The 72,089-nt window shown below is 32.4% G+C and overlaps 1 protein-coding gene and 10 pseudogenes across 1 annotated transcript; all 11 read right to left on the reverse strand.

The window, feature by feature from the left end:
* Window positions 1-3,193: 3,193 nt before the first annotated feature.
* On the reverse strand, window positions 3,194-7,595 carry LOC107639578 (uncharacterized). The gene is made up of 3 exons (XM_016343118.3): window positions 6,022-7,595; window positions 4,985-5,915; window positions 3,194-4,888 (listed from the first exon to the last, which is right to left on the reverse strand). Exons 1-3 carry the CDS (start codon window positions 6,509-6,511, stop codon window positions 3,442-3,444), a joined length of 2,868 nt encoding a protein of 955 aa, XP_016198604.1. The 5' UTR covers window positions 6,512-7,595; the 3' UTR covers window positions 3,194-3,441.
* Window positions 7,596-12,728: 5,133 nt separating this feature from the next.
* Window positions 12,729-13,445, reverse strand: LOC148569084 (putative purine permease 4 pseudogene; annotated as a pseudogene).
* Window positions 13,446-14,002: 557 nt separating this feature from the next.
* LOC148569085 (putative purine permease 4 pseudogene) lies at window positions 14,003-14,899 on the reverse strand (annotated as a pseudogene).
* Window positions 14,900-15,436: 537 nt separating this feature from the next.
* On the reverse strand, window positions 15,437-16,255 carry LOC148569086 (putative purine permease 4 pseudogene; annotated as a pseudogene).
* A 552-nt stretch (window positions 16,256-16,807) lies between these two features.
* Window positions 16,808-17,557, reverse strand: LOC148569087 (putative purine permease 4 pseudogene; annotated as a pseudogene).
* A 515-nt stretch (window positions 17,558-18,072) lies between these two features.
* Window positions 18,073-19,446, reverse strand: LOC107636796 (putative purine permease 4 pseudogene; annotated as a pseudogene).
* Window positions 19,446-20,195, reverse strand: LOC148569088 (putative purine permease 4 pseudogene; annotated as a pseudogene).
* Window positions 20,196-20,710: 515 nt separating this feature from the next.
* On the reverse strand, window positions 20,711-21,657 carry LOC107636795 (putative purine permease 4 pseudogene; annotated as a pseudogene).
* Window positions 21,658-22,079: 422 nt separating this feature from the next.
* On the reverse strand, window positions 22,080-22,896 carry LOC107636794 (putative purine permease 4 pseudogene; annotated as a pseudogene).
* A 27,434-nt stretch (window positions 22,897-50,330) lies between these two features.
* LOC107636793 (putative purine permease 4 pseudogene) lies at window positions 50,331-51,332 on the reverse strand (annotated as a pseudogene).
* Window positions 51,333-52,625: 1,293 nt separating this feature from the next.
* Window positions 52,626-53,380, reverse strand: LOC107636792 (putative purine permease 4 pseudogene; annotated as a pseudogene).
* Between the last annotated feature and the right edge of the window lie 18,709 nt (window positions 53,381-72,089).

The following is a 72,089-nucleotide window of genomic DNA, read 5'->3' on the forward strand; positions in this document are numbered from 1 at the left end:
AAATGTATCTGCTTCATTAACCCTAATTTAGTATTAGACCAAGAACAAAACCAGGGAAGAACACTATCTTCAAAATATATTCAGAACAAAAGATTTCAAATCGTTTATTACAAAGATTAGTGTATGATTTTCATTTGAATATCCTAAAGTTAGTGTTTGTATGATACACATAAGATTCAAATAGTTTGAAACATAGAGCAATGATATATCATTTGAAATGCACTCATGCACACTCTATGTCATCACTCTTTGGCTCTCTTTGTTTCTCTTTCTCATCTACGCATGCTTATTTAGAAAGGCATACGCACCTAAGAATAATTATGGTTCCATGCACTACTTTATTCTTCTTCAAGGCCAAGACTGAGTTTGTTAATCGTGTCTCCACAAAGTAAAACCCAAATGTGGGAGCAATACACAAATAAATAATGTATTGCACACATTTGAACAGATCATGTAGCACATGCAATCATGCATGATAGTACTCTAGATAGATTTGGAGATTTATTTATTTATTGTTATTGGATGGGACCAAAATTTAGAGTTTTAGAGACCCATAATTTGAGAGTTTATTCTAGTATGCGTGTATAAAAGCATATTTTAAGGATATCATAAAAGAAAATATTTTATTGTATTCTTAAAATACGTTCTTATAATACATATTAGATAAATTCATATATATAAACAAAAAAGATTATGCAAAAAATTTAAAAGTATATTATTTTTTCCTTCATCCTCAATTTTTATGTTTGTGACAGACTTAGACTCATCTACATATTTGGTGTTAGACAATATAAAACCTAAAATGCCAAGATTTTGTTTTATAGAATGTATTTGTTAGAAAGAGCAAGCTTATGACAAGGTTATATTTGATTTTAATTTTTAAGTGTTACACTCAACAAAAGTCTTACCAACCGGATTAGTTAAAACGTTTAGCTTAAGGCACAATAAAAATACAAAATAAAAATTTGTTAGGCCATAATTTAGTTTGAATGTAGATAATCCGTAACCACAATGATAACACTCATCTACATGTTTCTATTTTACATTTGGACATATTATTCATCTTAGTATAGTATATTATTTGTAGCGTAAGGTTAAATCAATAAGCTACATCATCAAACTTTTTAAATTTTAATTCTTTTGTGTGAAGAGAACAATGGGGGGAAAGTGTTCATTGTTGGAAGTGGAACATGGCATGATTACAGTGCACTGCACCAAACGTTGCCGTTTGAAAAAGCTTTTTAGTTGGTGCTCCTTTTTAGGGCATCTTTGTGTTGTGCTTTCATTATGTCCACCAAGAACCATGAACCCTACTTCATAAGGTTTTCTCATTTACAACAATGCATTTATTTAGCATATTATTTTAAAATGGATTTAGCCAAATTTGGACTGTTCAATGTATTGAAAATTTGCTAATTTTATGTTTTTATTTTTTAATAATTAATAATTTATTTGCGATACTCTTAATTAGTGTCTTTAAAACACTTATTAGCAAAATCCTTTTAAAGTTACAAGAGACATTGATCTCGTAATTTTGATATATATGATTACAATGTTTTTTTTCAATGAATATGTTTATAAAAATTGAATTTTTTTTAGGATATTTTTCAGAAAAAATTATTACTATAAAAGTTTTGCTAATTTATGTCATAAAGGCATGTGTTAAGTATATCATAAAAAAAATATTTTATAAAAATTATTACAAAATTAATTTTTCTTTTACGTTTTTAATGTATTAAATATATTAAAAGTATTAATTTTTATTATTATTATATTTTTAAAATGTACTCTTAAGACACAAATTAGTTAAATCTTACTATAATACTACTAATCAGTATGTTTATCAAAAATTAAATTTTTTTTAGGGTATTTTCGAAAAGATTATACTACATTACTACTTAGCACGTATTCAATAATTTAGTTTAAGAAAAGATAGTAGTAAGATACACATGTTTAAGGTCTCAATACTTTCACAAAAGTTATACATGAAACAATATTTTATAGTATCATATAAGATATAATTATTAAAATTAATTACAAGCACAAACTGAAATGCCAGTCCCTGAGGGTCAAGTTAACTACTTAACTATTATTGTATTTTTTTTTTTTTTATAATGCTAAAGTTCTCCCCAACCTGGTGTGGAACGTTTTACTAAGATAAAGAAAAGAATTAATGCGAGTTTAAAGTGTCAATAAAGCAAAAGAGTGCTTTTTGCCTTTACCATTTCTTTTTCTTCCTCCTTCCCTGTTTCCAGCATTATTTGCAGTAGTGGCTCACATTTTATTTTCTTTTTATAAAAAAATAAATGCGCATTACATGTGAGAGACATAATATCAATTTAAAAGTTTATATCTCATTTATTAATAAATAAAAATATAAAATGCAAATTAATAACTTATATAATATCTCTTTTTCAGAAAAAACCACATTTAATCAAATAGATTAGAATGTTCTATAAATATCGAAACCAACATTTAATCAAATAGTAAATAGATTGAATTAATACAATGCTCTATAGAATTGCATGATTAGATAACAACACTTTTTATCCAAGTTAAACAATGCGCCGCAGAGCACTTAGCTTTGTTCCCTTTTGCTTTTGGTTTTATTTCTAAATCTCAAGTTTGGCTTCACATGTGAATTGAAACTAAAAAAGCAACTTGTTTGGCATTTTTATTCGGATTTTTTTTTTATATAATTTAATTTTAATATTGATTCAATTAAATTCATCTTTTTGAATAATTATTCATACAATGAATAAAAATAGTTCTTTTTTCATATATGATAATACGTAGTTAAATGTACGTGTAAACTTTTTATACATTAACCTGTGATTCAAAATAAAATTAAAAAATAAATGATTCCTTAACACCTAGAATTGCATTAGAGTTTCCCCCTTTAAAGTCAAGAACACACTAATCAAATTCACATTTTCATCATTGACAATGATACCTTTCATATTTGATTTGTACAAGCTTCCACATTTTTGAGTCATACCCCAGATGTGAAAAGATGTGATCCTTGAAAATGTGGAATTACCTTTATTCAAATCAAATATAAACTAATTGAATGAATCAATATTCCTTTTTCACTAGTTTTGCGATACTCATAAGTAGTAACTAGTAAGGACATGATGAAACATAGAAAAAATGCACCAAATACTTTAATGCAATCTATCATCTAAAAGAAAAATTGTGGTTAAAAGATATCATTCTGTTTAACTCTTGAACTGGTGAAGAAAAATCCAGCAATACAAAGTGAGATGACCAAAAAATAAAAGGAAAATAAATCTGGTAAAAAAAATACAAAAAATTGCAACAACTTAAACAAAGGAAAGTTTTGGTTGAAAATTCTTTGCATGTGTATAGCTTCAAACTGGATTGTTCTTCACCAATTACTGCAATACTGTTCTTGTTTTCCTGAAATCACTGCATCAAAATTCATTCTAACTCCTCTTGTCCTTCTGAAGGGCATTGGATTAACTCTAGTATGTTGATTACCTCGGCCATATCCGGCCGGTTCGACGGCACTTGTGAGGCACAAATCAACCCCAATTTGATCACAGGAATCGCTTCTTCGGCTGCGAAATTACCAAGTAGCCTCCCATCAACACATTGCTCAACCTTGCCTTCCTCCAATGCACCTCTCACCATGTCACAAAGAACAACCACATCATCCTCCATGTATTCCACAGGCCTTCTTCCAGTCACCACCTCAAGAACAAGGATTCCAAAGCCATACACATCACATTTCTCGGTTATCTTAACTGTTCGGCAAGCAAACTCCGGAGCCATGTAGCCGAGCGCGCTTTGAATTTTGCTGCTCAAAACACAATGGTCTAGCATTGGCAATAGCTTTACTAGGCCATAGTCTCCTATTTTCGCCTCGCTGGAACAATCAATCAGTACATTGGTTGACTTAAGATTGTAATGGATTATGTCCATCTGGTGCAAATGAGCTAACCCTTTTGCCATGCCGAGAATAATCCGGAACCTTTGTCTCCAAGAAAAGACATCTTTGCTGTTATTATCATCATGGAGGAGTTTATGCAAACTCCCTTTGGATAAGTACTCATAAATGAGAAGCTGCAAAGATGAAGTCCAGTAATAGCCTTCGAGTGTCACCAGGTTTTGGTGTCTAACCTTGCCGAGATTTTTCACTTCCCTTTCAAAGTCATCTTGGGACTTGATCAAACTGGACACTGTAAGCTTCTTGATTGCAACAGAGTGGCCGTCTCGAAGGACAGTGCGATAAACAACTCCGAATCCTCCACGGCCAATTTCACTGTCTTTATTAAGAAGATTATGAGCTCCATCTGCAAAGTCTGCATCACCAGAAAACATGACAAGCTTGCCATAGTTTGGATCATTTTCGGGCGAACCACTATAGTCCTCACCACCAGAGAATGCAAACTGAGCAGCCGAACGAGCCATTGAATTGCGCACATGAATGTTTAAGACTGTAATAGCCACCACACCAACGGCTATAAAAGCAGCTGCTCCTATAGCAATAAGAGCTGAGATACTGAGTATGATCTTATGATGGCGATTCTGGGCCGAAATGCTGGAGTTGGAACTTGAAGAATTCGGGTTTAAGACAATAGGTTTCGGGTGGTCGGATGGACAGGATTGATTGACAACAGAACCACATAACAATGAGTTGCCGGAGACAGATGAGGGTGAGATGGTGTTGAAGAATCCACCCACTGGTAGCTCACCTTGAAGCTGGTTGTAGGATACATTAAAACCAAGAAGGTGCGAAAGATTTGTAAGCTCCTTCGGTAAACCTCCAGAGACTTCATTCCATGACAAATCAACATATTGAAGATTGGTGAGGTTTGCAATTGATGCTGGGATTGAACCAGTAAGCTTGTTGTGAGAAAGTATCCTGTACAATTCAATTGAAATGCATAACCAAACAAATCAATGTATGTTATATAGAGTAAGGCATCAAAGATTGAAACTATGGTTTTTGAAAGCTTACAAAGATGTTAAAGATGAACACTTGTCGATTTCGGCTGGAATTCTCCCACTTAGGAAGTTCCTTTGTAGCCTCAATTCACTGAGTGAACTTGCACCTTGAATTTCAGAAGGAATGCTTCCATTAATCTTGTTGTCACTCAAATCAAGAATGTACAAAGATTTGAGTTCTCCTATGGTCACAGGAATCGAGCCAGAGATATTGTTGCCGGAAACATTCAACACTTGCAAACTGCTAAGGTTCCCAATGCCATATGGAAGCTCACCAGAAAATGCATTGGATGACAAATCCAACACTTCAAGATCATGGAAAGGTGAACCTTGCAAACCCATTATGAATATCCACCAAGGAATATGGCCTGAAAATTCATTCTGGCTTATGTCGAATGTCGAAAGCTTAGAACAATTCGCCATCGAAAACGGCAAGTTTCTTGTGAACTGATTCCTGGACAAATTCAACCTAAGCAGTGAGTCTAAATTCCCTAATGATTTCGGAATCCAACCGGAAAGTTCATTAGCTGAAAGATCCAAAATCTCTAGACTTTTCAACCCTCCAATCCAATCAGGAATGGTTCCAGTGAGGGAATTTCTCTGCAAACTGAGTGATGTGCATGAAGTGAGTCTTTGCATTGACTCAGGAAGTTCCCCAGAGAGAAAATTACCACTCAAATCCACTGATTTCAAAACCAAGCACCCTCCAATTTCTTCAGGAATCTTTCCACTAAAGTGATTATTCTGCAAATTCAACTCCCTCAAATCATACAGATTCTTAATTCCCTCAGGAATCTCTCCTTCAAGCAAGTTATTTGACAGATCAAATGACTGTATTGCCCTCAAGAACCACACCCCAGATGGCAATATACCAGAAATTTGATTGTATGAAAAGTTAACATTCACCAATGTGGAGCATGAGCTCAAGGAATCAGGAACCTTACCTGCTATGTTGCACAAATAAGAATATTAGTACTGAATATGATAGTAGTATTTGATGCATATAGTGATAAACAAGTAAAATTGAAGCATATGAGCATCATATCTGACCTGTGAGGTTGTTCTTGGCAAAGGAAACTGTTCTAAGAGAGCCACATTGGTTGAAGAACCCTTCAGGGATTGAACCAGAGAGATTGTTGTCACTAAAGTCAACAACTTGCAATCCACCAAGTGATGAAGGAAGATCAGGGTTTATGGTGCCAGTGAAGTTGTTCCTTGCAAGTGAGAGAATCTTTAGATTTTGAAGCCTCAAGAGTCCTCTATCAACATGGCCAGAAAGAGAGAAACCATCAAGAACAAGGGAATTGACCCTTTTTGTTGAAAGGTCACAATCCACACCATCCCAATTGCAAGGGGTTAAATCATCTTCATTCCATGAAGAAAGTTTACCCTTTGGATCATCCAAACCGGCTTTGAATACAATCAAACCCAAAACATCATCATTGAATGAAGTGTCATCAGATAGCACTGGTTTTGGTGAAGTAAAAAGAATCAGAAACAGTAGTAGGAATATGCAATATGATTGCACCTTCATTTTCATAGTGTGATCTATGTATCTAACAGAATTAAGGGAAAGTTTTTCTCAAATTCCAAAGGAATTGAAAAACACTAACATTTTCTTTCAACAATGAAGAAGAAAAAGAAGGTTTGGTAGGAACAGCATATGCACCACCAAACAAGACCAAACAACAAACCAAACAGCCTCAAACAAAAAAGGAGGGAAGTTTCTTCTGAGCCAAAAAAGGAGTGTTCAAAGGACAACAAGCTATATAGAAAGGAGACACTATGGATGAAGAATTTCTGCAAGAATCCAAAATATCACAGTGGATGTATATATATAATAGTAATAAACAAAAAGAGAAGATCACAAAATTCACAAAGGAACAAAAGGGAAAGAGAGAAGGAAGAGAAATACTAAGGATTAGACAGAAACCATGTGGAAAAGAGAGAAATAAAACAAACAAAGTAAAGCAGAGCAAGTCCAACAAACTCTCCTTTTAACACTTTTCTCTTTTTTTTTTTTCTCTTAACTATTCAGAATTTTCAAATCCCGTCCATTCAAAAAAGAAGAACACAACACTCACATGGTACTATAACATGAATGCGTTCCCACTTTCCAGGAAGTAAGAAGAAGAAGAAGAACACACACACTCAGAGAAAAGGAACCAAATTCTATAAGGAAATCGCATAAGCAAAAATGGGTGTTGCCGAGTTGAGCTTCTTATGCAATAAAAAGAAGAAAATTTTGATTTTTATTCTCATATTCTTTTTTCTGCTTTTTTCATTGTTACAGTGGGAAGTGATTTAATAAGCTAGCAGGGAATTGGGTGAAAGAGTGAAGAAGAAGGTATAAAGAATTTAATGATGGTTAGGAAGAAGGGGGTGCCTCGGGGTTGGAGAAGCCATTAAAGCAGCCAGTGTTGGATTGGGCAGAGTTGCAGTTTTCAGCTTGAAATTGAAATGAAGCAAGAGTGAAGAGCTTGAAGCATGTGTGTGCATTATGGCAGTCAGAGAAAAAGCATAATAATAATAATAATAATAATAATAAATAGTAGTGATTATTTAATGGAGAGATGTGTGTGTTTCTATTAAAGAGAAGCGAGGTTGGTGTCAGAGAGAGAGAGAGAGTAAAGTAAAGTGAAGTGAAGCATTTAAAGCTTCCAACGTCCAAAGAGAGAGAAAGAGAGTAGCATTAACCCCTTTTACGGTTTCTGATCTTTCTCTCTCTCATTCTCACTAGGAATAGTGGAATACACAAATAATTTCTATCCGAACTTTCTAACTCTCTAATAAATTAATAGCTGTATTTAATATTATTATTTTAGTTTCTAAAAATTTAACTTTTCATAACATAATCTTAAAATTGATATTCTGAATTTTCAAAATTTATATTTATTTGATAAAATAATACATCAAATATAAAGAGAATATTTCATAAAAGTATGAAAAATTATATGTCATAAAGAAGGTATGAAAAATAGTCTAGATATTGAATTTTGTTTAATTTTTTATTCATGTACACTTTTTAAACATTTATATAAATTTTTTTGCAAAACAATTGATGAAATACATGAGTCATTTGATACTTATAAAAAAATATATTCCAAATTCAAATCATCAATATCAAAATGATATTTTTTTTATGGTTAATTACGATTTTGATTTTTAAGATATAGGTCGAAATTTTTTTGTTATCAACCTTTTTTTGTATACAAAATGATCCTTAAGGTTTAACTTAATTTTAATATTGTTCCTAAAATTTAACATGATTTTAAATTTTTGGCGACGGAAACGAAGGCAGGGGTAGATCATTGACAACTTCTTCTGCTTCTTCCCTTTCCTCCTCTTCTTCTTTCTTCTTCTTCCCTTCTCCTTTCGCAAGAGAAGAAACACTCTCTTTCTCTTCTTTTTTTATTATTTTATAATTTTTTTATTATGGATAATTTGGTCCAAAATATTAAGATTCAAGTAAAAATAACGATTTTAAAACTTGGTTTTAAACATTAAAGATGATTTTATATAAAAAAACGATTGAAGATGAAAAAAATTTTACCCTATACTTTAAAAATTAAAATCGTACTTAATTTTTTTTTATTTCATGTGTGCTAAAGTAAAGAAACCCAATGTAAAATGACACTTTTTTACCTTTTTAACATAAACATTTTTTTAATAAATGATCATTTAGTTTTTAATAATAATATAATAATTTAACTAAAAAGTCTTGTTAATACTTAATAATTATTAGTTAAGAATATAAAAATATAAAATTTTAAATTTTTTAAGATATTTAATGTATAAAAATTAAGTTATTATTTTTATTTTATTTGAATTTTTAACTATAATATATCTTAAAGTTTTTTAAAACATTTGTTGTTAATAATAATAAGGGATAAGTGCTTTTTTCGTCCCAAAGGTCTGGGGTCGAAATCAAAATCGTCCCCAACCTTTTTTTCTTATTAAAATCATCCCCAACGTTCAAAAACGCTTTAAAATCATCATTTTTCGAATTTTTGGACCAAAATACCCTCATCATCATCATTCTCCTCTTACCACTACCACCACCACCACCACCTCACCCCACTCCGGTAACCCCCACCCCTCACCGCCTCCCCCTCACCCCACTCCCTCACCCCCTTACCGTAACCCCCCATCCCTCACCCCACTCCCTCACCGTAACCCCCTCACTCCCTCAACCCCTCACCCTACTCCTTCACCCCCTCACCCTCTCACCGTAACCCCCCCACCCCTCACCCCACTCCCTCAGCCCCTCAGCCCCTCACTCCCACCCCCTCACCGTAACCCCCTCACCCCCTCACCGTAATCCCACCCCCCTTCCTCATGCCCCTCTCTTCATGATCATCATCATCATCATCAACAGAAAATTCAAACAACATGCACAATAAATTTTACAAAAAATTCAGTCCACAGATTTTACCAAAATTTCAGCGATAACAATATTCCATAACAAATTTTTACCAAAAATTCAGAAATTCACAAAAAATTCAGTTCACAGAAGAAGAAGAAAAAGAAGAAGAAGAAGCGGTGGTGGGGTGGTGCGGTGGTGCCGTGCGGCAGGACGGCAAAGCGGCTGCGAAGTGGCGGCGACCGGCGCAGCTCGTGGCTCCATGGGTGACGGCGTGAGGCGCAGCTGGCGGCAAGGCGTGACAGGTTCGGTGGATCAGTGGGGGCGGCAGTGACAGGAGGCGCGGCAAGATGTACGGCGGCGCCAAGCTTCTCTCCCTCTCTACCTCTCTGCTCTCTCGGACCTCTGTCCTTCGCGCGGATCTGGCGACGAGGCGCGGCGGGGCACGCATCAGCCTGAGCACGGCGCAACGGCGGTGCGACCGGACGGCGTGGAACGCAGCCCCTTCCCCTCCAATTTCCTTCTCTCCCCTCTCCTCCCCCCTCCCTTTTTCTCGCGGCCTCCCCCCTTTCTTTCTCTCCCCAGTCCCCACCCCCTTTTTCTTCTTTTTTTTATTTACTTTATATTTTTTTTATTTTATAATTTTTTAATAATAAAGGATAATTTAGTAAAAAAAATAAAATTGAAATAGAAAAGGACGATTTTATAACATTTTGTAACGTTGAGGATGATTTTAATAAAAAAAAAGGTTGGGGACGATTTTGATTTCGACCCCATAATAATAATAATAATAATAATAATAATAATAATAATAATAATAATAAGATTGCAGTGAATTGATGCTACAATTCAAAATTCTAAATTCATGAGATTGCAGTGAATTGATGCTTCGTAAGAAGAATTTATTGTCCAGGCAAGCATAGGTTTAAAAGAATCTTCTCATAACATTCTTATAAAGCAAGGTTTTGAAGATAGTGAAATTCTAACGTGTCAATGGTTCTCCACAACGGCAAGGTACAAAGCATACAACAAATCTCCGCTAATGGTGCAAAAGAATCCGATGAAGGACTCCCTCTTCGTTAGACTTTTCAGTCTTTCTCTACTGGAATTCAATGTGAGAATGATGTAGCTCAACGTGATGAGAATCACGATGGTGAGATTCTAAAAGGTTATCTTTTGCTTCCCCATGATGACAGAGAGAATAAGATTGAAACCAAGTTGGAAAGAAAGAAGAAGTGATGAGGTTGAAATTGGAAGATATGAAGTGGCATATGAAAAAATAACATTATTGATTTCGAGTATGATTTCAAGGAAGATCAATAAAGTTAGAATCTTTCTATTGAAATCAGTAAAAGGTTTTTGGACGGTGGATTTGAGTATAGAATATAGGAAGAAAATAGGGACAAGTAAGAGGGTAAAATCCGAACACTGAAGCCAGGTTGAAAGCCATTCGCTTGCATCTTTGTGGGTGAAATAATATTTTAAAAGTATGGTTGAAGAGACCGAACCCACAACAAGAAGAAAGTAACTCAGAACCAGCATGTACCTCTTGTTTCTGGTAAATTTTTGATCTGTTGCATCCAGTTCTTCTTGTCTTTCCTTGTTGCCCTGATGATTCTGCATCTTCTTCTTCTTCAATGTTGATTTCGTAGTTTTTGTCTTCTTCTTCAATGTTGATTTCGTCGTTTTTGTTCGTTGGAATCACTGGCTCTTGTGACGTAGTATTCTCCATGAAAGAGAAGAGGGATTTGATAAACAGAAACAAAAAACTGATGTGTATGTGGAAGAAGTTATGTCTAAAGAGACAGAAAATTAAGTGGTTGGATGTCAACACCTCACTGAACACGTCCCATAGTGAATTTACTCAAAGTCATATTTGAATAGGATAACCCATTGAAAAATTCTTATATGAGCACAAGTTTGACAACTCACATTTAGGCATACTTGAAATAAAAGTGGGTTCCACCAATTTTATTATATATTAACCAGTTTATCGGTCCTACCAATATTTTGAGAGCATGCCTAAATATGAGATGTTAGACTAGTGAAAATAAAAGGAAGCAAAATAACAAATGATAATGACACCATCGTTGGTTGGTGCAATGAGGGTACCAAACCAAACCCACCCTTTTTCTTCCTAACTTTGTTTCGTAAATTCCTCATTGACGTCCAAATAGTAAATTACTATTTAGTATTTATTATACGTGTTTAGTTAATGTGTATATTTAACAAGTTAAATTGGTCGAATATTAGTTTTACTCGTTTGTTTAATTAAGTAAATATTAAAAGTTTAAATTATATCTTATATATGTAATAATTTATTAATTAAAAATAAATTCTCAAACAAATTTTAAATCATTGGTTTACCACTAATTGGACGGAAGATATCGTAAAAAACTAAAAAAATAATTATATTATATGTTAAAGATATATTTTAAATTTGGAAATATTAAGTAGATTGAATTTTTTAATAAATTTTAATAGATATTTTTTGTAATATTTTTAAAATCTATTTTTAAATGTTAATAAGACTTTTTACAAGACATACGTATTAGGTTAAATCTTTTACGATTCACCGTAAAAAAATAATACATCAGCTAGTTATACTAATAAGCCATTTTTAATTAATAATTAATAAGATAAAATGATTGTAGAGATAGATATTTAAATTTAATGTTTTTTGTATGGAAGAAAATCTCATGTCCTAAGCTATTCATGCTGTGATCTTGATAGTTTGATGAACTAGAAGGGATTAAGAGGGGGAGAAAAATGAGTTATTCTCATTGTTGAAGATAATGAAAAAATCCTCTTTAAAAATATTTTTTGAGTTATTACACGTTTTATACTATGTACTCTTTATGTACTCTCACTAAAAAATAATTACACTAATAAGTCTATTATTGATAAAAAAAATAATTTAGGTAAAACCCTCCCGCAAGCTAGAATTGTGTAAAAATATTTGTTGAGTTATTACACCTTTTATACTATGTATTCTTTATGTACTCTCACTAAAAAATAATTACACTGATAAGTCTATTATTGATAAAAAAAATAATTTAGGTAACACCCTCCCGCAAGCTAGAACTGTGTAAAAATATTTGTTGAGTTATTACACCTTTTATACTATTTACTCTTTATGTACTCTTACTAAAAAATAATTACACTGATAAGTCTACTATTGATAAAAAAAATAATTTAGTTAACACCCTCCCGCAAGCTAGAATTGTGTAAAAATATTTGTTGAGTTATTACACCTTTTATATTATGCACTCTTTATGTACTCTCACTAAAAAATAATTACACTGATAAGTCTATTATTTATAAAAAAATAATTTAGGTAACACCCTCCCGCAAGCTAGAATTGTGTAATTCTAACAATTCAAACTTGGAAACATTAGCAACAAAAGGATCCGGTGATTTCCCCGATCAAAACCCAATAAATCCTTTCTCCTTTGTCAAACACCAATTTGGCTTCTTTCTTCAAATACCAGAATCCGTCTAGGAACACCATTCCCACGGTGACCAGCGCCGTCACCGTCACCTCCATGACTAACTGCATCTCCATCACCATCTCGTAGCAATCAATCTTCTTGTTGATCTTCTCCACAATGGCAAGGTACAAAGCATACAACAAACCTTCGCTAATGGTGCAAGAGAATTTGGTCTTTCTCTATTGGAATTCAATGCGAGAAGGATGTAGCTCAACGTGATGAGAATCACAGTGGTGAGATTCCAAAAGGTTATCTTTTGCTTCCCCATGATGACAGAGAGAACAAGATTGAAACCAAGTTGGAAAGAAAGAAGAAGTGATGAGGTTGAAACTGGAAGATATGAAGCGGCATATGAAAAAATAACATTATTAATTTCGAGTATGATTCCAAGGAAGATCAATAAAGTTAGAATCTTTCTATTGAAATCAGTAAAATGTTTTCGAATGGCGGATTTGAGTATATAATATAGAAAAAAATTGGGATAAGTAAAAGGGGAAAACCCGAAAATGAAGCCAGGTTGAAAGCCATTCGCTTGCACCTTTGTGGGTGAAATAATATTTTGAAAGTATGGTTGAAGAGACCGAACCCACAATTAGAAGAAAGTAACTCAGAACTAGCATGTACCTCTTGTTTCTGGTAAATTTTTGATCTGTTGCATGCAGTTCTTCTTGTCTTTCCTTGTTGCCCAATTCTGATGATTCTGCTTATTCTTCTTCTCCAATGTTGATTTCGTAGTTTTGGTCTTCTTCTTCAATGTTGATTTCATCGTTTTTGTTCGTTGGAACCACTTGCTCTTGTGACGTAGTATTCTCCATTAAAGAGAAGAGGGATTTGATAAACAGAAACAAAAAACTGATGTGTATGTAGAAGAAGTTATGTCTAAAGAGACAGAGAAGCAATTTAGGTAACACGCCCCGCAAGCTAGAATTGTGTAAAAATATTTGTTGAGTTATTACACCTTTTATACGATGTACTCTTTATGTACTCTCACTTAAAAAATAATTACACTGATAAGTCTATTATTGATAAAAAATAATTTAGGTAACACCCTCCCGCAAGCTAGAATTGTGTAAAAATATTTGTTAAGTTATTACACCTTTTATACTATGTACTCTTTATGTACTCTCACTAAAAAATAATTACACTGATAAGTCTATTATTGATAAAAAAAAATAATTTAGGTGACACCCTTCTGCAAGCTAGAATTGTGTAAATCTAACAATTCAAACTTGGAAACATTAGCAAGAAAAGGACCGGTGGTTTCCCCAATCAAAACCCAGTAAATCCTTTCTCCTTTGTCAAACACCAAATTGGCTTCTTTTTTCAAATTCCAGAATCCGTATAGGAACACCATTCTCACGGTGGCCAGTGCCGTCGCCATCACCTTCATGACCAGCTGCATCTCCATCACCATCTCGTAGCAATCAACCTTCTTGTTGATCTTCTCCACAACGGCAAGGTACAAAACATACAACAAACCTTCGCTAATGGTGCAAAAGAATCCGATGAAGTACTCCCTCTCCGTTAGACTTTTTAGTCTTTCTCTATTGGAATTCAATGTGAGAAGGATGTAGCACAACGTGATGAGAATCACGGTGGTGAGATTCCAAAATGTTATCTTTTGCTTCCCCATGATGACAGAGAGAACAAGATTGAAACCAAGTTGGGAAGAAAGAAGAAGTGATGAGGTTGAAACTAGAAGATATGAAGCGGCATATGAAAAAATAACATTATTGATTTCGAGTATGATTCCAAGAAAGATCAATAAAGTTAGAATCTTTCTATTGAAATCAGTAAAAGGTTTTCGGATGGTGGATTTGAGTATAGAATATGAAATAAAAATGGGGATAAGTAAAAGGGAAAAACCCGAACACTGAAGTCAGGTTGAAAGCCATTCGCTTGCACCTTTCTGGGTGAAATAATATTTTGAAAGTATGGTTGAAGAGACCGAATCCACAACAAGAAGAAAGTAACTCAGAACCAGCATGTACCTCTTGTTTCTGGTAAATTTTTGATCTGTTGCAAGCAGTTCTTCTTGTCTTTCCTTGTTGCCCATTTCTGATGATTCTGCTTATTCTTTTTTTTTTCAATGTTGATTTCGTAGTTTTTGTCTTCTTCTTCAATGTTGATTTCGTCGTTTTTGTTCGTTGGAACCACTGGCTCTTATGACGTAGTATTCTCCAAGAAAATGAAGAGGGATTTGATAAACAGAAACAAAAAACTGATGTGTATGTAAAAGAAGTTATGTCTAAAGAGACAGAGAAGTAATTTAGATAACACCCTCCCAGAAGCTAGAATTGTGTAAAAATATTTGTTGAGTTATTACACCTCTAACACTATGTACTCTTTATGTACTCTCACTAAAAAATAATTACACTGATAAGTCTATTCTTGATAAAAAATAATAATTTAGTTAACACCCTCCCGCAAGCTAGAATTTTGTAAAAATATTTGTTGAGTTATTACATCTTTTATACTATGTATTCTTTTATGTACTCTCACTAAAAAATAATTACACTAATAAGTATATTATTGATAAAAAAAAATAATTTAGGTAACACCCTCCTGCAAGCTAGAATTGTGTAAATCTAACAATTCAAACTTAGAAACATTAGCAAGAAAAGGACCCGGTGGTTTCCCCGATCAAAACCCAATAAATCCTTTCTCCTTTGTCAAACACCAATTTGGCTTCTTTCTTCAAATACCAGAATCCGTCTAGGAACACCATTACAACGGTGGCCAGCGTCGTCGCCGTCACCTCCATGTCCAGCTGCATCTCTATCACCATCTCGTAGCAATCAACCTTCTTGTTGATCTTCTCCACAACGGCAAAGTACAAAGCATACAACAAACCTTCGCTAATGGTGCAAATGAATCCGATGAAGTACTCTCTCTGTTTGACTTTTTGGTCTTTGTCTACTGGAATTCAATGCGAGAAGGATGTAGCTCAACGTGGTGAGAATCACGGTGGTGTGAGATTCCAAAATGTTATCTTTTGCTTCCCCATGATGACAGAGCGAACAAGATTGAAACCAAGTTGGGAAGAAAGAAGAAGTGATGAGGTTGAAATGGGAAGATATGAAGCGGCATATAAAAAAATAACATTATTGATTTCGAGTATGATTCTAAGGAAGATCAATAAAGTTAGAATCTTTCTATTGAAATCAGTAAAAGGTTTTCGGATGGTGGATTTGAGTATAGAATATGGATTAAAAATGGGGATAAGTAAAAGGGAAAAACCCGAACACTGAAGTCAGGTTGAAAGCCATTCGCTTGCACCTTTCTGGGTGAAATAATATTTTGAAAGTATGGTTGAAGAGACCGAATCCACAACAAGAAGAAAGTAACTCAGAACCAGCATGTACCTCTTGTTTCTGGTAAATTTTTGATCTGTTGCAAGCAGTTCTTCTTGTCTTTCCTTGTTGCCCATTTCTGATGATTCTGCTTATTCTTTTTTTTCAATGTTGATTTCGTAGTTTTTGTCTTCTTCTTCAATGTTGATTTCATCGTTTTTGTTCGTTGGAACCACTGGCTCTTATGACGTAGTATTCTCCAAGAAAATGAAGAGGGATTTGATAAACAGAAACAAAAAACTGATGTGTATGTAAAAGAAGTTATGTCTAAAGAGACAGAGAAGTAATTTAGATAACACCCTCCCAGAAGCTAGAATTGTGTAAAAATATTTGTTGAGTTATTACACCTTTAACACTATGTACTCTTTATGTACTCTCACTAAAAAATAATTACACTGATAAGTCTATTCTTGATAAAAAATAATAATTTAGTTAACACCCTCCCGCAAGCTAGAATTTTGTAAAAATATTTGTTGAGTTATTACATCTTTTATACTATGTATTCTTTTATGTACTCTCACTAAAAAATAATTACACTAATAAGTATATTATTGATAAAAAAAATAATTTAGGTAACACCCTCCTGCAAGCTAGAATTGTGTAAATCTAACAATTCAAACTTAGAAACATTAGCAAGAAAAGGACCCGGTGGTTTCCCCGATCAAAACCCAATAAATCCTTTCTCCTTTGTCAAACACCAATTTGGCTTCTTTCTTCAAATACCAGAATCCGTCTAGGAACACCATTACAACGGTGGCCAGCGTCGTCGCCGTCACCTCCATGTCCAGCTGCATCTCTATCACCATCTCGTAGCAATCAACCTTCTTGTTGATCTTCTCCACAACGGCAAAGTACAAAGCATACAACAAACCTTCGCTAATGGTGCAAATGAATCCGATGAAGTACTCTCTCTGTTTGACTTTTTGGTCTTTCTCTACTGGAATTCAATGCGAGAAGGATGTAGCTCAACGTGGTGAGAATCACGGTGGTGTGAGATTCCAAAATGTTATCTTTTGCTTCCCCATGATGACAGAGCGAACAAGATTGAAACCAAGTTGGGAAGAAAGAAGAAGTGATGAGGTTGAAATGAGAAGATATGAAGCAGCATATGAAAAAATAACATTATTGATTTCGAGTATGATTCTAAGGAAGATCAATAAAGTTAGAATCTTTCTATTGAAATCAGTAAAAGGTTTTCGGATGGTGGATTTGAGTATAAAATATGGAAGAAAAATAGGGATAAGTAAAAGGGGAAAACCCAAACACTGAAGCCAGGTTGAAAGCCATTCGCTTGCACCTTTGTGGATGAAATAATATTTTGAAAGTATGGTTGAAGAGACCAAACCCACAAGAAGAAGAAAGTAACTCAGAACCAGCATGTACCTCTTGTTTCTGGTAAATTTTTGATCTGTTGCATGCAATTCTTCTTGTCTTTCCTTGTTGCCCAATTCTGATAATTCTGCTTATTCTTCTTGTTCAATGTTGATTTCGTCGTTTTTGTTGGCTCTTGTGACATAGTATTCTCCATGAAAGAGAAGAGGGATTTGATAAACAGAAACAAAAACTGATATGTATATAGAAGAAGTTATGTCTAAAGAGACAGAGAAGTAATTTAGGTAACACCCTCCCGCAAGCTAGAATTGTGTAAAAATATTTGTTGAGTTATTACACCTTTTATACTATGTAATCTTTATGTACTCTCACTAAAAAATAATTACACTGATAAATCTATTATTGATAAAAAAATAATTTAGTTAACACTCTCCCGCAAGCAAGAATTGTGTAAAAATATTTGTTGAGTTATTACACTTTTTATACTATGTAATCTTTATGTACTCTCACTAAGAAATAATTACACTGATAACACCCTCCCGCAAGCTGGAATTGTGTAATTCTAACAATTCAAACTTGGCCCGGTGGTTTTCCCGATAAAAACCCAGTAAATCCTTTCTCTTTTGTCAAACACAAATTTGGCTTCTTTCTTCAAATCGCAGAATCCGTCTAGGAACACCATTCCACGGTGGCCAGCGCCGTCGCCGTCACCTCCATGAGCAGCTGCATCTCCATCACCATCTCGTAGCAATCGATCTTCTTGTTGATCTTCTCCACAACGGCAAGGTACAAAGCATACAACAAACCTTCGCTAATGGTGCAAAAGAATCCGATGAAGTACTCCCTCTCCGTTAGACTTTTTGGTCTTTCTCTATTGGAATTCAATGTGAGAAGGATGTAGCACAACGTGATGAGAATCACGGTGGTGAGATTCCAAAATGTTATCTTTTGCTTCCCCATGATGACAGAGAGAACAAGATTGAAACCAAGTTGGGAAGAAAGAAGAAGTGATGAGGTTGAAACTAGAAGATATGAAGCGGCATATGAAAAAATAACATTATTGATTTCGAGTATGATTCCAAGAAAGATCAATAAAGTTAGAATCTTTCTATTGAAATCAGTAAAAGGTTTTCGGATGGTGGATTTGAGTATAGAATATGGAATAAAAATGGGGATAAGTAAAAGGGAAAAACCCGAACACTGAAGTCAGGTTGAATGCCATTCGCTTGCACCTTTCTGGGTGAAATAATATTTTGAAAGTATGGTTGAAGAGACCGAATCCACAACAAGAAGAAAGTAACTCAGAACCAGCATGTACCTCTTGTTTCTGGTAAATTTTTGATCTGTTGCAAGCAGTTCTTCTTGTCTTTCCTTGTTGCCCATTTCTGATGATTCTGCTTATTCTTTTTTTTCAATGTTGATTTCGTAGTTTTTGTCTTCTTCTTCAATGTTGATTTCGTCGTTTTTGTTCGTTGGAACCACTGGCTCTTATGACGTAGTATTCTTCAAGAAAATGAAGAGGGATTTGATAAATAGAAACAAAAAACTGATGTGTATGTAAAAGAAGTTATGTCTAAAGAGACAGAGAAGTAATTTAGATAACACCCTCCCAGAAGCTAGAATTGTGTAAAAATATTTGTTGAGTTATTACACCTTTAACACTATGTACTCTTTATGTACTCTCACTAAAAAATAATTACACTGATAAGTCTATTCTTGATAAAAAATAATAATTTAGTTAACACCCTCCCGCAAGCTAGAATTTTGTAAAAATATTTGTTGAGTTATTACATCTTTTATACTATGTATTCTTTTATGTACTCTCACTAAAAAATAATTACACTAATAAGTATATTATTGATAAAAAAAATAATTTAGGTAACACCCTCCTGCAAGCTAGAATTGTGTAAATCTAACAATTCAAACTTAGAAACATTAGCAAGAAAAGGACCCGGTGGTTTCCCCGATCAAAACCCAATAAATCCTTTCTCCTTTGTCAAACACCAATTTGGCTTCTTTCTTCAAATACCAGAATCCGTCTAGGAACACCATTACAACGGTGGCCAGCGTCGTCGCCGTCACCTCCATGTCCAGCTGCATCTCTATCACCATCTCGTAGCAATCAACCTTCTTGTTGATCTTCTCCACAACGGCAAAGTACAAAGCATACAACAAACCTTCGCTAATGGTGCAAATGAATCCGATGAAGTACTCTCTCTGTTTGACTTTTTGGTCTTTCTCTACTGGAATTCAATGCGAGAAGGATGTAGCTCAACGTGGTGAGAATCACGGTGGTGTGAGATTCCAAAATGTTATCTTTTGCTTCCCCATGATGACAGAGCGAACAAGATTGAAACCAAGTTGGGAAGAAAGAAGAAGTGATGAGGTTGAAATGAGAAGATATGAAGCAGCATATGAAAAAATAACATTATTGATTTCGAGTATGATTCTAAGGAAGATCAATAAAGTTAGAATCTTTCTATTGAAATCAGTAAAAGGTTTTCGGATGGTGGATTTGAGTATAAAATATGGAAGAAAAATAGGGATAAGTAAAAGGGGAAAACCCAAACACTGAAGCCAGGTTGAAAGCCATTCGCTTGCACCTTTGTGGATGAAATAATATTTTGAAAGTATGGTTGAAGAGACCAAACCCACAAGAAGAAGAAAGTAACTCAGAACCAGCATGTACCTCTTGTTTCTGGTAAATTTTTGATCTGTTACATGCAATTCTTCTTGTCTTTCCTTGTTGCCCAATTCTGATAATTCTGCTTATTCTTCTTGTTCAATGTTGATTTCGTCGTTTTTGTTGGCTCTTGTGACATAGTATTCTCCATGAAAGAGAAGAGGGATTTGATAAACAGAAACAAAAACTGATATGTATATAGAAGAAGTTATGTCTAAAGAGACAGAGAAGTAATTTAGGTAACACCCTCCCGCAAGCTAGAATTGTGTAAAAATATTTGTTGAGTTATTACACCTTTTATACTATGTAATCTTTATGTACTCTCACTAAAAAATAATTACACTGATAAATCTATTATTGATAAAAAAATAATTTAGTTAACACCCTCCCGCAAGCAAGAATTGTGTAAAAATATTTGTTGAGTTATTACACTTTTTATACTATGTAATCTTTATGTACTCTCACTAAAAAATAATTACACTGATAACACCCTCCCGCAAGCTAGAATTGTGTAATTCTAACAATTCAAACTTGGCCCGGTGGTTTTCCCGATAAAAACCCAGTAAATCCTTTCTCTTTTGTCAAACACAAATTTGGCTTCTTTCTTCAAATCGCAGAATCCGTCTAGGAACACCATTCCACGGTGGTCAGCGCCGTCGCCGTCACCTCCATGACCAGCTGCATCTCCATCACCATCTCGTAGCAATCGATCTTCTTGTTGATCTTCTCCACAACGGCAAGGTACAAAGCATACAACAAACCTTCGCTAATGGTGCAAAAGAATCCGATGAAGTACTCCCTCTCCGTTAGACTTTTTGGTCTTTCTCTATTGGAATTCAATGTGAGAAGGATGTAGCACAACGTGATGAGAATCACGGTGGTGAGATTCCAAAATGTTATCTTTTGCTTCCCCATGATGACAGAGAGAACAAGATTGAAACCAAGTTGGGAAGAAAGAAGAAGTGATGAGGTTGAAACTGGAAGATATGAAGCGGCATATGAAAAAATAACATTATTGATTTCGAGTATGATTCCAAGCAAGATCAATAAAGTTAGAATCTTTCTATTGAAATCAGTAAAAGGTTTTTGGATGGTGGATTTGAGTATAGAATATGGAAGAAAAATGGGGATAAGTAAAAAGGAAAAACCCGAACACTGAAGCCAGATTGAAAGCCATTCGCTTGCACCTTTGTGGGTGAAATAATATTTTGAAAGTATGGTTGAAGAGACCAAACCTACAACAAGAAGAAAGTAACTCAGAACCAGCATATACCTCTTGTTTCTGGTAATTTTTTTATCTGTTGCATGCAGTTCTTCTTGTCTTTCTTTGTTGCCCATTTTCGATGATTCTGCTTTTTCTTCTTCTTCAATGTTGATTTCGTAGTTTTTGTCTTCTTCTTCAATGTTGATTTCGTCATTTTTGTTCGTTGGAACCACTGGCTCTTGTGACGTAATATTCTCCATGAAAGAGAAGAGAGATTTGATAAACAGAAACAAATAACTGATGTGTATGTAGAAGATGTTATGTCTAAAGAGACAGAGAAGTAATTTAGGTAACACCCCCCGCAAGCTAGAATTGTGTAAAAATATTTGTTGAGTTATTACACCTTTTATACGATGTACTCTTTATATACTCTCACTAAAAAATAATTACACTGATAAGTCTATTATTGATAAAAAAATAATTTAGTTAACACCCTCCCGCAAGCTAGAATTGTGTAAAAATATTTGTTGAGTTATTACACCTTTTATACTATGTACTCTTTATGTACTCTCACTAAAAAATAATTACACTCATAAGTCTATTATTGATAAAAAAAATAATTTAGGTAACACCCTCCCGCAAGCTAGAATTGTGTAAATCTAACAATTCAAAATTGGAAACATTAGCAAGAAAAGGACCCGGTGGTTTCCCCGGTCAAAACCCAGTAAATCCTTTCTCCTTTGTCAAACACCAATTTGACTTCTTTCTTCAAATCCCATAATCCGTCTAGGAACACCATTACCACGGTGGCCAGCGTTGTCGCGTCACCTCCATGTCCAGCTGCATCTCTATCACCATCTCGTAGCAATCAACCTTCTTGTTGATCTTCTCCATAACGGCAAGGTACAAAGCATACAACAAACCTTTGCTAATGGTGCAAATGAATCCGATGAAGTACTCTCTTTCCGTTAGACTTTTTGGTCTTTCTCTACTGGAATTCGATTCGAAAAGGATGTAGCTCAACGTGATGAGAATCACGGTGGTGAGATTCCAAATGTTATCTTTTGCTTCCCCATGATGACAGAGAGAACAAGATTGAAACCAAGTTGGGAAGAAAGAAGAAGTGATGAGGTTGAAACTAGAAGATATGAAGCGGCATATGAAAAAATAACATTATTGATTTCGAGTATGATTCCAAGAAAGATCAATAAAGTTAGAATCTTTCTATTGAAATCAGTAAAAGGTTTTCGGATGGTGGATTTAAGTATAAAATATGGAAGAAAAATGGGGATAAGTAAAAGGGGAAAATCCGAACACTGAAGCCAGGTTTAAAGCCATTCGCTTGCACCTTTGTGAGTGAAATAATATTTTGAAAGTATGGTTGAAGAAACCGAACCCACAACAAGAAGAAAGTAACTCAGAACCAGCATGTACATCTTGTTTTTGGTAAATTTTTTTTCTGTTGCATGCAGTTCTTCTTGTCTTTCCTTGTTGCCCATTTCTGATGATTCTGTTTCTTCTTCTTCTTCATTGTTGATTTCGTAGTTTTTGTCTTCTTCTTCAATTTTGATTTTGTCGTTTTTGTTCGTTGGAGCTCTTGTGACGTAGTATTCCCCATGAAAGAGAAGAGAAATTTGATAAACAGAAACAAAAAACTGATGTGTATGTAGAAGAAGTTATGTCTAAAGAGACATAGAATTAAGTGAAAAACTAATGTGCATGTAGAAGAAGTTATGTCTAAAGAGACAGAGAATTAAGTGGTTGGATGTCAACACCTCACTGAACACGTCCCATAGTTAATTTACTCAAAGTCATATTTGAATAGGATGTGTTTCCATTGAGAAATTCTTGTATAAGCACAAGTTTGACAACTCACATTTAGGCATACTTGACATAAAAGTGGGTTCCACCAATTTTATGATATATTAACCAGTTTATCGGTCTTACCAACATTTTGAGAGCATGCCTAAATTTTTGGTTAACTAAAAACCATATTTGATTTTTGAATTAACCAAATCATGCAAAATTTTAAAATCAACCATAAGCCTCCTACACAATTTTTAATCATTTTTTTCTCTAACTCCGTAATATAACAAAAAAATTTCATTCAAAAATTAAAATTAACGCATCTCATTCAAAAATTTCTGTATTCTAAAATCACTCAATTTTTATCATAATCTTTTAGTCTAACAAAGAATTATTGTCACAAAAAAACTCTTTTTTTTTCATTTAATTTAAATTATTTTGAATAAATTAAAATTTTACACAATTCACTCCAAAATAAAATATTAGAATGTAAAATTAGATGTTTGGCCAAATGAACTTTTACAATAGGCAATAGCTGCCTGAATGGAATTATTATTATTATTATTATTATTATTATAAGTAGCAATAGCAGTAGCAATAGTAGTAGCAGTAGCAGTAGTAGCAGTAGTAATAGTAGACAGTGGTTCATTTTTTGTGACAAAGCAAAACAAGAATATAAATAAGAAGAATTGAAGAAGAGAAATGTAACCACCTAGAATCGAAAAAAGTTTCTATAAATCTTCCTAGCAAAGATTGAAGATATTTCTAGGAAGAACCGAGAAAGTTATTGTGCTATGTAATTAGGGCTATCAAACGGGCTAGTCCGGCCCATTTAGGCCCGGCCCGTTAAGCCCGTGGGTTAAAAGGGGCTGACCCGTTTAAGCCCACTTTATTCGCGGGCTAGAATTTTCTAGCCCGGACCATTTATGGTCAGTCCGATGGGTTAAACGGACCAGCCCGTTTATCATTTTATTTTATTTTTTGAAAAATATTTTTGACAAAAAATACCACTTTTAGGTCAAAAACCATTAAAAATAATATTTTTTAGCTGATGGGTCGGATTTTCGGGTCGGATCGGGAGAAATATTTGCTAAAAGTGCTACTTTTTTAAAAAAAATTAAACGGGTTACCCGTTTAGCCCACGGGCTAGCCCGTTTAACCCGTCATTTTTTTCGGGTTAATCGGGCTCAACCTGTTTAGTCCGAATTTTAAACGGGCTTAATTTTAGAGGCAAAGCCTGCCCATTTAAACGGGTAAACGGGCTGGTCCGATGGGTTTAGCCCATTTTGACGGTCCTATATGTAATACTATAACTATCATAATTGCAGGTTTGCTAGTAGCTCTCTCTTGTTCTCTAATTTCGGTAACTGGGGTAGCTAAAGGCTGCCTTGGTTCCCGTTGTAATGTTACACGAATAATAATTACATCACCATGATTTTACTTTTGTCAATTTCATAAACGTGCGTAGTTTTTTAGCAAGTTCTTTTGCACCTTTGAAGGTGGTGACCAACACAACCAAGGATACGACACGGTTTTCCTTTTTTCGGTAGGAATCATTAAAGGGCGTAATGCAATGTATCTAAAGTCTAAACAAACATTACTTTCACTTTAACTCTCTTTTTAAAGCTTTAATTGCACGCCTTGACTCCATTCTGTATCCTTCACTCTCCTTTTTTTTTTCGTTTTGATTCTCTCTTCTAACTGAATTTTTCTTTCAAGTTTATACTCTTAATTGCATTGTTTGGGGTTGAGGGGATTTCAAAGTCCTCTGATTTACAATGCTCACTCAAGTTCTTTCCAATTTCTGTATTCTAAAATCACTCAATTTTTATCATAATCTTTTAGTCTAACAAAGAATTATTGTCACAAAAAAAAAAAACTCTTTTTTTTCGTTTAATTTAAATTATTCTGAATAAATTAAAATTTTACACAATTCACTCCAAAATAAAATATCAGAATGAAAAATCAGATGTTTGGCCAAATGAACTTTTACAATAGACAATAGCTGTCTGAATGGAATTATTATTATTATTATTATTATTATTATTATTATTATTATTATTATTATTATTATTATTATTATTATAAGCAGCAGTAGTAGTAGCATTAGTAGTAGCAGTAGCAGTAGTAGCAGTAGTAATAGTAGACAGTGGTTCATTTTTTGTGGCAAAGCAAAACAAGAATATAAATAAGAAGAATTGAAGAAGAGAAATGTAACCACTTAGAATCGAAAAAAGTTTCTATAAATCTTCCTAGCAAAGATTGAAGATATTTCTAGGAAGAACCGAGAAAGTTATTGTGCTATGTAATTAGGGCTGTCAAACGGGCTAGCCCGGCTCATTTAGGCCCGGTCCGTTAAGCCCGTGGGTTAAACGGGCTGGCCCGTTTAAGTCCGCTTTATTCGCGGGCTAGAATTTTCTAGCCCGGACCATTTATGGTCAGTCCGATGGATTAAACGGACCAGTCCGTTTATCATTTTATTTTATTTTTTGAAAAATATTTTTGACAAAAAATACCACTTTTAGGTCAAAAACCATTAAAAAATAATATTTTTTTAGCTGATGGGTCGGATTTTCGGGTCGGATCGAGAGAAATATTAGCTGAAAGTGCTACTTTTTTTTAAAAAATGTAAAAAAAAATTAAACAGGCTACCCGTTTAGCCCACGGGCTAGCCCGTTTAACCCGTCATTTTTTTCGGGTTAATCGGGCTCAACCTGTTTAGTCCGAAATTTAAACGGGCTTAATTTTAGAGGCAAAGCCTGCCCATTTAAATGGGTAAACGGGCCGACCCGATGGGTTTAGCCCATTTTGACGGTCCTATATGTAATACTATAATTATCATAATTACAGATTTGCTAGTAGCTCTCCCTTGTTCTCTAGTTTCGGTAACCGGGGTAGCTAAAGGCTGTCTTGGTTCCCGTTGTGATGTTACACGAATAATAATTACATCACCATTATTTTACTTTTGTCAATTTCATAAACGTGCGTAGTTTTTTAGCAAGTTCTTTGGCACCTTTGAAGGTGGTGACCAAAACAACCAAGGATACGACACGGTTTTCCTTTTTCGGTAGGAATTATTAAAGGGCGTAATGCAATGTATCTAAAGTCTAAACAAACATTACTTTCACTTTAACTCTCTTTTTTAAGCTTTAATTGCACGCCTTGACTCCATTCTGTATCCTTCACTCTCCTTTTTTTTTCCGTTTTGATTCTTTCTTCTAACTGAATTTTTCTTTCAAGTTTATACTCTTAATTGCATTGTTTGGGGTTGAGGAGATTTCAAAGTCCTCTGATTTACAATGCTCGCTCAAGTTCTTTCCAATTTCTGTATTCTAAAATCACTCAATTTTTATCATAATCTTTTAGTCTAACAAAGAATTATTGTCCCAAAAAAAACTCTTTTTTTTTCTTTTAATTTAAATTATTCTGAATAAATTAAAATTTTACACAATTCACTCCAAAATAAAACATCAGAATGAAAAAAGCAGATGTTTGGCCAAATGAACTTTTACAATAGACAATAGCTACCTGAATGGAATTATTATTATTATTATTATTATTATTATTATTATTATTATTATTATTATTATTATTATTAGCAGTAGCAGTAGCAGTAGCAGTAGCAGTAGCAGTAGCAGTAGATAGTGGTTATTTTTTGTGACAAAGCAAAACAAGAATATAAATAAGAAGAATTGGAGAAGAGAAATGCAACCACCTAGAATCGAAAAAAGTTTCTATAAATCTTCCTAGCAAAGATTGAAGATATTTCTAGGAAGAACCGAGAAAGTTATTGTGCTATGTAAATGTAATACTATAATTATCATAATTGCAGGTTTGCTAGTAGCTCTCCCTTGTTCTCTAGTTTCGGTAACCAGGGTAGCTAAAGGCTGCCTTGCTTTCCGTTGTGATGTTACACAAATAACAACTACATCACCATGATTTTACTTTTGTCAATTTCATAAACGTGCGTAATTTTTTAGCAAGTTCTTTTGCACCTTTAAAGGTGGTGACCAACACAACCAAGAATACGACACGGTTTTTCTTTTTCGGTAGGAATCATTAAAGGGCGTAATGCAATGTATCAAAAGTCTAAACAAACATTACTTTCACTTTAACTCTCTTTTTTAAGCTTTAATTGCATGCCTTGACTCTATTCTGTATCCTTCACTCTCTTTTTTTTGTTTTGTTTTGATTCTCTCTTCTAACTGAATTTTTCTGTCAAGTTTATACTCTTAATTGCATTGTTTGGGGTTGAGGGAATTTCAAAGTCCTCTGATTTACAATGTTCGCTCAAGTTCTTTCCAATTTCTGTATTCTAAAATCACTCAATTTTTATCATCATCTTTTAGTTTAACAAAGAATTATTGTCCCAAAAAAAAACTCTTTTTTCTTTTAATTTAAATTATTCTGAATAAATTAAAATTTTACACAATTCACTCCAAAATAAAACATCAGAATGAAAAATCAGATGTTTGGCCAAATAAACTTTTACAATAGACAATAGCTGCCTGAATGGAATTATTATTATTATTATTATAATTATTATTATTATTATTATTATTATAAGTAGTATAAGTAGTAGTAGCAGTAGCAGTAGTAGTAGTAATAGTAGACCGTGATTCATTTTTTGTGACAAAGCAAAACAAGAATATAAATAAGAAGAATTGGAGAAGAGAAATGCAACCACCTAGAATCGAAAAAATTTTTTATAAATCTTCCTAGCAAAGATTGAAGATATTTCTAGGAAGAACCGAGAAAGTTATTGTGCTATATAAATGTAATACTATAATAATCATAATTGCAGGTTCGCTAGTAGCTCTCCCTTTTTTATCTAGTTTCGGTAACCGGGGTAGCTAAAGACTGCCTTGCTTCCCGTTGTGATGTTACACGAATAATAATTACATCACCATGATTTTACTTTTGTCAATTTCATAAACGTGCATAGTTTTTTAGCAAGTTCTTTTGCACCTTTGAAGGTGGTGACCAACACAACCAAGGATACGATACGGTTTTCCTTTTTCGGTAGAAATCATTAAAGGGCGTAATGCAATGTATCTAAAGTCTAAACAAACATACTTTTACTTTAACTCTCTTTTTTAATCTTTAATTGCTCGCCTTGACTCCATTATGTATCCTTCACTCTTTTTTTTTTTTTTTTGCCGTTTTGATTTTCTCTTCTAACTGAATTTTTCTGTTAAGTTTATACTCTTAATTGCATTGTTGGGGTTGAGAGAATTTCAAAGTCCTCTGATTTATAATGCTCGCTCAAGTTCTTTTCGATTTCTGTATTTTAAAATCACTCCATTTTTATCATAATCTTTTAGTCTAACTCAAGATGGCCCTGCTTGCTAATTCGTGCAACAAATCAAAATTCTAAATTTATGAGATTGCAGATCATTGATGCTTCATAAGAAGAATTTATTGTCCAAGCAAGCATAGGTTTGAAAGAATGAAAATAAAAGGAAGCAAAATAGCAAATGATAATGACACCACGTTGGTTGGTGCAATGAGGGTACCAAATCAAACCCATCCTCTTTTTTTCTAACTTCGTTTCATCAATTCCTCATTGACGTCTAAATAGTAATTGAGCAATGTTAGGGCCAGTAATTTTTGTGATTGGTAGCCATCAAATAGCCATCAACTAGTATTTTTACCTGTAATACTATTACGGGAATATAAATTTTTTAAAATTACGTCGATCCTGGTATTATAAATTATGATACAAAAAATTTATAACATTAAACTACTTTTATAAAATGGTCGTAAGAGGCAAAAGTCCCTGTCGACTAAGAAGACCAAAGTCTTAAACAAAATTAAATAATAAGTGTTTTAGTTATTATTTTCAAATGAAAGAATTTAATTTTTTACTTAATTTTAACATTCGTTATCTAAAATTTAAAAGAATTTAATGTGTATATTTTTATATTTGATTAGATATTAAGTTTGTTGTACAAATAGAAATAATTAATTTTTATGCTTGCTATTTAAAAATAATATTTTTTCTATATATATAAAAATATAATTAGATACTAACATAAAAAAAATTTATATTGATAGTTATAAAATTAACTTATTTTTTTTAAATAATTGAATCTTAATTTTAACTTTTAATCACAACATTAGTATTTTTTTAAAATTATATGTAATAAATCTTAAAAAAAAGTAAAAATATATATTAAAAAGATAAGCAGCAAAAATTTAAAATTAAATAAAAAATATATATATATAATAATATTTTTAATTTAAATTATATTATGTTGTTAATTCTATTTTTCGTAGAACTTAAAGGTAGAGAAAAATAAAGAATGAGAGAAAGGAGAGAGAAAGATAAAGAAGAAGAATGAGAGAGGGAGTTTGTTAATTTTGGAAGCTAAGAAAAATTTTTATTTTAATTATAATGAAAATATCTGGTGACACATTTTGATTTGTCAAATTACTAATATAAAATATGAATTATAAATTATATATAGAGTGGGAAGGATAAAGAAAAATAGAAAAAAAGAGAGAGGTAGATAAGAAAATATAAGAAGAATGTTTACTAATTTTAGAGGAAAATATTTTATCTAAATTTTAATAAGAGAGTGTCATGTGACATATTTTAGTTATTAAATTAGTTAGTAATATATAAATATAATATATAATATAGCTATATTTTAATTTTAATTTTAATTTAATTTAAATACAATTAGAGAATATTATGTTGTATATTTTGATTGTCAAATTCGTAATTAGTGATTGATAATGATATATAAGAGAGATAGAGTTCTTTAATTTTGGAGGGAAAGAGATAGAGAAAGGAAGAGAGAAGAGGGGAGAGTTCTTTAATTTTGGAGGGAAAGATTTGATTTCAATTACAATGAGAGAATGATATGTGGCACATTTTGGCCTTAAAATTAGAGATATATAATAGATATAATAGATGATGATTTAATGGTGTGAAATTGGTGTGAGATTTCATTCAATGGCTCACATTTCTCTGCTGGTTACATGCTGGCCAAAATTCAATAAAATTGCTGCCCCAAAACTTTTTCATAGTAAATTACTATTTACTATACGTGTTTAGTTAATGTGTATATTTAATAAGTTAAATTTGTGGAATATTCATTTTACTCATTTGCTTAATTAAGTAAATATTAAAAGTTTAAATTATATCTTAGGGGTAGAGTTAGATGAAATATTAAAGGGGATTAAAAATATTTATACAATAAAATTAGACTAAAATAAAATTTTAAAAAAGACTAAACTAAAATTTATATATAATTTATATATAAAAAATTAAAATTAGGGGACTATTACCCCCTTTTCTCTGTATGTAATTTTGCACCTGTTATATTTTATATACGTAATAATTTATTAATTAAAAATAAATTTTAAACAGATTTTAAATCATTGGCCTACCAGTCACCAAAAAAAAATCATTGGCCTACCACTAATTGAATTGAAGATATCATAAAAAACTAAAAAAAATAATTATATTGTATATTAAATATATATTTTAAATTTGAGAATATTAAGTAGATTGAATTTTTTAATAAATTTTAATAGATTTTTTTTGTAATATTTTTAAAATCTATTTTTAAATGTTAATAAGACTTTTTACTAGGCATACGTGTTAGGTTAAATCTTTTATAACTCACCGTAAAAAAAATAATACATCAGCTAGTTATACTAATAAGCCATTTTTAATTAATAATTAATAGGATAAAATGATTATAGAGATACATATTTAAATTTAATATTTTTTGTATATTTCTTTCATCCATTTAAAATTCAAAAATAATATCTCTAACCTCATACTAAAATCAATACTAATTAATTGTCTATGTAAATTATTTTTTAATTTAACAAAATAAAAAGAACGTCTGCTTGAATATTAAAAAATATTAATGTCAAAATGATATTTATTATAAAAGAAATGTAGTGGGGTTGAAAAAAAATTGCTGATATATATATAATTAAGCATTAATTAAGCATTAGTGGGTGAATATTGAATAGTGATGAAGAAAATAAAATTGAGGGTGAAATAGAAGGAAGAGGATGAAACATGTTGCTGAGATTTAAATAAGAAAAACAAAAATTAAAACGGTGGAAAAAAATGAATAAAAAATTTAAATGTTATCAATTGTAGTTATCGTAGAACTTGATATTGTTAGCTAAAAATATCAAAAGTAAATATAAAGTAATTAAGATGTATTAATTAAAATATTCAAAACTAATTAATCGAATAGTTAAAATTTGAATTATATATTATATTGGTCGAGATACAAACATTTAACATTTCTCAAGGAAAAAAAGATTTAACATTCCCAAGTTAATTAACCACATCATAATTGTTTTCTTCAAATAAAACCTTACTCTAATAAAATATGAGTAATTTTTTATGTGTCCGGCTAATTTAGGTTTAAACGTCAAAAATAGATTAACAAACTTAGAATAAAAAAAGTGTTCGCTTAAAATTGCTTTGAGGTCATATATGATGTCTCAATCACTAGAGTCAGCCAACTTCTTTTAGTTATGTCAAGTTCTGTTTTGTAATTATTGTCTTCAAGCTTCATGCTTCAAATTCAGATACCAACCAAGATTCTTCTATATCGCTCCAAAATTTTTTTCGCTTGTCACACTTTTTTATGATTAAACTTAAACCCTACGTCTAGAAAATTTACGCAGCGGAGGCAAATATAATATACAAGTAAAATAAGAGCAATTTTAATAAAGTATTTTTTTGAATTAGTTTGGATTGATTTTTAAAAAAATATTTAATTTTTTATTTTTAAAAAATATTGTTTAACAGATAAAAATTATTTTATATTTAGATAAACTTTTTAAAAAGAATTTTTACATATTAAAAATGTCTTTTGTTTTTATTTATTTTTTTAAAGTAGGGTATTGTTAGATTTAAAAAAAAATAATTTACTTTTTTTAATAAAGATATTTTTTTTAAAACGTATTTAAATAGATTTTAAATTGAATAAAAGTATTTTATTTTTTTAAAAGAATATTTTTTAACTCAAAAAAATCCATCCAAACTAACATTTTGAGTATTACTTTTGATTTTTAGATATAATCTTTAAAATGATACTTGTATCATTAACGAGATACTATATCATTTTAAAGAAAGACTAACATAATACATTCACTTGTATATCCATTAAATTTATTAAATAAATATTATAATATTGTTAATAAATTAAAATAAAACCAAGCATTGGAGTGACAAATTTTATATTGAATATCAAATCAATTTTTATTATATATGATCTCACAAATATTTATATGACACTTTGTAGGATTCAAAATGAAATGAAACTAAAATTAAGCATTGGAGATGCTCTAAAGAGTTTTGCATTGTTCTAAAGAAAAATTATGTAACTAATTTGAGTAGATTTAGTGGTTAGCTCACTAATTTGCTTAAATAAATATCAAAAGTTTGAATCATGCCTTGTATATACATTAATTAATTAATCAATAACAAACCCTTAAATAAAATTTAAATTTGCAATGAATTAATATTTGACTTGTCAAATCACAGAAATTGAAGAATACTATAAAAAAAATATCTCTTTTGGTCTTGGTTTTAAGGGTTTTGGTTTGATGATTTTTTTTGTTTTGTTTTGAATAAAGTAACAAATAAATTCCTGAAAATTTATACTTCGAACAGATTAGTTTTTTTAAAAAAATATCAATAAAATCATCTAAAATAATAAATATGGACAATATTACCTTTAATTTAGCCTTTATAATTATGATAAAAGATCTTAATTTAAACTAGCTTATCCATTTTTGTTATTTTAAAAAAAATTTATTATTATTTTTTTGAAGATTAATTTATTTAAAATATAAATTTGTAGAAATTTATTTGTTATTTTTTTTTTTTAATTTTTCATTTGACTTTGAGTAGCCAAGATGGTCTAATAAATTGACCACATTGTTATTGCTAATTGCCTTGAAAGGCAAGCATAGTATAAGACAAATGAAATGCTACGTTGTCCATTTAATTTATTGTTTCATCTTTCATGTTTCCACCCCTTTAAGCTTCATTCCTTTGTATCTATATATGCTTGTTACATAAATACAAACCTCACTAGTCACATGTTACTTAATGAGTTCAAGAGTGTGTTTGAATTTGAAGTTTTCTTTATTTGGGATTTGCTGTATTTTTGTTCTGCAAGTCAATGGCGCAGAATCCAAGTAACCAACACGGTGAGAAATTATTAGGATTCTTTTGGTTTGTTATTTTATTTTATTTTCCAGTGTTCTTTTTTTTTGTTTTCTGAAAAAATTTAAAATAAAAAGTGAAAACAAAAAATAATTAAGCTCATTCATTTCATTTCATTTTTCAAGGTCATAGCAATGTGTTTTGATGTTTTTGTATCAACTATTTGGGCCTTGGAGTACCTTTTCGAGATATATAGGCCTAGAAACGAATTTGGTTTATCATTACAAATATGTTGGTCTTTGTCACTTTTAAGACCAAAATATATGGGTCTTTTTTTTCTTTGTTATGAATATAACTAAATGGACCTGTTTTTTTTTTGTATGCTCGGTGTATTCTGTATACTTTTATTGTGCATTGTTCTAAAGTTATTGTTTTTCCATGAATTGTGATCCTTATTTTATGAAATACAATATTTTCCTCAATAAACTGAAATAAACTTTTTGTTATTTTAGAATAGGAATATTGTTTTTCATTAACCAATATCAAAATAGAAAGAGACTGAGTTTGATTGGATGAGTTTTAAAAAAAAAAAATTTTTGAAATTTTTTTTTAAATCTCATAGAAAAATAAAAATAATTTAAAAAAACAGTGCTGAATTTTTTTTTTTTTTGGACAGGGACCTGGGCCAACAGACCACCCCAAGTCCAGAACAGGGATCATGCCTCAACCCGACCTGCAAACTCTCCGTGTTTTTCCACCCTTACCGCGGGAGAGATGTTGAATTTGCCAGGCTACGCAGCAGCTTCCTCTCTTCAGCAAACAGATCGTTGATGGGACCCCTGCGCTTTGGCGACGCTGCCGGAGTGATATCCCCGAAGAGTGTTCGCGTCTGAGCCGCCTACACACCGTCTTGCATCCGTGGCAGCAGCCAGGACATCATCGTCAAAGGCTTTCATCGCCGTCCACCCCCTGCCGCTGGAGTCCGACCCACCAAATCAGAGCAATAAATGAACCCCTGCCTGATAGGGACGCAACCGGAGCAACGCCGCCAGAGCCTGTTCTTGTCGGGGTTTCGCCCGGCAGTTGGATTCCGCTTCCTCCATAGTTCGCCACTGCTGAGACCGCCTTGGCCCTGCTCTGCTTCTTGATCCCGCAGCACCATCCGAGTACCACCGTTGCCTTGGGTTGTAGAGCAACGCCGCCAGAGCCTGTTCTTGTCGAGGTTTCGCCCAGCAGTTGAATTCTGGTGCCTCCATAGTTCCCCACCGCTGAGACCGCCCTGGCCCTGCTCGGCTTCTTAATCCCGCAGCACCATCCGTGTACCACTGTCGCCTTGGGTTGCATGCAGATCCTCTGTCTCAGATCATTAACGATTTGGATTGTATCCAGACTTTCCTGTCTCCTTACTTGGTTCGAGCATCTTCTTTTTGCCTAATTTGATATTTACTATAATTCTTTATAGTTCTTGCTTCACATTTGAAATTCACTTCTGATAATGTTCTGTATGTCTGTAGGTGGTTTAGTGCTCCAACTCGCTCGTAATGTTTCTGCTTCTGCTGCTTTTGCCACTACATGGGCTAGACAATTTCCATTTCTGGGAGTCCAGGTCATTCCCTTTTCAGGTACACTCTTCATTAAAATTTGAATATCTTGGATTATGGCCATTGCCTCTGCCAATGTTGTCTTGGATTTGATTGCTTGAACGAGCTTTAAGTTGTCAGATTCTATTAGAGTTCTGCCCATTTTTAGATTGTTCACTATAATTAATGCTTGCCTTATTGCATGGGCTTCTGCCATAGTACTTGATTTAGCTTGAATCTTTCCTGAGAAACCTAAAATAATCCTTCCTTTACTGTCTCTGATAACCGCAGCTATCGCACCTGTTCCAGTATCCTTTCTGAAGGTTGCATCAACATTTGCTTTCAACCAGCTCTTAGGGGGAGTCTCTATTTCACCAGGTTAGTTTTGCTCCTATTGGCTTCTGTTTTCTGTGACTGCTATTTTTCTGCTAGTTTCCAGTATGTTGCCTCTAGTGCTTTTGCCCTGCTAATTGTCTAACTAGGGTTTACTTCCTCTTATTGAAACAACTTACTGTTCCTTGTTTTCCGTATCTCCCACATGAGAAATCCTAACTTGCTAATTCTCTTCTCCTGGTCCTCTCCACCTCCTGCTCTCACCTTTCTTATGCATTCCACTATCCAGTTTCCAATTGAACTGACTGTCTTAACTGTTGGAGTCCATTGACATTCCGCTCCGAACCATGTTGCCCTAGCCCAATCGCATAGCAGTAATGCATGTTCTACTGTCTCTAAATTTTTTAGGCATATTTGACAAACTGGATCAGGTGCCATCTTTCTTTTATGTAAGTTAGAACCTACTGGTAGTATATCATGACATGCTTTCCATAAGAACATTCTGATCTTCTGTGGGACTTCCATTCTCCATACCTCCTTCCATATCTGCCTTTTATCTTCACTCGTTGATGAATTTTTATATTTCATGTTCTGCCCAACTCTTTTTGCAGCATAATATCATGTTCTTATTGAATAATTTCCATCCTCCTTCAATGGCCAATACAAGTGGCCCTCTTTGTTCATTACACTAACAGGGGTGCTGAGAATCTCTTTGCAAATTTTCTGGGAAAACATGCACTCGATCATTCTTTTATTCCACCCTTCCCCATTCACAATGAGATCCTTTACTTTCGATTCATCTGTGCTGTTTGCATTAAGAGGCTTGTTCCTCCCGGTGATCCAATTGTCTTTCCATATGTTTACTTTGGAACCATCTCCAATGCTCCACTTTGCTCTTTCCTTTAATAACTCTCTTCCATGCAAGATGCTTCTCCAGACCCATCATGCACCCTTTTTACGTGTCGCTGTCCAAAAGTTGCCATCCGGAAAATATATCGATTTCAAAACTTGTACCCAGATTGCATCTGGATTCTTCAATGCTCTCCATGCTTGTTTAGCAAGGTAGGCCGTATTTTGTTTATTGAGGTCTTTGAACCCCAACCCCCCTCGCTTTTGCTATCGGTAATGCTGTCCCACTTTTTCCAATGGATGCCCCGTTCTTTTCCCGCTGCTACCCACCAAAATCTTGCAACCTTCGTACAAATTCTCCTGCAAAAGCTTTTGGGAAACTTTATGACATTCATGGCGTATGATGGCATTGCTTGAATTACAGACTTTATCAGTGTTTCTTTGCCTGCTTGATTCAGCAACCTTTCTTTCCATCCCTCTAGTTTATTCATGATTTTTTCTTCAATCCATACTAGAGCTTTGTTATGAGATCTTCCCCATATGGCTGGTAACCCCAGGTATTTTTCTGGTGTGTCCCATGTTGTCATTCCTAAAATCTCTTCAATGTCTACTCTCGTTTGTATCGAGACCTGGCTTCCAAAAGTGATGCCTGACTTGTTCAAGTTGATCCTTTGTCTGGATGCCTCTGTGTATTCATTTAGCACGGTGATAATCTGAAATATCTCCTCCTCCTTTGCTTTCGCGAATATAATGCAATCGTTTGCGAACAACAAATGAGTAAGAACCGGGGCTGTTGGGGCTATCTTTAGGCCTGATATATAGCCTTTCGCTTGAGCCTCCTACATTAGAATCGTGAATACCTCAGCTGCTAAACTGAAAAGGTAGGGGGATAATGGATCCCTTTGTCGAAGACCCCCCTGAGGCTTGATCCTCTTAGATAACTCTCCGTTGACCTTCACCCTATAACTTGCACTTCGGACACATTTCATCACCAATTCAACCCATTTTTCGGTGAACCTGAGTCTCATGAGCACATTTTCAAGGAAATCCCATTCTAACCTATCATATGCCTTGTTCATATCTAACTTGATTGCTATATTCTGTGATCCCTCTCTTCCTTTCTTGTTTAGGCTATGATAAACTTCTTGGACAATTACTATATTATCTTGTATGAGCCTTCCTCCCACAAAAGCACTTTGGGTTGGGGACACTATATCCTCGAGGAGCCCTTTCAGCCTTAACACTATGACTCTGGTTATAATTTTGTAAATGAAATTACAGCAGCTGATTGGTCTTAAGTGATTAAGTTCTTCCGGATTCTTGACCTTTGGAATTAAGACTACTATGGTTTCACTAATCTCTTCCGGCAAGTACCCATTTCGAAAGAATTCTCTTACTACTGCACATACCTCCTTCTTAATTATCTCCCAGTGTTTTTGGTAGAACAGTCCATTCAGACCATCTAGCCCTGGAGCCTTGAGGCTCCCTATGCTGAAGACTGATTTTCTAATCTCCTCTTCTGTGACTTCTGAGATCAGCTCCCTATTCATGTCTTCCGTGACTCTCACTGAAATTTTGCTTAAGGTTGATTCACAATTTCTTTTGTTGTTGGAAGTAAATAACGCGTCAAATCGTTCCTCGATGTGATTCATAATTTCTTTTCTATCCTCTATCCATAGGCCCGCCTCGTTTTTAAGCTTATCAATTCGATTTCTTCCCCTTCTTTGAATGGTTGTGGCATGGAAAAAAGATGTGTTCTTGTCTCCCCATTTCAACCACTTCAACCTGGCTCTTTGTCCCCAAAATTTTTCTTCCTGTTTCCATAAAGTAGCTATATTCTCCTTTATTTGCAGCATTTTCTCCTGCTTATCTTGTGTTAATTTCGACTCTTGTAGCTTCTTTAATTCCTCTTTCAACTTGTTGATTTCTTTGTCTGCTCGTTTAAATGTCCTCTTGCTCCAATTTTTAAGCTCCTCTTTACAATTTTCCATTCTCCTTGTAATTCCTTTCCAAACGCATCCATGGACGTCTTCTTTATCCCATCCCTTTCTTACTGTATTCTCGCACTCGTCATGATCGGTCCAAAAAGCCTCGAATTTAAAACTCCTCTCTGTTCTTTGAATCTGATTTATGTCCAAAACTAATGGGCAATGGTCAGAACTAATAGCCGGCAGAGCTTTGAGTGATGCCTGCTGGTACAGGAGTTTCCATTCCCATTTGACTAGCGCCCTAGCTATCCTCTCCCTGGTGATAAATCCATTCCTTGGGTTGCTGAACCACGTGAATCTTCCTCCGTTTATGTCTAAGTCCATAAGATAATTCATATCTACAAACTGCCTGAATTCTCTTACCTGGCTTTGTGGCTTTGGATGTAGACCAATTTTCTCCTCTTGGCTCAAAATATCGTTGAAATCTCCTATGAATAGTTGTGGTTCCCCCTTGTTGTCATTATTCGCTGTGATTGCTCTCCATTGCTCTTTTCTTCTTCCGGGACATGGGTTTCCATATATGAAGTTGCATTCCCATCTCTTCCCTTTTTTGTCATCAATACAGGCTTTTATATGATTATCACACCAGAAATAAATATCAATATTATATATTTCATTCCACAAAAGGCATAGCCCTCCAGACAGTCCCCGGGGTTCTATGTGAAATACATTCTCAAAATGTAACCTTCTTTTCAGCTTCTTAATAGTACTTTCTCTAGCTCTAGTCTCCATAAGAAATACTATTGCAGGCTTTAGTTGTTTGCACATGCTGTGCAGTTCAGAAACTGTCGCAGGGGCCGCTACCCTGCGGCAGTTCCAACTTATAATACTCATGGTTGAGTTGGGGGCTTGTGTAGGCCCGCCTCCTCAGCCATTGAGTCTTCTAAGTCTTCTCTAATCTTTGACTCTTCCTCATGCGCTCTTCCTTCAATTAGGCATCTGCTCCATTTGTTCTTCTTGTTGGTCCCCCACATCTACATAGCTTTCTCTTCTTCTTTCAGAAAATTTTCAATCTGCTCCTGTTGGTCCTCTTCCTTTCTTCTTTTAAGCTTCAACTTTTTCTCCATTCTTTGAACAAGTTCTGTTTCGTATTCTCTGGCCACTACAATTGCTTTGCCATTTTTCTGCTCTATTTTCTCTTCTTCTTCTGCTAGTTCAACATAATAGAAGCCTCCATCGCTCTCTGTGACTAGTTGCTTGCTCTTTTGTTTTGACTCTTGTTCTTTTGGTTTGTACTGTCTGATTTGTCCATCAATGTCCATGTTATTTCTGTTTTGGGGCCCTTCTTCAGCTTCTCTTTCTTTGTTTTTCTTCCTTTTTTCTTCAGCCATATTTTTTTTGAACTCCTTCAATATTTGTCCAATAGTGAGGTTCCTTTCTTCTTCAGTTGGCCCACTTTTAATTTGTTGTCTGTTTCTATTGGGCCTTTGGTTTATGAAAGCCCATGCCCCTCTTTTTGTACTGTCTATTCTTCTCATGCTTGGCCCACCTTTCTCTATATTCTTCTTAGGATTTTTGCTGCTGTCCTCCCCTTTCTCCCCTACTTTATCTAATCCCCTGACCTCATTTACGCTTCCCATTGCTACTGACTCACTGGCTTGCTGATTTTATGGGATGACCTTCTTCTTTTTTCCTTCTTTGTGGTTTGCTGTCCCATCATCTACCTTGAAGATAGAGTTGTACTTCTCACCGTTCATTCCTTCATCATCAGCCCCTTCATCTTGATCTTGCACTTCTTGTATTGCCACTTGTCTCTCTCCCATTTGTTCATGTGGATTTACTAATCTATCCCAAGATTTGGCAGAGGCACTAGTTTAAGAGCTTCTCACACCTCCTAGACTTGACTCCCCTCTGTCCTTCTGTGATTGTCTTTTCAGCCACTCTCTCCCCTGCCAGCTTCTTTCATGCGCCTCCCACAACTCCTCTACCCAATTATTTTGTTCCTCCTTTCTCCTCCTGATTCCTGCCTTTCTTGCCTCATTTTCTATCGACTTCAGCCCCAGAGTTGTGAGTTCAGGTCCATATCTAGGCATTTCTGGGTTTACTAATGACCTCACTAGCTCCTCCATACATGCTCTTTTGTCATGCCCAATTCTCCCACACTTATAACAATAATCATACAGTTTTTCATATTTAAATTCAACCCATGAGTGACTTCCATCATTTCTTTTGAACCAGAAACCCGTTTTCAGAGCCATTTGAACGTTTATCTCCACTCTCACCCTCAAAAAGGATCTAAGCATGTTTCCTTCAACAAAAGGATCCTCAGCACCTATCACTCTCCCTACTATTGCTCCTATTTTCTCATCATTTTTTATATTGATTTTATCATAAGGTAACCCATGTATTTGGACCCAAATAGGAAGCTGATTGTAGTTTACCTCATCAATGGACAGGTTTGAGCTCCACCATTGCAGACTCAGCATATGCCCTTCAATTCTCCATGGTCTACCATCATACGCTCTTCTAGCTTCCTCCGGACTTTTGAAGTTCAAGATAAAGGAGTTTGGTCCTACATTGATGATCACCAGACCCTGCTGATCTCCCCACATGTTGAGAATTGTTTTGCGCACTGTGACCGTATTTAGCACCTTTTCCGTCAAAACCCGACCAACTAGTTTCTGATCTGTATTATCTCCATGTTGAGCTGGAGATTCCTGCAGTTCTAGAACATCCCCTTCCATGCCTGAATTTTCTGTATCTTCCATGACTTGCCTAGTTGAGTTGATTCCCTTCTTTTGTTTTGTCTCTCTCAGTTATTTGTGATTGTCTTTAAATTTGTATCCGAACTAGAGTTGAGAATAAATTATGATCAGAGCTCCGCTTGTCGAAGCAGTGTATCTCCACTTTTGGAGAGCGTGAGGCTCCACTCTTGGAGAAGTTAAATTAACAGTGCTAAATTTGAATGTCAAGCTTATAAGAGTAATACATAGTTCTCTAATGTGATTTCTTTTTATCTTTTTTGAACTGTTTTTTCATCTCAATTTCGTTTTTTTTTTTTGTTAGATATAGTGTGACAAACCATTTCAAGAAAAAAAAATTAGAAACATAAACAACATTTTTAACTGACCAAAAAAAAAAAAAACACAGTATTCTTTAAAATCTTGTATAAATATTTCCTTCTCATAACCCACCACGACTCATAGCATTGTTGTTTCAATTCCAAAAAAATGGAACCAATCCTGTTCTCGACTTTTTTTTTTTCCAATTTTCTACACAACAACAGTTAAGCTCTCTATTGTTTAATTAATTCTGTCCAACTTGAACTCTTCCTTTTTTAATATTAATCTAAATCTAACGTGTCATAGACCTTTTCAGTACATTGAGGCTCAACCAAGAATTCAAACTCTCCCTTATTATAACTGATCACACCTATATAAACTGCCATCCTTGTAATAAATTACCATCTTGGTTTATCATACTTTAATACAAGTTTATCAACTCCCAATGAATTTACACTCTCCTTCTCTATAGTTACTAATATATAAATCCATGGCTTGATGTTACCATCAATTATGACTAAAGATTTAATGGTTTTAGATACTCTTAACTAGTGACGAGCAAGTGATGTCAAATTGAGGCATACATGCACTAACATGGCTAGTATATATAAGCTTTAATTAGTTTGTTGATTCCTATAATTTTATTAAATTTTTAATTAAATTTTTATATATTTTTTTAATTAAATTTTTATATCATATTAAATTTTATAATTAAATTTCTATCATAACAAAAATACTGAAACTAATGAAATTGAATATTCTATTAAATAAAATGAATACATTTAATACTTGAATGAATATTCTATTTGGTTTAATAGAATATTAAGGTGATGCCAATGTTTTTGTGACGCAGAAACTAAATTACAAAATTTTATATGATATAAGAATTCAATTAAAAAAAATATAAAGACCTAATTAAAAATTCGTTAAAATTATAAAAATCAACAGAAAAATTAAATCTATATATAATTTAACTTGCATGCCATACATATTATTATATTAATTAAATTCAAGTTTGCGAAACTACAATAATATTTCCTGGAATTAACTAGTTAATTAATTAGATTATATTAATACATATATATTTTTTGTACATATATATACTATAATCTGTCATGAAATTGAGGTGACATATTAATTAGTCCTATTATTTTGTTTATTTATGAAATATAATATAATAGTGAATTACTGATTGTTGTAAAACTTGATACTCAACTATGTAGTATCATATATAAAAAGGTAAAGTATATTTTTTATCTTTAAAATTTTATAAAAGTTTCAAAAATATTCCTATATTTTATTTTGTTTCAATTTTGTCCCAAAAGTTTTTGATTTGCATCAAATATATCCTTGACGGCTAAATTTTCAAAAAATTTAAAACAAATCTAACAATAATGCATGAAAATTATGCTTGATTTATTTGCGTCGATGGGTTATTCTTATGAAATTATTATTGAATCGGTCTTAATTTTTTTGAAAAACTACCGTTAGGGATATATTTGATGTAAATCGAAAATGTTGGGACAAAATTGAAACAAAATAAAACTTAAGGATATTTTTAAAACTTTTGTCAAATTTTAGAGACAAAAAATATACTTTACCATATATAAAAAGTAACCAACAACTGAATTTGAACATGTATGTACATTTTGTTGCAAAAGAAGTATATAAGTTGATAGAAAGTGGAAAGCAAATGATTAGAATGAGGTTATGAATGCATGGTATTAGCAAAGTTAATGGTATTTAGTGTTTAATATCTCAGCCCGACCCCTATAGAAGGAAAGGGAAGAACAAAATGAATACATATATAATTGTGTGTATGCTTATGACTAAATTAATAAGACTATATTATATAGTTTTATCATGCTTAATAGTGACATCTAGACATCCCTAATAATGATCTTAACAAAGGATAAAGAGAAGTAATTAAATTATTAAGAAATTGATGATCCAAAAGAATAGGAATGGCAATACCACCCGAATTCGCGGGTACCCATCCTGTCCCTACCTGTTTGGAGCGGGTAATTACCCGCCCCGCACCGGGGCGAGTTTTAGCGGGACGGATTCTTGGGAGGGGCATGATGGAGTCGAGTTTAGGTAATACTCGTCCCTATCCGCCCCGCTATATATATAATATATATAATTTTAATATATAATATGTATAATATATGTAAAATAATTAGTAAATGATTAATAATATTGTATCATATTTAAGTTTTTACTTTAATTTATGTTATGTATGTGATGATAATTATATAAATTTTGAAATTTAATTTTATTTATTAAATTTTAATAATTATAGGGGCGGGGCGGGTATCCGCAGGAGCAGGTTAGGATTCAACGTTTTACTACTTGCGAATTGAAACGGAGCGAGTTTTATGCGAATTATTGTACGGTGGGGCGGGATCGAATAGAGTAAAAATCAAGGTTGCGAGAACCGGACCGGTCAATGAACCGGTGAGGCGACTGGTTCACTGGTTCAGTGGTTCGACCGGGGTTCAATCGGGGTTCAACCGGTTTAATTAAATATTAGATAAAATTATTAAAAATTTAATATATAATTTTATATATTTAAATTCATTAAAATTCATGAATTTTTAAGTAAAAAAATTTTAATAGAATTTAAGATATAAAAAAAATTAAAGATGAAAAGTTCATTAATAATATTCAGATTGAGTTAAATTTATTGATAACTTTAAAACAACTAACTGAGGCAGAATTTCCACTCAAGCTGCAAAAAATTAAAGATCTTGCAGGCAACATTGTCAAGCCAAGGCTAATTATTCAACATCAATTCTCTTATACAATTCAATTATCCCTTTTTGGGCTGCCAATATACAATTCAATTGAATAACACATTGATGAAATTTCTTATTGTGCAACAAGCCTCTTATAACTAACCAAACCCTAACTAGATTCAACAAATTCAATGCTTGTCAACAACAAAAACTCAGAATACAGAGTTACAGACAACTCAACCTCCAAATCCAGAAACAGAAAAACTAAGTGAAACAATTCAAATTAAATTCAGACTCACATTAAGGAACAACCCAACTCAGAACACAATCACAAATCAGAATCTAGTACAAAAAATCAACTCAGAAGCCAGAATCTTAGAAATCAAAACTAAAGAAGCAGCGACTTACTGGAGACACGGCGAGGGAGGAATGACGGTGGTGACAGTGAGCTCAGAAGAGGATCATCAGTTTCTTTTTTTTATTTTAATTAAAGTTTCAAAACCAGATCAATTTCAGTACTGCACCATTCAAACAAAACAAATCAAATTCAAAACAACACAATTTACACAAAAATGTATACATATATACACAAAATTGAATCAGAGGAAACAGATCTAGAGAGAAAAACAGAGAAATCGAATGAAGCAGCAAGCATATTCAGAAGCAGCAAAAAATTTTCATCATTAAGCAACAAACAGAAGCAGCAAAACATATTCAAAATCAACAACAGCAATGATTCAGAAAACCATGAATATAATGAAACAGCAAGCATATTCAGAAGCAGCAAAAAATTTTCATCATTCTGAATATAATGAAACAGCAAGCATATTCAGAAGCAGCAAAAAATTTTCATCATTCTGAATATAATGAAACAGCAAAACATATTCAAAATCAACAACAGCAATGATTCAGAAAACCATGAATATAATGAAACAGCAAGCATATCCAGAAGCAGCAAAAAATTTTCATCATTAAGCAACAAACAGAAGCAGCAAAACATATTCATTATTCAAAATCAACAACAGCAATGATGAAAATCAAAATCATAAATCAAGAAGGCAGCATAGAACAGGCGAGCTCACAGAACCTCAGAAAATCAAAATCCAAAATCAAGAAGGAGCATAGAACAGAGTCTTGCCGAATTCAGAAGGACGCGGGCTCGGCCGGTGGTGGTCGCGGCTGCTGTGGATGGTTGTGGGTGGCGAATGAGGGTCGGGCTAGGTGACGTTCGGCGACGAGGAGGCGGGCTCGGCCGGTGGTGGTCGCGGCTGCTATCGATGGTTGTGGGTGGCGAATGAGGGGCGGGCTAAGTGACGTTCGGCGACGAGGAGGCGGGCTCGGCCGGTGGTGGTCGCGGCTGCTGTCGATGGTTGTCGGTGGCGAATGGTGGCCTTGCTGGGTGAATGGAGGCTGGCGCAGATTAGGTTAGGGGAAAGGGGAGCTGAGCTCAGATTGAGATTAGGGTTAGTGGTAGTGGGTTAGGTTTCGGCGCTACGCGTTTGCCTTTTCTTCTTTTTTTTTTTTTAAGCCAAAACGACGTCGTTTTGGCATTGAAGCTGCAAATCACTAAACCGCCAAAAAACCGAACGGTTCTTCCGGTTTGCCGGTTAACCGTCGGTTCGATCAGTTTTTTCACCGGTTTTTGCTAGGCAATTTTCTCCGTCACCCGGACCGATTAGGCCACCGGTTCCTGGTTATTCCGGTTGAACCGGCCGGTCCGATCCGATTTTCAGAACCATGATAAAAATCCACCCCTACCCACCCCGTTGCCACCCGTACAAAAGAAGGCTCAATAATGGTGGCTATATATGGAAATGAATGCCCATGTGCCGCAGAAAGTAACTCTATGGCCTCATTAAGATTTCTCTCTATGATTTACATTTATTTTGCATCTTTATTTATACATTTCTTTTTTTTTTAAATAAAATAAAACATATATGTTATGTTTAAATCAATTTTTTAATATCAGGCTTAAGATACATTTTATATATCTTCCAATTACTCGTAATGTTTCACTAATGTTGTGTTTAAATGCACACTTTATTCCCTTATGATGGCTAAACCGTAGCAATGCCAAGTTTACAAGAAATTTGGGCACACAACTCTCAATTATTGGTACAGGTATGATGGCTATGATAATGGAAGAGTTGAAGTTTCGTCACATTCGTACAACCTTAGCACAAATTTGTCATACATAAATACCTTGGTTTAGATTATGCTGAATTTGCTACTCAAACAACATTGCAAGATTCAGATTGGTTTCTAGATTCAGGAGCCACGCACTACATGACTACGATGCTCACAATTTTGGAAAAAAGACTGAATATGCTGGTTCAAAAAGAGTCACCATCGATAATAGTTCAGGTTTGCCAATTAGTCATATTAAAAGTTCAATTTTATTTCAGATCTGAATAGAAATAGAGTACCCCTAATTATTGAGTTGTGAATGATAATTTTGGTTTTCAATATCAAAATTATACATTGTTCCAAAATAGCTTTCGGGTGGGGTGTAAATTAAAAAAACTAAAATGTGGTCAATCTGTTAAAAAATTATAACCATATTTTGGTTAACCAATTTAATAAAATAATTTTAAAAATGATATCTATATTTTTTAAAATTAGTTAACTAAAACCAAATTTAAAAAAACTGATTTTTAATCAGTTAACCAAAACCAAATTTTAAAAAATTTTAATTTTAATTTTTTATATTAAAAATTCAATTAAAAAATAGTTTATTTAGAAAAATCAATTTTTTGGTCCAAAAACCGATTTTTTGTCCAAAAACTGATTTTATTTTTCAAAAACCCAATTTTTTTCAAAGCTAATTTTTATTTTATAACCGGTTAAAAACCAATTTTTAAAATTTATAACCGGTTAATAATTAATTTCATCATATAAAATTAATTTGGTTAATTAACTAAAATTAAATTTTTGGTTAACTAAAATCATATTTGATTTTTGAATTAACCAAATTATGTACAACTCTAAAATCAACCATAAGCTTCCTACACAATTTTTAACCATTTTTTCTCTAACTCCGTAATATAACAAAAAAATTTTCACTAAAAAATTAAAATTAACGCATCTCATTATTATCGAAAGCCATTTTACAAAGAGAAGAGGCCATTTTTGCAACATAAGAATTTACAAAAAAATAAGACAATTGGTGAAAGTGAGAAAGTGGCCTTTGAAAATGAAGTATTAATAGAGATAGCTAAAACAATATCTTCCAACGGTTAAAAAATGAGATTAATTATTTTTTTATAATAAAAATACAAATTTATTAATTTGTTTAATGCTTTTAATAGATAACAATAACTTTTTTTTAGAAAAACACCACACTTACATTCCTTATTTTTCAAATGAATTAATGCTAAACTCGTGTGATTTATGGGCTTACATTTTAATTTGACATAATAATTATAAACTTTTGGTTAACCAAAAAATAGATTTGATTTTTGAATTAACCAAATTATGTACAACCCTAAAATCAACCATAAATCTCCTACACAATTTTTAACCATTTTTTCTTTTTTCTAACCCCGTAATACAACAAAAAAAATTTTTAATTAAAGAATTAAAATTAGTGCATCTCATTATTATCGAAAAACATTTTACAAAAAGAAGAGACAATTCGTGCAACAGAAAAATTTACAAAGAGATGAGGCAATTAGTGCAAGCGAAGAAGTGACATTCGAAAATGAAGTATTAATAGAGAGAGCTAAAACAATGTCTTCCAAATGTTAAAAAATGAGATTAATTATTTTTATAATAAAAATATAAATTTACTAATTTGTTTTAATACTTTTAATAGATAATAATAACCCTTTTTTTAGAAAAATACTACTTACACTCCCTACTTTTCAAATAAACTAGTGCTAAACCTGTGCGATTCACGGGCTTATATTTTAATTTGACATAATATATAATTATAAACTTTTGGTTAACCAAAAAACAGATTTAAATTTTGAATTAACAAAATCATGTTCAACCCTAAAATTAACCATAAGCCTCCTACACAATTTTTCACAATTTTTTCTTTTCTCTAACCCAGAAATATAACAAAAAAAATTCACTAAAGAATTAAAATTAGCGCATCTCATTATTATCGAAAGCCATTTTAGAAAGAGAAGAAGCAATTTGTGCAACTGAAGAATTTATAAAGAGATGAGACAATTTGTGCAAGCGAGGAAGTGGCCTTCAAAAATGAAGTATTAATTTATTTTTTATAATAAAAATATAAATTTATTAATTTGTTTAATACTTTTAATAGACAATAATAACCTTTTTTTAGCAAAACATCACACTTACACTATCTAATTTTCAAATGAACTAGTTGGGAAGAAAGAAGAAGTGATGAGGTTGAAACTGGAAGATATGAAGTGGCATATGAAAAAATAACATTATTGATTTCGAGTATGATTTCAAGGAAGATCAATAAAGTTAGAATCTTTCTATTGAAATCAGTAAAAGATTTTTGGATGGTGGATTTGAGTATAGAATATGGGAAAAAAATGGGGATAAGTAAGAGGGGAAAATCCGAACATTGAAGCCAGGTTGAAAGTCATTCGCTTGCCCCTTTGTGGGTGAAATAATATTTTGAAAGTATGGTTGAAGAGACCGAACCCACAACAAGAAGAAAGTAACTCAACCAGCATGTACCTCTTGTTTCTGGTAAATTTTTGATCTGTTGCATGCAGTTCTTCTTGTCTTTCCTTGTTACCCATTTCTGATGATTCTGCTTCTTCTTCTTTTTCAATGTTGATTTCGTAGTTTTGTCTTCTTCTTCAATGTTGATTTCGTCGTTTTTGTTTGTTGGAACCACTGGCTCTTGTGACGTAGTATTCTCCATGAAAGAGAAGAGGGATTTGATAAACAGAAACAAAAAACTGATGTGTATGTAGAAGAAGTTATGTCTAAAGAGACAGAGAAATAAGTGAAAAACTGATGTGTATGTAGAAGAAGTTATGTCTAAAGAGACAGAGAATTAAGTGGTTAGATGTCAACACCTCACTGAACACGTCCCATAGTGAGTTTACTCAAAGTCATATTTGAATAGGATGTGTTTCCATTGAGAAATTCTTGTATGAGCACAAGTTTGACAACTCACATTTAGGCATACTTGAAATAAAAGTGGATTCCACCAATTTTATGATATATTAAGGACATGTTTGGGTGAGCTTTTAAAAAAAGATCTTTTTTCGAGTTATCTTTTTTTAAAAGATCTTATAGAGAAGTAAAAGTAATTTTATGTTTGGATATCTCATGTAAAAAGGTCTTTTTATCAATCAATTATGTTTGGGTATAATAATATAAAAGTACTTTTTTGTTTATTTATTACATGAAAAACATCTTTTTTTTTAAGGAAAAAAGATCTTTTAAAAAAAGATGTAAATTACAGCTTCTCAAAAAAGATCTTTTTTTGATTTTACTAGTGCTTTTACTTTTACTACTAGAAATTTTTCAAACACGTTAAAAAATAAAAAAAGATCTTTTTTCATTGAAAAAAGATCTTTTTTTAACAAAATAATGGCGCCCAAACATGCACTAACCGGTTTATCGGTCCTACCAATATTTTGAGAGCATGCCTAAATATGAGATGTTAGACTAGTGAAAATAAAAGAAAGTAAAATAGCAAATGATAATGACACCACGTTGGTTGGTGCAATGAAGGTACCAAACCAAACCCACCCTTTTTCTTTCTAACTTCGTTTCGTAAATTCCTCATTGACGTCTAAATAGTTAATTACTATTTAGTATTTACTATACGTGTTTAGTTAATGTGTATATTTAACAAGTTAAATTGGTCGAATATTAGTTTTACTCGTTTGTTTAATTAAGTAAATATTAAAAGTTTAAATTATATCTTATATATGTAATAATTTATTAATTAAAAATAAATTCTTAAACAGATTTTAAATCGTTGGTTTACCACTAATTAGACGGAAGATATCGTAAAAAACTAAAAAAATAATTATATTGTATATTAAAGATATATTTTAAATTTGGGAATATTAAGTAGATTGAATTTTTTAATTAATTTTAATAGATATTTTTTGTAATATTTTTAAAATCTATTTTTAAATGTTAATAAGACTTTTTACTAGGCATACGTATTAGGTTAAATCTTTTACGACTCACCGTAAAAAAACAATACATCAGTTAGTTATACTAATCAACCATTTTTAATTAATAATTAATAAGATAAAATGATTGTAGAGATACCTATTTAAATTTAATATTTTTCGTATGGAAGAAAATCTCATGTCCTAAGCTATTCAAGCTGTGATGTTGATGGTTTGATGAACTAGAAGGGATTAAGAGAGGGAGAAAAATGAGTTATTCTCATTGTTGAAGAGAATGAAAAATCCTCTTTAAAAATATTTGTTGAGTTATTACACCTTATATACTATGTACTCTTTATGTACTCTCACTAAAAAATAATTACACTGATAAGTCTATTATTGATAAAAAAAATAATTTAGGTAACACCCTCCCGCAAGCTAGAATTGTGTAAATCTAAAAATTCAAACTTGGAAACATTAGCAAGAAAGGACCCAGTGGTTGCCCCGATCAAAACCCAGTAAATCCTTTCTTCTTTGTCAAACACCAATTTGGCTTCTTTCTTCAAATCCCAGAATCCGTCTAGGAACACCATTCCCACGGTGTCCAACGCCGTCGCCGTCACCTCCATGACCATCTGCATCTCCATCACCATCTCGTAGCAATCAACCTTCTTGTTGATGTTCTCCACAACGGCAAGGTACAAAGCATACAACAAACATCCGCTAATGGTACAAAAGAATCCGATGAAGTACTCCCTCTCCGTTAGATTTTTCGGTCTTTCTCTACTGGAATTCAATGCGAGAAGAATGTAGCTCAACGTGATGAAAATCACGGTGGTGAGATTCCAAAAGGTTATCTTTTTCTTCCCCATGATGACAGAGAGAACAAGATTAAAACCAAGTTGGGAAGAAAGAAGAAGTGATGAGGTTGAAACTGGAAGATATAAAGCAGCATATGAGAAAATAACATTATTGATTTCGAGTATGATTCCAAGGAAGATCAATAAAGTTATAATCTTTCTATTGAAATCAGTAAAAGATTTTCGGATGGTGGATTTGAGTATAGAATTTGGGAGGAAAATGGGGATAAGTAAAAGGGGAAAACCCAAACACAAAAGCCAGGTTGAAAGCCATTCGCTTGCACTTTTGTGGGTGAAATAATATTTTGAAAGTTTGGTTGAAGAGACCGAACCCACAACAAGAAGAAAGTAACTCAGAACCAGCATGTATCTCTTGTTTTTGGTAAATTTTTGATCTGTTGCATGCAGTTCTTCTTGTCTTTCCTTGTTGTCCATTTCTGATGATTCTGCTTCTTCTTCTTCAATGTTGATTTCGTAGTTTTTGTCTTCTTCTTCAATGTTGATTTCGTCGTTTTTGTTCGTTGGAACCACTGGCTCTTGTGACGTAGTATTCTCCATGAAAGAGAAGAGGAATTTGATAAACAGAAACAAAAAATTGATGTGTATATAGAAGAAGTTATGTCTAAAGAGAAAGAGAAATAAGTGAAAAACTGATGTGTATATAGAAGAAGTTATGTCTAAAGAGACAGAGAATTAAGTAGTTGGATGTCAACGCCTCTGAACACGTCCCATAGTGAGTTTACTCAAAGTCATATTTGAATAGGATGTGTTTCCATTGAAAAATTCTTGTATGAGCACAAGTTTGACAACTCACATTTAGGCATACTTGAAATAAAAGTGGGTTCCACCAATTTTATGATATATTAACCGGTTTATCGGTCTTACTAATATTTTGAGAGCATGCCTAAATATGAGATGTTAGACTAGTGAAAATAAAAGGAAACAAAATAGCAAATGATAATGACACCACGTTGGTTGGCGCAATGAGGGTACCAAACCAAACCTACCCTTTTTCTTCCTAACTTCGTTTCGTAAATTCCTGATTGACGTCCAAATAGTAAATTACTATTTAGTATTTACTATACGTGTTTAGTTAATGTGTATATTTAAAAAGTTAAGTCGGTCGAATATTAGTTTTACTCGTTTGTTTAATTAAGTAAATATTAAAAGTTTAAATTATATCTTATATATGTAATAATTTATTAGTTAAAAATAAATTCTTAAACAGATTTTAAATCGTTGGTTTACCACTAATTGAACGGAAGATATCGTAAAAAACTAAAAAAATATATTGTATATTAAAGATATATTTTAAATTTGGGAATATTAAGTAGATTGAATTTTTAAATAAATTTTAATAGATATTTTTGTAATATTTTTAAAATCTATTTTTAAATGTTAATAAGACTTTTTACTAGACATACGTATTAGGTTAAATCTTTTTCGATTCACCGTAAAAAAAATACATCAGCTAGTTATACTAATAAGCCATTTTTAATTAATAATTAATAAGATAAAATGATTGTAGAGTTACATATTTAAATTTAATGTTTTTTGTATGGAAGAAAATCTCATGTCCTAAGCTATTCAAGCTGTGATGTTGATGGTTTGATGAACTAGAAGGGATTAAGAGAGGGAGAAAAATGAGTTATTCTCATTGTTGAAGAGAATAAAAAATCCTCTTTAAAAATATTTATTGAGTTATTACACCTTATATACTATGTACTCTTTATGTACTCTCACTAAAAAATAATTACACTGATAACTCTATTATTGATAAAAAAAATAATTTAGCTAACACCCTCCCGCAAGCTAGAATGGTGTAAATCTAACAATCCTAGCTTGGAAACATTAGCAAGAAAAGGACCCAGTGGTTGCCCCGATCAAAACCCAGTAAATCATTTCTCCTTTGTAAAACACCAATTTGGCTTCTTTCTTCAAATCCCAGAATCCGCCTAGAAACACCATTCCCACGGTGGCCAGTGCCGTGGCCGTCACCTCCATGACCAGCTGCATCTCCATCACCATCTCGTAGCAATCAACCTTCTTGTTGATCTTCTCCACAACGGCAAGGTACAAAGCATACAACAAACCTCCGCTAATGGTGCAAAAGAATCCGATGAAGTACTCCCTCTTCGTTAGACTTTTCGGTCTTTCTCTACTAGAATTCAATGCGAGAAGGATGTAGCTCAACGTGATGAGAATCACGATGATGAGATTCCAAAAGGTTATTTTTTGCTTCCCCATGATGACAGAGAGAATAAGATTGAAACCAAGTTGGGAAGAAAGAAGAAATGATGAGGTTGAAACTGGAAGATATGAAACGGCATATGAGAAAATAACATTATTGATTTCGAGTATGATTCCAAGGAAGATCAATAAAGTTAGAGTCTTTCTATTGAAATCAGTAAAATGTATTCGGATGGTGGATTTGAGTATAGAATATGGGAGGAAAATGGGGACAAGTAAGAGGGGAAAACCCGAACACTGAAGTGAAGCTAGGTTGAAAGCCATTCGCTTGCACCTTTCTGGGTGAAATAATATTTTGAAAGTACGGTTGAAGAAACCGAACCCATAACAAGAAGAAAGTAACTCAGAACCAGCATGTACCTCTTGTTTCTGGTAAATTTTTTATCTGTTGCATGCAGTTCTTCTTATCTCATTTTTGATTCTGCTTCTTCTTCTTCAATTTTGATTTCGTAGTTTTTGTCTTCTTCTTCAATGTTAATTTCGTCGTTTTTGTTCGTTGGAACCACTGACTCTTGTGAAGTAGTATTCTCCATGAAAGAGAAGAGAAATTTGATAAACAGAAACAAAAAACTGATGTGTATGTAGAAGAAGTTATGTCTAAAGAGACAGAGAATTAAGTAAAAAATTGATGTGCATGTAAAAGAAGTTATGTCTAAAGAGACAGAAAATTAAGTGGTTGGATGTCAACACCTCACTGAACACGTCCCATAGTGAGTTTACTCAAAGTCATATTTGAATAGGATGTGTTTCCATCGAGAAATTCTTGTATGAGCACAAGTTTGACAACTCACTTTTAGGCATACTTGATATAAAAGTGGATTCCACCAATTTTATGATATATTAACCAGTTTATCGGTCTTACCAACATTTTGAGAGCATGCCTAAATTTTTGGTTAACTAAAAACCATATTTGATTTTTGAATTAACCAAATCATGTACAATTCTAAAATCAACAATAAGCCTCTTACACAATTTTTAACCATTTTTTTTTCTCTAACTCTGTAATATAACAAAAAAATTTCACTAAAAAAATTAAAATTAACGCATCTCATTATTATCATAAGCCATTTTACAAAGAGAAGATGTAATTTTCGCAACATAAGAATTTACAAAGAAATAAGACAATTAGTGAAAGTGAAGAAGTGGCCTTTGAAAATGAAGTATTAATAGAGAGAGCTAAAACAATGTCTTCCAACAGTTAAAAAATGAGATTAATTATTTTTTTATAATAAAAATACAAATTTACTAATTTGTTTAATGCTTTTAATAAATAATAATAACTTTTTTTTAGAAAAACACCACACTTACCCTCCTTACTTTTCAAATGAATTAATGCTAAACCCGTGCGATTTACGGGCATACATTTTAATTTGACATAATAATTATAAACTTTTGGTTAATCAAAAAATAGATTTGGTTTTTGAATTAACCAAATTATGTACAACCCTAAAATCAACCATAAACCTCCTACACAATTCTGAACCATTTTTTCTTTTTTCTAACCCCGTAATATAACAAAAAAAATTTCACTAAAGAATTAAAATTAGTGCATCTCATTATTATCGAAAAATATTTTACAAAAAGAAGAGGCAATTCGTGTAACAGAAAAAATTACAAAGAGATGAGGCAATTAGTGCAAGCGAAGAAGTGACCTTCGAAAATGAAGTATTAATAGAGAGAGCTAAAACAATGTCTTCCAAATGTTAAAAAATGAGATTAATTATTTTTTTATAATAAAAATATAAATTTACTAATTTGTTTAATACTTTTAATAGATAATAATAACCCATTTTTTAGAAAAATACCACACTTACACTCCCTACTTTTCAAATAAACTAGTGCTAAACCTGTGCGATTTTCACGGGCTTACATTTTAATTTGACATAATATATAATTATAAACTTTTGGTTAACCAAAAAACAGATTTGGATTTTGAATTAACAAAATCATGTTCAACCCTAAAATTAACCATAAGCCTCCTACATAATTTTTAACCATTTTTTCTTTTCTCTAACCCGGAAATATAACAAAAAAAAAATTTACTAAAGAATTAAAATTAGCACATCTCATTATTATCAAAAGTCATTTTAGAAAGAGAAGAAGCAATATGTGCAACTGAAGAATTTATAAAGAGATGAGACAATTTGTGCAAGTGAGGAAGTGGCCTTCGAAAATGAAGTATTAATTTTTTTTTATAATAAAAATATAAATTTATTAATTTGTTTAATGCTTTTAATAGACCATAATAACCTTTTTTTAGCAAAACATCACACTGACACTATCTAATTTTTAAATGAACTAGTGCTAATTTCGTGCGATTCACGTGCTTATATTTTAATTTGACATAATAATTATAAATTTTAGGTTAACCAAAAAAATATTTGGTTTTTGAATTAACCAAATCTTGTATAGTCCTAAAATCAACCATAAGCCCCTTATATAATTTTTAACCATTTTTCCTTTTCTTTAACTCCGTAATATAACAAAAAAAATCACAAAAAAAATTAAAATTAGCGCATTTCATTATTATCGAAAATGCTCTTTGATAGCCACATTTGACTCCTCAACTTGATAGTAGCCAAGTACTTGGCCCATCCTTCAGTTCCAAAACGCTCAACACACACATGAATATGAAGCACAGTTTAGAAGAGAAAATTGAGCAAGACAGTGGTTCATTTTTTGTGACAAAGCAAAACAAGAATATAAATAAAAAGAATTGCAGAAGAGAAATGCAACCACCTAGAATCGAAAGAAGTTTCTACGAATCTTCCTAGCAAAGATTGAAGATATTTCTAGGAAGAACCGAGAAAGTTATTGTGCTATGTAATACTATAATTATCATAATTGCAGGTTTGCTAGTAGCTCTCCCTTGTTCTTTAGTTTTGGTAACCGGGGTAGCTAAAGGCTGCCTTGCTTCCCGTTGTGAGGTTACACAAATAATAACTACATCAGCATGATTTTACTTTTATCAATTTAAAAAACGTGCGTAGTTTTTTAGCAAGTTCTTTTACACCTTTGAAGGTGGTGACCAACACAACCAAGGATACAACACGATTTTTCTTTTTCGGTAGAAATCATTAAAGAGCGTAATGCAATGTATCTAAAGTCTAAACAAACATTAATTTTATTTTAACTCTCTTTTTTAAGCTTTAATTGCACGCCTTGACTCCATTCTGTACTCTTCACTCTCTTTTTTTTTCCATTTTAATATTCTCTTCTAACTAAATTTTTTTGTCAAGTTTATACTCTTAATTGCATTGTTTGGGGTTCAGGGAGTTTCAAAGTCCTCTGATTTATAATGCTCGCTCAAGTTCTTTCCAATTTCTGTATTCTAAAATCACTCAATTTTTATCATAATTTTTTAGTCTAACAAAAAATTATTGTTCCAAAAAAAATTCTTTTTTTTTTTAATTTAAATTATTCCGAATAAATTAAAATTTTACACAATTCACTCCAAAATAAAACATTAGAATGAAAAATCAAATGTTTGGCCAAATGAACTTTTACAATAGGCAATAGCTGCCTGAATGGAATTATTATTATTATTATTATTATTATTATTATTATTATTATTATTATAAGTAGCAGTAGCAGTAGTAGTAATAGTAGACAGTGGTTCATTTTTTATGACAAAGCAAAACAAGAATATAAATAAGAAGAATTGGAGAAGAGAAATGCAACCACCTAGAATCGAAAAAGTTTCTATAAATCTTTCTAGCAAAGATTGAAGATATTTCTAGGAAGAACCGAGAAAGTTATTGTGCTATGTAATGTAATACTATAATTATCATAATTGCAGGTTTGCTAGTAGCTCTCCCTTGTTCTCTAGTTTCGGTAACTGGGATAGCTAAAGGCTGCATTGCTTTCTGTTGTGATGTTACACAGATAATAACTACATCACCATGGTTTTACTTTTGTCAATTTCATAAACGTGCATAGGTTTTTGGCAAGTTCTTTTGCACATTTGAAGGTGGTGACCAGCACTACCAAGTATACGACACGGTTTTTCTTTTTCGGTAGGAATCATTAAAGGGCGTAATGCAATGTATCTAAAGTCTAAACAAACATTACTTTCACTTTAACTCTCTTTTTTAAGCTTTAATTGCACGCCTTGACTCCATTCTGTATCCTTCACTCTCTTTTTTTTTTTTTCCGTTTTGATTCTCTCTTCTAACTGAATTTTTCTGTCAAGTTTTTACTCTTAATTGCATTGTTTGGGGTTGAGAAAATTTTAAAGTCCTGTGATTTACAATGCTCGCTCAAATTCTTTCCAATTTCTGTATTCTAAAATCACTTAATTTTTATCATAATCTTTTAGTCTAACTTAAGATGGCCCTGCTTGCTGATTCGTGCAACAAATTAAAATTCTAAATTCATGAGATTGTAGTGCATTGATGCTTCATAAGAAAAATTTATTGTCCAAACAAGCATATGTTTGAAAGAATGAAAATAAAAGGAAGCAAAATAGCAAATGATAATGACACCATGTTGGTTGGTGCAACGAGGGTACCAAACCAAACTCACCCTCTTTTTTTCTAACTTCGTTTCGTCAATTTTTCATTGACGTCCAAATAGTAATTGAGCAATGTTAGGAGCCAGCAATTTTTGTGATTGGTAGCCATCAAATAGCCATCAACTAGTATTTTTACCCGTAATACTATTACGGGAATATAAATTTTTTAAAATTACGTCGATCCTGGTATTATAGATTATGACACAAAAAATTTATAACATTAAACTACTTTTATAAAATGGTCGTAAGGGACAAAAGTTCCCGTCGACTAAGAAGACCAGAGTTTTAAACAAAATTAAATAATAAATTTTTTAGTTATTATTTTCAAATGAAAGAATTTAATTTTTTACTTAATTTTTACATTCGTTATCTAAAATTTGAAAGAATTTAACGTGTATATTTTTATATTTGATTAGATATTAAGTTTGTTGTACAAATAGAAATAATTAATTTTTATATTTGTTATTTAAAAATAATATTTTTTCTATATATATAAAAATATAATTAGATATTAACATAAAAAAATTTATATTGATAGTTATAAAATTAACTTATTTTTTTTAAAAATAATTGAATCTTAATTTTAACTTTTAATCGCAACATTAGTATTTTTTTAAAATTATATGTAATAAATATTAAAGAAAAGTGAAAATATATATTAAAAAGATAAGCAGTAAAAATTTAAAATTAAATAAAAAATATGTATATAATAATATTTTTAATTTAAATTATATTATGTTGTTAATTCTATTTTTCGTAGAACTTAAAGGTAGAGAAAAATAAAGAATGAGAGAAAGGAGAGAGAAAGATAAAGAAGAAGAATGAGAGAGGGAGTTTGTTAATTTTGGAAGCTAAGAAAATTTTTTATTTTAATTATAATAAAAATATCTGGTGATACATTTTGATTTGTCAAATTACTAATATAAAATATGAATTATAAATTATATATAGAGCGAGAAGGATAAAGAGAAATAGAAAAAAAGAGAGAGGTAGATAAGAAAATATAAGAAGAATGTTCACTAATTTAAGAGGAAAATATTTTATCTAAATTTTAATAAGAGAGTGTCATGTGACACATTTTAGTTATTAAATTAGTTAGTAATATATAAATTTAATATATAATATAGCTATATTTTAATTTTAATTTTAATTTAATTTAAATACAATTAGAGAATGTTATGTTGTATATTTTGATTGTCAAATTCGTAATTAGTCATTGATAATGATATATAAGAGAGATAGAGTAAATGAAAAAATGAAAGAGATAGAGAAAGGAAGAGAGAAGAGAGGAGAGTTCTTTAATTTTGGAGGGAAAGATTTGATTTCAATTGCAATGACAGAATGACATGTGTCACATTTTGGCCTTAAAATTAGAGATATATAATAGATAATAGATGATGATTTAATAGTGTGAAATTGGTGTGAGATTTCATTAAATGGCTCACCTTTTTCTGCTGGTTACATGCTGGCCAAAATTCAATAAAATTGCTGGCCCAAGACTTTTCCATAGTAAATTACTATTTACTATACGTATTTAGTTAATGTGTATATTTAATAAGTTAAATTTGTGGAATATTCATTTTACTCATTTGCTTAATTAAGTAAATATTAAAAGTTTAAATTATATCTCAGGAGTAGAGTTAGATGAAATATTAAAGGGGATCAAAAATATTTATATAATAAAATAAAACTAAAATAAAATTTTAAAAAAGACTAAACTGAAATTTACACATAATTTATATGTAAAAAATTAAAATTAAAAAATTTAAATGTTATCAATTGTAGTTATCGTAGAACTTGATATTGTTAGCTAAAAATATCAAAAGTAAATATAAAGTAATTAAGATGTATTAATTAAAATATTTAAAATTAATTAATCGAATAGTTAAAATTTGAATTATATATTATATTGGTCGAGATACAAACATTTAACATTTCTCAAGGAAAAAAAGATTTAACATTCCCAAGTTAATTAACCACATCATAATTGTTTTCTTCAAATAAACAACTTACTCTAATAAAATATGAGTATTTTTTTATGTGTCCGGCTAATTTAGGTTTAAACGTCAAAAATAGATTAACAAACTCAGAATATAAAAAGTGTTCGCTTAAAATTGATTTGAGGTCGTATATGATGTCTCAATCAAACAACATTATTATTAGAAAGTTGAAGCCAAGAACGTAAGGCAAACTCACTAGAGTCAGCCAACTTCTTTTAGTTATGTCAAGTTCTGTTTTGTAATTATTGTCTTCAAGCTTCATGCTTCAAATTCAGATACCAACTAAGATTCTTGTATATCGCTCCAATTTTTTTTTCGCTTGTCACACTTTTTTTATGATTAAACTTAAACCCTACGTCTAGAAAATTTATGCAGGGGAGGCAAAAATAATATACAAGTAAAATAAAAATAAGAATATTTTTTGGGTATTACTTTTAATTTTTGGATATAATCTTAAAGAAAGGTTAATATAATACAGTCACTTGGATATTCATTAAACTCATTAAATAAACATTATAATGCTATTAATAAATTAAAATAAGACCAAACATTAAAGTGACAAATTTTATATCGAGTATTAAATTAATTTTTATTATATATAGTCTCACAAATACTTATGTAGTACTTTATAAGATCTAAAATAAAATGAAACTAAAATCAAATATTGGAGATACTTGAAAGAGTTTGCATTGTTCTAAAAGAAAATTATCTAACTAACTTGAGTAGATTTAATATTTAATTTACTAGTTTGCTTAAATAAATATTAGGAGTTTAAATCATGTCTTGTCGAATTAGATTTGCGATGAATTAATATTTAACTTGTCAAATTACAGAAGTTGAAGAATACCGTAGAAAAAAACTACGTGAAACATTTTTTCTTTTGGTTTTGGTTTGATGATTTTTTTTATTTTGAGTAAAGTGATAAATAAATTCATGAGAATTTATATTTCAAATAGATTAGTCTCTAAAAAATATACTAATAAAGTCATCTAAAATAATAAATATAGACAATACTATCTTCAAATTAGTCTCTATAATTACAATAAAAAGTCTTAATTTAAATTAATTTATCTACTTTTATTATCTTAAAAAAATTTATTATTATTTTTTAGAAATTAATTTATTCAAAATATAAATTCACAAGACATTTATTTATCATTTTACTTTTTTGTTTTTCATTTGACTTTGAGTAGCCAAGATGGTCTAATAAATTGACCACATTGTTATTGCTAATTGCCTTGAAAGGCAAGCATAGTATAAGACAAATGAAATGCTACGTTGTCCATTTAATTTATTGTTTCATCTTTCATGTTTCCACCCCTTTAAGCTTCATTCCTTTGTATCTATATATGCTTGTTACATAAATACAAACCTCACTAGTCACATGTTACTTAATGAGTTCAAGAGTGTGTTTGAATTTGAAGTTTTCTTTATTTGGGATTTGCTGTATTTTTGTTCTGCAAGTCAATGGCGCAGAATCCAAGTAATCAACAAGGGGAGAAATTATTAGGATTCTTTTGGTTTCTGATTTTATTTTATTTTCCAGTGTTCGTTTTATTTTTTTGAAAAAAATTTAAAATAAAAAGTGAAAAGAAAAAATTTCCAGTGTTCATTCATTTCATTTCATTTTTCAGTGTCATAGCAATGTTTTTTTTTTTTTTTTTGTCATCGTGTTGTCTTTCATTGATTTTCGATGTTTTTGTATCACCAATTTGGGCCCTTGAGTACCTTTTCGAGATATATAGACCTAGAAACGAATTTGGTTTATCATTACAAAGATGTTGGTCTTTGTCTCTTTTTAAGACCAAAAATTCTTATGGGTCTTTTTTTTTCTTTGTTATGAATATAACTAAATGGACCTGTTTTTTTTGTGCTTGGGGTGTTCTGTATACTTTTATTGTGCATTGTTCTAAAGTTATTGTTTTTCCATGTATTGAATTGTCAATTGTGATCCTTATTTTATGAAATTCAATATTTTCCTCCATAAACTGAAATAAACTTTTTGTTATTTTAGAACAGGAATATTGTTTTTCATTAACCAATCTCAAAATAGAAAGAGACTCTGAGTTTGATTGGATGAGTTTTTTTTAAAAAAAAAAATTTCTGAGTTATTTTTTTTAAAAAAATCTCATAAAAAAGTAAAAATAATTTGAAAAAAACAGTGCTGAATTTTAGTGTCAAGCTTATGAGAGTAACAAGTAGCTCTCTAATGTGATGTTTTTTTTATCTTTTCTGAACTGTTTTTTCATCCCAATTTCGTTTTATTTTTATTTTTTTGTCAGATATAGTGTGACAAACCATTTCAAAAAAAAAAATAGAAACATAAACAGCATTCTTAACAGACAAAAAAAAAAAAAAAAAACACAGTATTCTTTAAAATCTTGTATAAATATTCCCTTCTCATAACCCACCACGACTCGTAGCATTGTTGTTTCAATTCCAAAAAATGGAACCAATCCTATCCTCCACTTTTTTTTTTTTTTTCCAATTTTCTCCGCAACAACAGTTAAGCTCCCCATTGTTTAACTAATTCTGTCCAACTTGAACTCTTGCTTTTTGAATATTAATCTAAATCTAACTTGTCATATCCTCTTCAGTACATTGAGGCTCAACCAAAAATTCAAACTCTCCCTTATTATAACTGATCACACCTATATAAGCTGCCATCTTTGTAATAAATCACCATCTTAATTTATAATACTTTAATACAAGTTTATCAACTCCCAATAGATTTACTCTCCTTCTCTATAGTTACTAATATATAAATCTTGAGGAATTCTCCACATACAAGTGTTTTCCATATAAGTTATACAAGTCATTTATTTTTTCTTATTTTTCTTTTTTCATGCCTTCTCTTTTTCTTCTCCTTCTTCTTTTTCTTTTCTTCTTCTTCTTCTTCTTCTTCTTCTTCGTTTTTGAAGTGTTTCATTTTCATCGTCGTGTTTCTCCTCATTCTTCTTTTGATTTTGCAACATTATATATTTTTTCTTCTTTGTTTAATTTTTTCCTCCCAAAAAGAATTATGAGAATATGAAAAAGAAAATGAAGAAGAAGAAGCAGCAGAAGATGAGGAGGAGAAAAAGGAAGAGTTCTGAATTATGCATAAGGTGTACTTCAACGAATTTTGGATATATTTTTTAAATCCTTTGGGTGTATTTCTGTAATCCTTTGGGTATATTTCTATAATCGTTTGGGTGAATTCCTGTAACCGTTTGGGTATATTTCTGTAATCGGTTGGGTGTATTTCTGTAATCGTTTGGGTGTATTTCTGAAGTTTCATTATCTTCAAAACGATTTCAAAGCTTGATTTCAGAAACAATGAAAATAAAAAAAATGAAGCAAGAATACCAATGATAAACGCAGATAAAACTGTTGGGAATAAGGAGTATGACCACAATCCAATCAATCATGTCTCAAATAATTTGTTATTGTTATTATATTAAAATATTAATATAATAAGGTCCTTGATTAAATTTAGAGATTTATCATTGTGATAGTGATCATAATATTGAGAGATAAATCTTTTATAATTTAATCTAAATTGTTCTTGGTCATAGGATTATTAAAAAGGACATTAATAATCCGAAAAGATCAATATATATATAATGGTCTTCATTGGATGAAGATTAATAGATCTCATTTATTAAATTATATATATAGATGGTGCATATAGAGATATGACCATTGAACTGACTCACTTTGAGAATTCCTAATGGTTATAATTACCGTATATTTGTCAATAGGATATTCTCAAGATGAACACAGTAATAGAGTTTCCTTTGACCTACGACTGTCATAGTAATTAACAATGTATTTATTATACTTTGATTCCGGACACCTAATACCCTAGGGTGCTAGTTGAATGGATATTGGGTATGATTTAAATACTTGTAGAATTAATGATTAGTCAATAAGGAATCCGTCAACTCTCGGTAAAGAGTTTGAGCTCTATGATTATAATGACTGAGATGAATAAAACCTTGGTCAAGGAGATTGAATATGAATGAAGAAATGAGTTTCTTAGGTCATTCACAGTTCATTATAATAATGGTAACAAGTTAGAGTTTGACAATTAAACCATACTCTAAAGGTTAACCAAGAGCTGGAAAGATGGAAGGAATTATACTTTGTTCTTCTGAGGTTCTTAGTAAAAATATATTACTTCATACTATCGGGTCGTTGAGGAGTGTTGCTAGACGCCAACCTTAATTAGTAAATTTAGTATGACTAATTTACTACCCGCTTAGTATTGAACCTATGGGGTCACACACTAACGAGTGTTCTAATCTTTGCTGTAGAATTATTTAATTATTAATTTGATTTGATCAAATAAATAATTATATTAATTTAAATGGAATATTATTATATTTTTTGCTAGCACCAAAAATATAATAATAGTATGATAATTGAGAATATTATATGAGATTTGAGAATAATTAGTTATTCTGTTTCTAAACTTGAATTCTAAATTTGGATAAAATCCTAACTGATTCTGTTTCAAATTGAGTTATGATATGATTCATAAATTTGAAAGATTCAACTTTAAAATAATAAGATATGATTTAAATTTGAATTGAGAATCAAATTTAAAATCAGTAACAAATCTCATACTATATATATGTATGCCAAAAGTAGAGGAATGTGACAGAGAAGAGAATAACAAGAGTTTTATTCTTTTACCTCTACAAACATAAATGTATGTAAGCTTAATTCTTGGAGAAGAATTTTATGGCGTGCAAAGAGTTGCAAGAGGTTTCTCAATTTAGATCAGATGTCCATTGGTCAAGGAGTTGACAGCAAATGTTGGTCTCGGTGTGGATACGCATAGCGCCTTCGTACCATCGAAGGAGAAAGTGATTTTTACTAAAGCGTCTAAAGGTATTTAGATCTGATCTATATATTAAATTATTGGAATAAAATTTAAGCACAAAATAGATCTTTAGGATTACTTTCTTTTCTTCCGCTGCGTGTTATGAACACATGGTAATCCTTCAAAAACAATGAATGAAAAGGCAAAGAGAGAACACACGAAGGAGATCGAACAAATTTGACAAGAAACTCGTTTTCATGGAGGAAGAAGAAGAAGAGTAGGAGAAGAAGAAGGAGAAGAAGAAGGAAGAGGAGGAGGAAAAGGAGGAACGCGAAGCACGTCATGAAAATCGTATATGAGCGAGCGTGCTTTTTGTTAAGTTTCTCCCAACTTGTATGACTTGTAAACCAAATAACTTGTATGTGTAGCACTCCTCGTAAATCTATGGCTTGATGTTACCATCAATTATGACTAAAGATTTAATGGTTCTAGATACTCTTAATTAGTGACCAGCAAGTGATGTCAAATTGATGCATACATGCACTAATATGCAGCCGAAATTCGCAAAATTAAATCTATATATAATTTAACTATAGAAAAAAATATATAATTCGCTAAAATTATAAAAAATTCACTAAAACTATAGAAATCAGCAAAAAAATTAAACCTATATATAATTTAACTTGCATGCCATACATATTATTATATTAATTAAATTCAAGTTTGCGAAACTACAATAATATTTTCTAGAATTAACTATTTAATTAATTAGATTATATTAATACATATATATTTTTGGTACATATATATACTATTAATTAGTCCTATTATTTTGTTTATTTATGCAATATAATATAACAGTGAATTACTGATTGTTGTAAAACTTGACACTCAACTATATAATATCATATATAAAATAACCAACAACTGAATTTGAACATGTATGCACATTTTGTTGCAAATGATTAGAATGAGGTTATGAATGCATGGTATTAGCAAAGTTAATGCTATTTACTGTTTAATATCTCAGCCGGGCCCCTATAGAAGAAAAAAGAAGAACAAAATGAATACATATATAATTGTGTGTATGTTTATGACTAAATTAATAAGACTATATTGTATAGCTTTATCATGCTTATTAGTGACATCGAGCCATCCCTAATAATGATCTTAACAAAGGATAAAGAGAAGTAATTAAATTATTAAGAAATTGATGATCCAAAAGAAGGCTCAATAATGGTAGCTACATATGGAAATGAATGCCCATGTGCTGCAGAAAGTAACTCTGATCTATGGCCTCATTAAGATTTCTCTCTATGATTTACATTTTGCATCTTTATTTACACATTCTTTTTTTTTTAAATAAAATAAAACATATATGTTGTTTTTAAATCAATTTTTTAATATCAGACTTAACATACATTTTATATATCTTCCAATTACTCCTAATGTTTCACTAATGTTGTGTTTAAATGGACACTTTATTCCCTTATTATGGATCAATTAAGAGAACTTTATTTAATTTCAAACTAACAATAACTTGTTTTGAAACTAATTTTCAATCATGCTTGTAATAAGGAAAAGTATGGGGAGCCAATGTAATTACTCTACAATATGTACTGTTAGAAATAAGAAACTAAACTGAAGGAAGGATCTGTGTATTATTGAGTGTATTCTAGTTGTCTGTTCAAGTTGTCTGGAATGATACAATATAAAAAGGTATTTATAGGTACTAAGAGAATAATAATAATAAAGACGTAATCCCCTATAATTAATATTCAGATATACTAATTGATCCTAATTATATTCTAACATTGGGTGTATTCAAGTTGTCTGTTCAAGTTGTTTGGAATTATACAATATAAAAAGGTATTTATAGGTACTAAGAGAATCATAATAATAAAGACGTAATCCCCTATAATAAATATTCAGATATATTAAATAATACTAATTGATCCTAATTATATTCTAACATCCCCCCTCAAACTCAAGTGACAACTTGAGTTTGAAATTTATTTAAAACAACGAAAATAAAGAGGAAAAAAAACTGCATAAACTGATAAAACGGGTGCAGACGGAACTCCCGGTAGGAAGCGCAGATAGAACTGCCACTTGTCTGAAGGAAGCGCAGACGGAACTGCCGCAGCCGAAACTGCCGCTATTTGAAGGAAGTGCAGATGGAACTGCCAGAAAAAAATGCAGACAAAACTGCCACAAGAAAACACAGACAAAACGCAGACGGAACTGCCACGAGAGACGGAACTACCACGAGAGAACGCAGACGGAACTGTCGAAAGAAAGCAAAAACTATATGATTTCTTCGTGAGAATAGGGAAGCAGCGGATGACAATGGTGTTTGATCATTCGACTCGAAAAGACACAAGACGGAGAGAATAGGTTAGTCGATGAGGTAAAAAAGCATCAAAGGAGTGACAAAAGCTAAAGAAAAATGGCATGGAAAAAAAAAGTGCAAAAACTACGGTGATTTCACCACAAGGAAAACAACCTATTCTCTTCAAGGAGGATACCATGGCTCTGATACCATGTTAGAAATAAGAAACTAAACTGGAGGAAGGATTTATGTATTATTGAGTGTATTCTAGTTGTCTGTTCAAGTTGTCTGGAATGATACAATATAAAAGGGTATTTATAGGTACTAAGAGAATCATAATAATAAAGACGTAATCCCCTATAATAAATATTTAGATATACTAAATAATACTAATTGATCCTAATTATATTCTAACCTTGAGTGTATTCAAGTTGTCTGTTCAAGTTGTCTGGAATGATACAATATAAAAGGGTATTATAGGTACTAAGAGAATCATAATAATAAAGACGTAATTCCCTATAATAAATATTCAGATATACTAAATAATACTAATTGATCCTAATTATATTCTAACATGTACAATGAGAATAATTTTGTAATTAAAATTAAATGATAATTAAAAAAATTAATTATTATTTATTTCAAATTTGAAGAAAATTAGGATTCTCCATTTGTTGTTACCTCCATCTAACCCCCTCTCCTTTTGACCTAGAAGAACCCCCTCCCCCAATTTGATCGAGCAGCCACTGAAGAAAGCCCCACCGCCGACGCTAAAGAACCAACCTCCATGAAGTCCGCTGCAACCTGAGCAGTCGGCTCTAACCAACCGGTCCTCCCGCACGATTGGAATCTTCCCTTCACGCTTGGTGTTCACTGCTGCCATCGTCCGGCACGCCTCCCTTGTTCCCGTCTACGTTGGTTATTGATATTATTATTATTAATATTATTGCTGAAATTGTTTATTAAATTGACAAAGATATAGTAATTCCAGCATGTGATTTTTTAGACATGTGCTTCCATGTCAAAATGTTTATGATTATTGGTTTAATTTGTGTGTGTTGAATTAATTTGGTTGCTTAGTGAATTAATTTGGCCACATAATAATATCAATACCGTAAAGCTATCGTTCTACTCTATAGTGTATGTTTGTTTGATACCTAGATTTCAGATGTTCTTTTTTATTTTGGGTCTAGCTGTTTAATGTGATTGATGTTAGATTTTAATTGCTGTAAATGTTATGAACTGCTAGATAGACCAAATATAAAAGTTTAATTCCTGATTTTGTGATTGTTATAGCTTTTTGAAATCCAAAAATAGTTATAACTCAGCATAATGTAGCTTCATTTGAAATTGGGTGCGAATCGGTTCAAGTACTATATGTAGTAGTTATTTTTATGGACAAAGTGGATGTTTATCTGCTTTATGCCATTGCTTTGTTACTTGATTTGCTGGATTGTGCATGCACATGCTCCACATATTTCTTGTATTATATGGTTTAAATTGGATTTTATTTAATTTTGGTTGAATTGAAGTTGAATCTGAATTAAGCCATTTAAACACGGTATTCAATCGAATGCAGCTTCTTCTTACACAGAAACTCTAGAGCCGTGGCAAAGGTTGAGCATTTGGAAGCCACTCTTTTTCTATTTAAACCATTAACCCCTTAGACCAAGATTAAATGGATGATTTAACAAACTATGAGTATTTTTCTCAAGAGGTAAAAAGGGTTTATTTATCTTTTTAAAAATAAATAAATAAATAGCTAATTGACTGCATAATTTAAAATAGTAGCATGAAAAAATTGAGATATATAGGATGTGATGATGGAGATTGGTGCACGAAATTGTGATCTCCAGGCTCGAACAAATCCTGGTAATGGCTCCAAAGCTTGGTGCTCTGATCTTAATTCGTAATGGTCACAACTTCGATACAACTAACCAGCAAGTGCACTGGGTCGTCCAAGTAATACCTTACGTGAGTAAGGGTCGAATCCCACGGAGATTGTTGGTATGAAGCAAGCTATGGTAACCTTGTAAATCTCAGTCAGGCGGATATAAAATAATCATGGAGTTTTCGAATAATAAATAATAGAATAGGGATAGAGATACTTATGTAAATCATTGGTAGGAATTTCAGATAAGCGAATGGAGATGCTTTTCGTTCCTCTGAACCTCTGCTTTCCTGCTATCTTCATCCAATCGGTCTTACTCCTTTCCATGGCTGGCTGTATGCAAGGGCATCACCGTTGTCAGTGGCTACATCCCCTCCTCTCAGTGAATAATATGCTCACGCACCCTGTCACGGCACGGCTATTCATCTGTCGGTTCCCGATCATGCTGGAATAGGATTCACCCTCCTTTTGCGTCTGTCACTAACGCCCAGCACTCGCGAGTTTGAAGCTCGTCACAGTCATTCAATCATTGAATCCTACTCAGAATACCATAGACAAGGTTTAGACCTTCCGGATTCTCTTGAATGCCGCCATCATTCTAGCTTACGCCACGAAGATTCTGGTTAGGAGATCTAAGAGATACTCATTCTAGCTTAATTCATGTAGAACAGAAGTGTTTGTCAGGCACGCGTTCATAGGGGAGAAGGATGATGAGCGTCACACATAATCATCACCTTCATCACGTTCTTGGGTGCGAATGGATATCTTAGAAGCGAAATAAGATGAATTGAATAGAAAACAGTAGTACTTTGCATTAATCTTTGAGGAACAGCAGAGCTCCACACCTTAATCTATGGAGTGTAGAAACTCTACCGTTTGAAATTACATAAGTGAAGGTCCAGGCATGGCCGAGGTGGCCAGCCCCTCTGATCTAAGAACCAGGCGTCCAAAGATTGTCAAAAAGACTAGTAAAAGGTCCTATTTATAATAAACTAGTCACTAGGGTTTACATGAGTAAGTAATTGATGAATAAATCCACTTCCGGGGCCCACTTGGTGTGTGTTTGGGCTGAGCTTGAGTGTTACACGTGCAGAGACCATTTGTGGAGTTGAACGCCAGTTTCTGTGCCAGTTTGGGCGTTCAACTCTGGTTTTGGATCCTTTTCTGGCGCTGGACGCCAGATTTGGGCAGAAGGCTGGCGTTGAACACCAGTTTACATCGTCAATTCTTGGCCAAAGTATGGACTATTATATATTTTTGGAAATCCCTGGATGTCTACTTTCCAACGCAATTGGAAGCGCGCCATTTCGAGTTCTGTAGCTCCAGAAAATCCACTTTGAGTGCAGGGAGGTCAGAATCCAACAGCATCAGCAGTCCTTTTTCAACCTCTGAATCTGATTTTTGCTCAAGTCCCTCAATTTCAGCCAGAAAATACCTGAAATCACAGAAAAACACACAAACTCATAGTAAAGTCCAGAAATGTGAATTTAACATAAAAACTAATGAAAACATCCCTAAAAGTAACTAGATCCTACTAAAAACATACTAAAAACAATGTCAAAAAGCGTATAAATTATCCGCTCATCACAACACCAAACTTAAATTGTTGCTTGTCCCCAAGCAACTGAAAATCAAATAGGATAAAAAGAAGAGAATATACTATAAATTCCAAACTATCAATGAAACAGAGCTTTAATCATATGAGCGGGACTTATAGCTTTTTGTCTCTTGAATAGTTTTGGCATCTCACTTTATCCATTGAAGTTTAGAATGATTGGCATCTATAGGAACTTCAGATTTCGAATAGTGTTATTGACTCTCCTAGTTCAGTGTGATGATTCTTGAACACAGCTTCTTTATGAGTCTTGGGTGAACCTTTTCAGATTGTGACTCAGCTTTGCTAAAGTCCCCAATTAGAGGTGTCCAGGGTTCTTAAGCACACTCTTTTTTTTGCTTTGGACCTTGACTTTAACCGCTCAGTCTCAAGTTTTCACTTGACACCTACACGCCACAAGCACATGGTTAGGGACAGCTTTGTTTAGCCGCTTAGACCAGGATTTTATTCCTTTAGGCCCTCCTATCCACTGATGCTCAAAGCCTTGGGATCCTTTTTATTTGCCCTTGCCTTTTGGTTTTAAGGGTTATTGGCTTTTTGCTCTTGCCTCTTGGTTTTAAGAGCTTTTGGCTTTTTCTGCTTGCTTTTTCTTTTTCTTTCTATTTTTTTCGCCTATATATATATATATATATATATATATATATATATATATATATATATATATATATATATATATATATATATTTTTGCAAGCTTTGTTCTTTGCTGCTTTTTCTTGCTTCAAGAATCATTTTTATGATTTTTCAGATTATCAAATAACATGTCTCCTAGTCATCATTCTTTCAAGAGCCAACATATTTAACATTCTTAAACAACAATTTCAAAAGACATATGCACTGTTCAAGCATACATTCAGAAAACAAGAAGCATTGTCACCACATCAATATAATTAAACTAAGTTCAAGGATAAATTCGAAACTCATGTACTTATTGTTCTTTTGATTTAAAACAGTTTTTATTTAAGAGAGGTGATGGATTCATAGGACATTTATAACTTTAAGACATAATTACTACTACTAATGATCATGTAATGAAGACACAAACATAGATAGGCACATAGAAAACGAAAAACAGAAGAAAGAAGAACAAGGAATGAATCCACCTTAGTGATGGTGGCGTTTCCTTCTTGAGGAACCAATGATGTCCTTGAGCTCCTCTATGTCTCTTCCTTGTCTTTGTTGCTCCTCCCTCATTGCTTTTTGATCTTCTCTTATTTCATGGAGCATGATGGAGTGCTCTTGATGTTCCACCCTTAGTTGTCCCATATTGGAACTCAATTCTCCTAGGGAGGTGTTGATTTGCTCCCAATAGTTTTGTGGAGGAAAGTGCATTTGAGGCATTTCCGGAATCTCATGGTGATGAGCTTCATACGCCTCTTGAGCTCCATGACTGGGCTCTCTTGCTTGCTCCATCTTTTTCTTAGTGATGGGCTTGTCCTCTTTGATGAGGATATCTCCCTCTATGTCAATCCCAGCTGAATTGCATAGGTGGCAAATGAGGTGAGGAAAGGCTAACCTTGCCATGGTGGAGGACTTGTCAGCCACCTTGTAGAGTTCTTGAGGTATAATCTCATGAACTTCCACCTCTTCTCCAATCATGATGCTATCGATCATGATGGCCCGGTCTATAGTAACTTCAGACCGGTTGCTAGTGGGAATGATTGAGCATTGAATAAACTCCAACCATCCTCTAGCTATAGGCTTGAGGTCCAATCTTCTTAGTTGAACCGGCTTGCCTTTGGAGTCAATCTTCCATTGGGCTCCTTCTACACATATGTCCATAAGGACTTGGTCCAACCTTTGATCAAAGTTGACTCTCCTTGTGTAGGGGCGTGCGTTCTCTTCCATGTATGGCAAGTAGAACGCCAACCTCACATTTTCCGGACTAAAATCCAAGTATTTCCC

This window comes from Arachis ipaensis, chromosome B4, assembly GCF_059453495.1.
Source record: "Arachis ipaensis isolate K30076 ecotype BB chromosome B4, ASM5945349v1, whole genome shotgun sequence".
Lineage (NCBI taxonomy): Eukaryota > Viridiplantae > Streptophyta > Magnoliopsida > Fabales > Fabaceae > Arachis > Arachis ipaensis.

Bases quoted from the DNA above. Each gene is read 5' to 3' on its own strand.
- LOC107639578 (XM_016343118.3), bottom strand. From the start codon at position 6,511: ATGAAAATGAAGGTGCAATCATATTGCATATTCCTACTACTGTTTCTG. The intron at 5,916-6,021 runs GTCAGATATGAT...GCAACATAGCAG, and splicing joins TGCCAAGAACAACCTCACAG to GTAAGGTTCCTGATTCCTTG. The intron at 4,889-4,984 runs GTAAGCTTTCAA...TGAATTGTACAG, and splicing joins TGTTCATCTTTAACATCTTT to GATACTTTCTCACAACAAGC.